General features: G+C 46.7%; 2 long non-coding RNA genes and 1 pseudogene across 3 annotated transcripts; 1 reads left to right on the forward strand and 2 right to left on the reverse strand.

Moving 5' to 3' along the window:
- Nucleotides 1-14,397: 14,397 nt before the first annotated feature.
- LOC311592758 lies at nt 14,398-29,395 on the reverse strand. Its single transcript, XR_014777504.1, has 3 exons — nt 29,339-29,395; nt 15,939-16,146; nt 14,398-14,464 (listed from the first exon to the last, which is right to left on the reverse strand). It is a non-coding gene; the product is annotated as an uncharacterized lncRNA (long non-coding RNA).
- Nucleotides 29,396-32,893: 3,498 nt separating this feature from the next.
- Nucleotides 32,894-44,453, reverse strand: LOC311592114. Its single transcript, XR_014777295.1, has 2 exons — nt 44,184-44,453; nt 32,894-33,196 (listed from the first exon to the last, which is right to left on the reverse strand). It is a non-coding gene; the product is annotated as an uncharacterized lncRNA (long non-coding RNA).
- A 22,602-nt stretch (nt 44,454-67,055) lies between these two features.
- LOC311593725 (glutamine synthetase-like) lies at nt 67,056-68,369 on the forward strand (annotated as a pseudogene). Its single transcript has one exon. The product of its transcript is annotated as a glutamine synthetase-like (transcript).
- Nucleotides 68,370-72,089: the final 3,720 nt, after the last annotated feature.

The following is a 72,089-nucleotide window of genomic DNA, read 5'->3' on the forward strand; positions in this document are numbered from 1 at the left end:
ATCAAAAACTAAGACGTCATCATTTCTAGCCTTCAATATTTGGCAGCTCCTTTTTCCTTACTATATGTCCTCATTAATTGCCCCCCCAGGGTCTCCCGTTCCCTTCCTGTCACCATGCCACACCCCACTCAGCACCATCTCTTAACCACACAGCAGAAAAACCTCCCATCTTTGCATAAAAGCAAGCTTGACTGTTGCCTGTCCCCTTAAAGTTCAATAGTTTCCCCCTTGGCCTTGGGCTAAAGGACAAATCCTCAAGACTTTAAAGGCTCTTTGGGCTCTGTCACTTTATGTTGTTGTGATAAAGCACCATGACCAAAAGCAACTTACAAAGAAAGAATTCATTTTGGCTGACAGTTCCACCGGGAGGTTTCCTCATGGTTGGGGGAGGCATGGCAGCAGTTGGCTGGAGCAGGAAGATGAGACCCTAACGATGGACAAAAATCGGTGGGGGACTGGAGTGTGGCTTGCTGGCAGACATTTATTTAGCATGCACCAGGCTTTAGTTTCAATTCCTAGAGCTGCAGAAAACACCTCCCACCCCATCTCTCCCCATACCCCAATAACGAGCAAACAGCATTACCTAAGAAGTGTTTGTATAGTCGGGCGTGGTGGCACACACCTGTAATCCCTGCCTGCACTCGGGAGGCAGAGGCAAGTGGATCGCTGTGAGTTCGAGGCCAGCCTGGTCTACAAAGTGAGTCCAGGACAGTCAAGGCTACACAGAGAAACCCTGTCTCGAAAACCAAACCAAATGAAACCAAACCAAACAAAAAAACCAAGAGAGACAGAGTTGCTGATAGTATTGAACTGTGAAGGTGGGTCACCAGGTGGGCACAACATTACAGAACCAGGATAAGACAGACAGACAAACCTTGTCTCAAAAACAACAAACAAACAAACAAAAACAACAACAAAAAACTCCAGGCATTGTGCTGTATACTTGTAATCCCAGATGGAGGTATGTGGGTCCCTGGGGCCTTGCTGGCTTGTGAAGTTCAAATCCAGTGAGAAGTCCAGTTTGAGAAAAACAAGGTGACTAGTACCTGAGGATAACACCCAAAGTTGTTCTCTGACCTCCACATGTATGCACACACATACATGTGCATACATGTGCATGTACCCATAGGTCATTGTAAGTGTCTTGACCATCTCATATGAAACCTCCTCACATGAAAAAGTCCCCTGAGGAAAAATGGGAGCACATGAACAATTTCCTTGGATACAGGTAAATTGTATCCATTTCTTAAACTACTTGCATAGCAGTATACAAAAACTTTTGGGAACTACACTTTGGAGGAAAATATTCTTAAGAAGAAAAGGAAATATAAAGATTTCACTGTAACGTAAAGAATGGAAAGAAATGACAGACAAGACTTCTGAGCTGCGTCTGGGACACACGCAGACATAAGGGCAGAGTTAAAGCGATGATGCCTGCGAACTGAGGAAAGAAGCTGTGAAGGTGGTTTATGTTGGTGCAAAAATAAACAAACAAACAAAAAACTATGGTAGAGAAATCAAGGATAGGTAGATAAATAGATGCATAGATAGACAGACAGACAGATAGATAGACAGACAGAGACAGGCACTGCCTGTCAAGAAAGAATGAGATACTTTGGTTGACAGAACACTCCTTCCTGCTGGCCCAGTGAGAAGGGAAGTGCAGGACAGGCAGGATGGTGGTGCGCAGTGACAGGAAGCTGACATCAGCCAAGTGCAATCGCTCTACTCTCTCTCTGAGGTGAGAACAGAGGTGAGGACAGTAAAGCAGGCCGACACTGAAGACAGTCAGATGTTCTTTATTTGGCTCACAGTTCAGGGGATTCTAGTTCACAGTCAGCTGGACCCACTGCACTGGGACTAAGGCAAGGCAGCGAGGCACCACGGGAGCATTGAGGAGGAGGGTGCTCACCTCATGGTCAAGTACATTCATTATATATAGGATTAAGCTTTTAAAATAGAAATTATATATTTTTAAATTTCACATAAACATGCCACAACTCTATGCTGAACCTTCTACTATTCATTTTTCTACCAACTGTGACAAAATCCCTAACAGAAACAATTTGAAGAAAGATTTTTACTTTGGCTCGTAATTTCATCACAGTGATTGTAGTTTGTCTTGGTGGCAATGTCATCACAGTGATTGTAGTTTGTCATGGTGGTGATGTCATCATCATGATGCTTGTAGTTCATCATGGTGGTGATGTCATCATCATGGTGCTTATAGTTCATCATGGTGACAAAGTCAAAGGCAGGGGCTCCTTTTTTTGGTGATGGAAGGGTGAGGCGAAATGGCTGTTCATGGGGTGATAGACTGGAAGGCAAAGAAACCAGGCCAGAACCAGAAGTAGGTACAATCCTCAAAGGAGGGACCCTGGTGACCTATTTTTTAGCCAGTTGGACCCCATCTCTTTAAGGCTCTACCTCTTCAAAAATCATTCCACCAGCTGGGGATGGAGTATTCAAACCACAGGCTTGTTGGGAGCACTTCACTTTAAACCGTAGTAGGTCTGCACCTTGGTATGAATGCTTTTACCACCACAGTAAATGTCTGGTTTTTGCTCCCACCCCATCTTTTCGTATTTGTTTAACTTTTCTGCCAATTTTGAACCTACCCAGTAGTATCTTATTGTGTATCACTTATGCAAGTACAGATATTTCTACGCTTCCCTGCCTTCTGTCCTCACTGGTGGGTGTGATTCATATGGATCGAGGCTAAGGAAATAATACATCCTGATTGTGGCAACCTTTCCCCAAAAGTAGACGCTAGCCCACAAGATCAATAAACTCTCTGGAGAGAACATTAGGGCAGGATAGCCTTGTCTTAGATGTGATTGTGGACAGCTGAGAAAACAAGGCTGAACCCTTGACATGGAAATTGCCGATCCAAGTGCCGAGTTGAAAAGGCCCTTTGGCCTGTCTAGTCACAGATTCACAGAGTGTTGAGCCTTGTAGAGGACCTTTGGGTGGTTCCTCCTCCCTCTGTACCAACCACAATGTGTGGGTGTGAAGACCAAGGGCCACTCACAACCAAGTGAATGAGGAATGCTGTTCAAAAGTTACAGGGGTCACTATATTAATAAAGTGCAGAATCCACATTAAAGAATAGTTGAAGATGTGTGACATGGTTAGGAGACTTTTCAGTGTCACACCTAAGCATTGAGAAGCCACCGAAGGGCTTCCTAATAGGTTGACTGGGCAGTCAAAAAAATTATTGCATGAAACAAAGTTGTTAACAATCATTACCAGGCATAGAGGTTTACATTTGTGATCCCAAAACTCAGAGCATCTATAAATTCTCCCTCTCTCTCTCTCTCTCTCTCTCTCTCTCTCTCTCTCTCTCTCTCTCCCCACCCCACCCCCACCCCCCACCTGCCCCTGGGGCTACATAGTGACACACAGTTCCAAACATGTGTATATACATATACATATATATGGAGAGACATGCATATAGCTATTTTTTAAAATAAGAAAGAGAAGGAAGTAGGAAAGGAAGAAAGAAGGACATGGTGTGTGTATATATTTGAAAATAAATTAAATGTCTCTGAACAGATAAATTAAAAGTTACTTTGCCTCAAGAGAAGGGAATTAGATGGCTGAAGCATTATGTAGGAATTGGATTTGTTTCTCACTTTTCATTTTAACACGTTAAATTGGGGCCTCTACCTCCTATTACCTATATAAATAACCTTCTCTCTGTGTTTGCCAGGGGTCAAACCGAGCACCTGGGGCACGCCGATCGCATGCACCCACTGCGTTACATGCTTGCGCCAAACAACCAGGACTAAGCACTGGCTGAGAGCATGGGGCCATAGCATGGCTAGCATTTATGAGGCCCAGGGTTATACACACACTACACATACATACCACATATCACACACACACACACACACACACACACACCCCATAAACATATCACACATACACACCACACACACACACACACCATAAACATACCACACATACACACCACACACACACCACAAATCACACACCACACATACGACACATACTACAAAACTAACACCATATACCACACTCACACTCACACACTCACACACCACACTACACACCACCCACCCACACTCACCACACACCACATACACACACTCATATACCAACCACACATCTCTTACACATATACCACACACATACAAACACACATAGCGCACACACCACACACCACATATACCACACATGCTATACACCATATACTCCCCATAGACACACACACAGGTTTCATTTGGAACATGCCACTTTTTCAATTATTATTTACCAAGCTGTGTGTGTTCTAGCTTACGTGGCTGCAGAGCAAGAGAATCCAGTAAGACAGGTAGTTGGTGGCTCGTTCACACAACCAGGGTGTGACATCCTGACACTAGGCATTGGTTTAGTTATTTCCTTCTGTGCTTTACTCTCCAAGTTGTGTTGGGGAGTGTGACTACAGTGACTGAAAGGGTGCCAGATACTGTCACATACAATCCTGATGGGACACTGAACTGTAGCCATATCCTGCCACAGCTGGCTGAGGACTCAGCTTGTGCTATAAATAGTGGGCACAAATAAAAGCAATCCTCTCTCTAAGTGCAATCCATGAGGTATGCAGAAGAGAGAACTTGACATGTTGGACCCGTTCTGTTGGACCCGCTCTGCACTGAAAAACACTCTGTGGGAGGGGTTCAACCCTTCCTGAGCATGTACCTTCTGGACCCAGGTTGGGGCCAAACCCCTTCTAAATCCATTTAGCAAGCTCTGCAACGGCAGGATCAAACTGGATCTGTGTGTCTGAGTTTCTGGTTCTCCAGAGAGACATTTTCAGCTGCGTTTTGGTTGTTTTGTGGGAGCCATCTGCATCAGCTGGGATAATGTCTCAGAGATTGTAAATTCGCCCTCAGCCTTAGGCTTGCTTCCTTTAGCTATGTTTGGATTTTCTAGGGAAAAAAGCGTCTGCCCAGTGACGGGTTTGTAAGGCATTCCCCCAGCCCCTCTTGGACACGCAGGGCATCTACCCCTCCTTCTCTGCAGAGGCTTTTAATACTGGCCACTTGGGGGATTTGTCCTGGTCAGCCTTGAAAACCCAAGTCAAGCTGCGCCTGGTCAACCCAGCTACTCAAGAGGCTGAAGCTGGAGGCTCACAAGTTCCAGGCCTGCCTAGGATGCAAGAGAGCTGGTCTCAAAAAATAAAAACATTGTGAGCCGGGCATGGTGGCACACACCTGTAATCTCAACACTCAGGAGGTAGAGGCAGGCGGATCTCCGTGAGTTCGAGGCCAGCCTCGTCTACAAAGCGAGTCCAGGAGAGCCAATGCTACACAGAGAAACCCTGTCTTGAAAAACTAAATAAATAAATAAATAAATAAATAAACAAAAAACACTGAAAACCAGAATAGACGGCTATATATATATGGTGGTGCATTCTTTTAATCCCAGGACTTAAGATGCTGAGGCAGGGCAGAATCTCTGTGAGTTCAAGGCCAGTGCTATCTACCTAGATCCAGGAGAGCCTAGGAAGCACTGAGAGATCACACCTAACAACAACAAAAAAATGTTTTTCTTGTGATGGTAAATTATGTAACACATGTGATTTAAGACCCATATCTAAGACAGTTCTACTCTACCCTTTATAAACACACACACACACACACACACACACACACACACACACACACACGTTAGTATGTTGTCAGGCAGGGATCATAATACAGTGTAGGTTGGGGTAGGACCTCTACGGGCACACCAATTTTAAACATATTTTATTTTACTTGGTGTACGCGATGCATGTGTATGTGGGCATATAGGGGAGTGCTGTCTATGTACACACACATACATACATGCATAGAGAGGTCAAAATTGTCTTCCTCTATCTTTCTACCATATTTTTTTGAGACAGGGTCTCTTCCCAGTCCCTGGAGCAGGCCATTTGGCTAAGCTGGCTAGCCAGCAGGTCCCAGGGCCTCTGCTTGTCTCTTGTCCCCAGTGCTGGGGTGACAGGTGAGCACCACCAGGACTTTCATGTAGATGACGCGATCTGAGCTCAGGTTCTCGTGCTTGCACCTTACCAGGCCATCTCCCCAACTCCTTGTTTCCCAATTTTAAAAACTGGTTTCTAAAAAAAAACATAGGTTAGGCCACATGTAATAGCTGGTGTCTGTGATCCCAGCACACGGAGCAGCTGGGAGCAGAAGGAGCAGAGGTTGCAGGCCAGCATTGGGTACATAGGGAGTTCGAGGCCTGTCTAAGCTACACAGGGTCCTGGCAGAAAGCAGGAAAGGAATAGAGGGAGATGGGAAAGGAGGAAGAGAGCAAAGGAAGGAGCAAGGAAGGAAAAAAGAAAGAAAAGCTTTAAAGCCATATGTGGTGATACACACCTACAGTCTCACCTTTCAGGAGTCTGAGGTAGGTGAATGGAAAGTCCCAGGCCGGCTTGTGCTACAGAGTGAGAGTCTGTAGAATGAATGAATGAATGAATGAATGAATGAATGAACGAACGAACGAACAAATGAACCTACCAACCTTAGAAGCACATCTTCATTCAGTTATTTGTTTCACTATGAGCAAATGAAAGCTTATGTTTGTGTACAGATCTCTACAGTGTGTGTGTGTGTGTGTGTGTGTGTGTGTGTGTGTGTGTGTGTGTGTGTTTGCCTGTGCACATGTGCATGCACATCTCAGAGGCTAACTAGGTATGTGGTACAAGCCTGGAACCCCAGCTATGAGAAGGTGAAGGCATGAGGTGCGGTGAGGGGATGGGGGGGGTGAGGGGGTGGACGTGTCTCCCATATAGGCCAGCCTGGACTACATAGTGAGACCATTTCGGAGACTTTACCTTCATCAAATGCAGTATTAGATGCAGCTCGACATGAGCAACCGCAGCTGTACCACATGGCCCAGGTGAGGTGTGTAGTGAGCCACATCATTGTATAAGGACTCGGTGAGATTTGCATAAAGACAAAAGCATCCACAGAAGCATTTCTCAGACCACGCCATCATCAAGTGATGCACAGTGATACAGGAAAGACCTTGACAAGGAATTTGAATCCTTCCTCTTACCTCCTGCTCTTGTTGGAGTGGCTTTACCAGTAAACTGCTGTAATGAGGTGGTTTATCTGGTTTTATTGCCCTTAATTTTATTACTTGCCCAATATAATCTTGGCTGGAACTTCAACTGCTTAGAGGCCTGGTACAGCTGTCTAGGAAGGCCCCGCCCAGGGGCTGGTGCTTCTAAATATGGGCTCTGAACTTGGCCTGTAGGCTAGGGAGATACCTCCAGCAGCCTAGTTTAGAAGCCCCAAAACCATTCTACATTCTTGTTTTTCTGGCCCTGATAGATAGAGAAACACCCTGCCAGTGAACCAAGATTAAATGGGTAGCCAACGGACAGATGAAAAACAAAAAACAACAACAACAACAAAAAATACCAAGAATGACCAAAGAGCTCTGCCGCCCCCCTCCCCCACACCCCTCCCCCTCCCCAGTCCCATGGCTGCCAGAATCTAGCTCTGGCCTGACTTGCCCAAGCATGTGCCCAATCACAGAGAATTGGCAGGGGACAGGGCAGTCACAGGAGCCTTGGTGGGGGCTGAGGCCAAAGCCCCTCAAAGAAGTGGAAACACCTGAAAGAACAGGTAGAAACGGAGGAAGCCAAGCCTGGTAAGGAGAGCCAAGTGTCCCAGCAACCTTCACCAGACCCTAGGCCTAGTCTCACCCTCAGTCCTCAGAGGGTTTCTCCCTCCCTCCACCTCCTCCACCTTCCTCTTCCTCTCTTCCCCCTCTCTCCATCCCATTGCATTTCTAGGGAGCACTTTTGGCTCCCCAATACCCCCTTAAGTCCTTTCTCAGTTGTTATGCCCACAGACGGTGCTTTCTCATGCATCTGTCCCTACCTCCTTGCCTTGCCGGTGTCCCCATACCCACTGCCCAGGACCCTTCTGAACATTTCTTCCCCACACTCTTGTGTAAATAGTGTGTATGCTGTGGCTTTTTGGGTGCCATCTCTTATAGGTAGATTTGGTTTTATTCTCACTGCTCTTCTCAAAGACACCTGGAAATTTTGTTTTCTCTTCCTTCTTTTTGCCCACCCACCCCCACACTTATTCACCGCTGTTCCTTTGACCACAGTAGCCACAGGCTAAGATAACACAGCAGGGCAGGTTCCAGCCTTCCTTACAGAGTCAATGGTTCTGAGGCAGGACATTTAGGTATGGAACAAAAGAGGGTCAAGGTCACGGACTCTCAGAAAACCTGAGAGTGATTGTGTTGAGAGCATTTACTTGAATTTATTTATTTTGGTTGGCTTTTTGTTGTTTGTTTGTAGTCCTGACTGTCCTGCAACTCTCCATGTAGACTAAGCAGGCCTTGAACTCACAGAGCTCCTCCTGCCTCTGCCTCCCAAGTGCTTGGGTGAAAGGCGTGCACTACCACACTCAGTTACTGGTTTATTTTTATTTTTTTGAAGGAGGGCCTCACTGCATAGATTTGGCTGACCTGGACTTGCTATGCAGACCAGGATGTTCTGAACCTCACTATGGAGATCCAACTGTATTTCCCTCCCAAGTGCTGAGACTAAAGGGGTGTATAATGTTAAAATACTCTGACTAAGGACAGTGTGTGCTGGTCTTGGATGGCGCTCCATACAGGCTACTGTGGGAAGGTCTATGTAAGCTGGGGCTGGGAGTATCACAGTCTCCATGCCTTTGTTTTCTAAGGATGTATTTTTACGTGCTTATTTATAAAGTTTTACATATATATGTTTATACATACATACATACATACATACATACATACATACATATAAGACTTTTCTGGAAGTGTACCCAGGGCTTAGCTCTAAGGAGTAAGCTGAGAGCAGGATTTCTACTGTTTTTCTTGTTTGTTTGTTTGTTTGTTTGTTTGTTTGTTTTTGAACATGCTTCTGCACTGCTGTTGAAATTTGTTCTTTCTCTGGTGTCATCCTTCACAATATATACAGACTTAAAGATTACTTTTTTTCAGTCCTGGGAATTAAGCCCAGGATCTTGTTCATTCTCCACTATTGAACTACTGAATTTTTTGGACCATAAGATGCACTTCCCGCCCCCCCCCCCACCCCCTCCAATGGAGGGGATTTGGGTACGCTTTATAGTTTGATTGTTGTTTTTACCGTTTTTCTTGCTCTAAAAATTGGGTGTGTCTTATGATCGTATGCGTCTTATAGTCTGAAAAATACGGTATATCCATAACCATTGGTTCTTAGGGTCATGGTCACTATGTAACCAAGGCTGGCCTTGAACTTGAGATCTGCCTCTGCCTCCTCTCAAGTACAGGTCTGAGCCACCATGTCCAGACCACCCCACCCTCACACACCCATTCTGATATGTTGTCTCCTTGTGACTTGGACTGACGTGTACCCCAGGCTTCTGATGTAGCTAAGAAATATCAATCCCTTGTCATTTGAGGGTTCACCCCAAGCCATCGGTGAGCTAGGAAGAGAAGCTGGAGTAGAGGGAGACATGTTCTCTCCTAGGAGATGATGTAGTTTCTATACCTGTTACCATGAATGTGTGCTTGTGTAATTACTGCAGCTAAGCCTGCTCAAACTTGAAGAATTTGTCTTCTTTGTTTCATGAGCAAGAAGGCTGGGTCTCAGGTTATGTAATATTGACAAGGTCACAGAGCGAGGCCCTTAGAGGCTTTGACACCAACCACTTCTTTCAGGCAGGAGAAAAATCCTGGACATGTCTACTACTCAGTCTCCAAGTGTCAGAAACTTGACAAGAAAGACAAATGTCTACAGTGAGCACATGAGTGATATCTGTGTCTGTAACTATATCCTTTGGTGGGCACAGTGAGGGGCCCCAGTAGTCTCAGCCACTTAGGAGGCTTTGGCAAGATCATGAGGCCAACCTGAACAGCATAGGACAGTGACTCTCAACCTGTGGGTCAAGACCCCTTCGGAAAATTCCTATCTCCAAAAATATTTACATTATAATGCATAGCAGTAGCAAAGTAGCAACAGCAACAGGTTTATGGTTGGGGTCACTACAACATGAGGAACTGTGTTAAAGGGTCACAGCGTTAGGGAGGCTGAGAACCACTGGCATAGGGAGCCATTTTCCTTTTCTTTTCTTTTCTTTTTCTTTTTTTTTTTTTTTTTGTTTGTTTTTTAAGACAAGGTTTCACTGTATAGCCTTGGCTGTCTTGGACTCACTTTGTTGACCAGGCTGGCCTCAAACTCACAGAGATCCACCTGCCTCTGCCTCCCTAGTGCTGGGATTTCAGGTGTACACCACTGCACCCATCTTAGGGAGACCTTTTACAATCAAAAACTAAACCAACCAACCAAACTAAAACAAAGAATCAGGTCATCATAAATCACACATGTGATTGAGAAAATAAGGCAGGAGGTTCTTGAATCGAAGGCAGCCTGAATGCACATCAAGGCTGTGTCTAAAAACCAAGAGCAGAAAACTGGCCTTTACTTTAAGAAATTCCTTCACAAGCTGCTCCCCAGGGCTGTCTCAGGAAACCTTTTCACACCTTTACAGTTGCACACCCAGCTAGGAGAACCAATACCCCAAATGGGCCCTCACCTCCCAGCTCTGTGCTCATCAGTTCTGGCCCTGCTCCACTCCCCAGATATCTATGGGGTGATTTTGGTTTGGGTACCTGGTTTACTAGTCCAGAATTTCATTCGTTCATCAAATAAAGCTCACTCTGCATGCCAGCTGTTGAAGACATAGCAGTGGAAGACACATAAAGCCCGTGTTCTCCTCAAGTGATTGACATGCCAATAGGAAATCACAAACAAATGTGCGAGACGATTGCATGACACTGGTACACTGAACAGAAAAGGAGTACCATGCGCCCCACTTGTTATCCCAAGCAATATATGACCCACGTGGCAGCTCAAAGCCACCTGTAATTCCAGTTCTGGGGGCCCAATGCCCTCTGCTATCCTCCTAAGGTACCAGTCACACATGTGGTAGACAAATACACATCCAGGCAAAACACTCATCATACACATAAAAAGAAAACACACACACACACACACACACACACACACACACACACACACACACACACACACTACTCCTTCACACCCAGTATCCCGGCTATAATTTTAAACATCAGACCACAACATGAAGCACCAAGGATGTGAAGAAAGGTACATACATCTTTGCGCCTTAACTTGTTATTAGTTAGGTGGTACAGCCACTTTGCAAGACGTGTCTCAAGATGTCATCTGTAAGTTTACCATGCCAGCTGGGAGGAAAGGAAAGCACACACACCGGACCACATGGGATGTTCACAGTAGCATTGTTCATAAGGATTGAAACATGGGAATGAGCTAAGTGCCCACCATCCTCCAATACGTGGAATGTGATGTAGTTCTAAGCTGTAACACTGCATAGCAATGGAGGAATGAAATTCTCCATGGGCGTAGTGGCTCACACCATAACCAACACGGTAAGGGGTGGGGGTCAGGGGGCTCTACACAGTGTGTTCCCAGCCAGCCTCCACAACAGAGTGAGACGTTGGAGCCAGGGAAAGGATAAAATATTGATAGTGTGGCTGGAATTAGTGCTAAAGCAGTACAAACGAAAAGCCAGTTAGCGACACACCCCTGTAGTCTAAGCACTGTAGAGGCGAAGGAACCACTGACTCAAACAAACAAAAAGCAAAGCAAAACAAAGCTGTGCAAAATTGCAAGAGACCAGCTATGCAGGATCACATATTGTGGATTCTTTCTCTATGAAGCAGACAGAATGGACAGGGTGACAGCCAGTGTTGCCTAAGACTTGAGGTAGGAATGGGGCTCAAGTGCAAGTAAGGAGAAAACGTCTTACTGGACGAAGGAAACATCGGCAAGCTGGGGTGCAGAATTAACTAGATAACCACAAAGAGCAACATAAAGCAGGAATGGGGTGGCTCGGTGCACACAGCCCTGTGTCACCCCATGCAAATCAAAGCCAGCCGGTAAGTGGTTGTATGTCACTAAAGTCCCTAAGGAAAAACACTGAAAGCCAGAGAGAGTTACACACACATAATCTCACCATCAGGAGGCTACATTTGAAGACAGCCTGGGCTACCTAGCAAGAATCTGTCTATAAATAAAGAAAGGGTTGAGAGATGACAGAGGGGAGGGAGAGAGAAGTAAGAGAAAAAAGAAGCCAAGAACGTAGAGTTCAAGGTTATCCTTAGCTGCATAATGAGTTTAAGTTCAAACTTAGCTACAAGAAGAGTCTGTCTTGCAAGACAGAGAGGAGAGGAGAAGGGAGAAACGGAGCAGGGAGTGGGGAGGAGAAGAAAGAAGAAAAAAGAAAAAAACAAAAAGCAGATTTGGAGGCTTTGGGGAATGATGCGGCAACGAGTTCATTTTCAAAACCCACCCCCACAACTTGAGTAAATGAAAATATAAGATGTAGGCCCAGGGGTTCTGTTCGATCTATGGCACCAACCAAGGACAATTCGTGCAGTCATCATCAAACCCCTACCCAGACCTAGCCAAAGGACAGGTTATTCTCTACAGTTAAGTGGAGACTGGGGACTGACTTTCACACCAATTCTGGTGCCCCTTATTTGGCCATGTCCCCTTGATGGGTAGGCCCGATGGCACGCGGAGGAAGGATAGCAGACTACCAAGAAGAAACTTGATACCCTAGCATCATATTCAAGGGGAAGAGGTCCCCATCAGTCACAGTCATAGGGAAGGGGAATGGGGTGAAAGCAGGAGGGGAGGGAGGAATGGGAGGATGCACAGGATGGGATAGCAATTGATATGTAATATGAATGATTTTATTTTTCAATTAAAAAAAAGAAAAGAAAATATAAAGAGTTAATCCCAGCTGGATATGATGGTGTACGCCTGTAATCACAGCACAGGGAGGCAGTGGGGACCCTCAAGTTCAGAGGCTAGCCTGGGCAGCACAATGAGTTTAAGACCAGCCTGGTAATGCATTAAGAAATTTATGTCTTGCTGGGAGTGGTGTCATACACTTTTAATCCCAGCACTCAGGGAGGCAGAGGCAGGCAGATTGCTGTGAGTTCAAGGCCAGCCTGGTCTACAAAGCAAGTCCAGGACAGCCAGGGAGGTTATACAGAGAAACCCTGTCTCTAAAAACAAAGAGAGAGAGAGAGAGAGAGAGAGAGAGAGAGAGAGAGAGAGAGAGAGAGAGAGATTTTTTTCTCAAGAAAAAGCAAACATGGTATAGCATTTTGTGGGTTTGTTGCTTTTGTTTGTTTACCCGTGTGTGTGTGTGTGTGTGTGTGTGTGTGTGTGTGTGTGTGTATCTGTGTGTGTCTCTGTGTGTGTGTGTGTCTGTGTCTGTGTATCTGTGTGTCTGTGTGTGTGTGTCTGTGTGTGTGTGTGTGTAGGCTTAAGGGACATAAAGTACGTTCTTTATGGACTCTGCTTTTGTTTTCAAGATTTTACTAAATACAACCCAGTAGAACTGTCAAGTTATTTTCATTGAGTCACCCTCTGGACCTTGTACATGAAAAATCGCAAACACAGCATCTGGGAGGCTGACATAGGAGGACTGTTAGTTCGAGGTCAGCTTGGGCTACAAAGTAAGACCCTGACTCAAAAAGTCAAAATAAGAACTCTAGTCACATTTTTACTTCCAACTACCTTGCTTGGCGTGAGAGAATGACGGGAACCCAAGAGGATGATGCATTTGTCTCAACCCTCCATGAGATGCCAACTCCTCCGCCCCGCTGCTCCATCCATCCTCTGCCATCCTCCTGAACTGATTCTGGTTGCTCTCCTCACCTCCCTGTGCAGGCCAACTGCCTTCCCCAAGTCCCCAACCTTGCTTTCCCGGAAACCAGCTCCAAGCCTCTTCCTGTCTCCCTCCAGTTCTCCGAGAGCAGAGGCAGAGTCAGCGCCCACTAATCCCCTCTGGCGCCCTGGCCTGGAAGGTGCTGGAATGTGACTTCAGCACATTCCAGTGGGCCGGAGCCTGCTACAAGAATGAGCCCTTGCTCAATTAGGGAGTGTTTTATGGTCTGTTATTGTAACTCCTACATTGGCCAGCTTTTCGAAGAAACAGAGGATTAATTATTTACAAAGCGGAGATGAAACTTTCACTAAAATACTTTCACACCTTGAAGAGAAGAGAGGTCTAGAAGCCAAGCCTACCGAGGAAGGGCTGCATATACGTCATCTATTTTCACCGTCAGATTTCCCAGATACCGTCACAGAGTGCAGGGAAAAAAAAAAAAGATGACATGAAGAAAGAAACTACTGAATGTTTTAAAAGGCACTTCATTATTTCATCTTTTTTTTTTCAAGCTACCAATAGACATATAAGGGGGAAATTCATTTAAAGTCTGATGTGTGTTTGCAGCCTGGAGGCACTCTCACCTGCCATAAAGTCCCTTCCTTTTCACGGCCACTGTGTGAGAGACACATACCTTTCAGAGTCGCTCATCATTGGTGGTAATTACTTGAAAGGCTGAGTCATTAGCCACTGTTAATTGTCTGAAACACAACCAGAAGAAAAATAAACACGAAGGGGAAACCTGCCATGACAACCATCGAGCTCAGTTACAACCCCCTGGTCCATAGGAAAACCTCAACGCCAGGCTTTCAAAACTCCATTCGCTTTTCAGTGACTTTTTAGCCAGCCAGCCAGCCAGCAGTCAGTCAGTTTTCTTTACTTAAGTGGCTGTGAGTCCAAGTCCTTTTCTACACTTCTCTCGGGAGCGTGGTCAGTGGTGTCAGAGCATTTAACCTTCCTCTGGAGATCACTGGGGCAGAACGCCTCCAACGGCAGCAGCGGCAGCGCCCATAGCTCAGACAACACCTTCCTAGCCCTGACCCCAATTGGAGCCAGGGCCTCACAAAGTCACCCCGGAACTCTTGTCTTCCTCCGCTTCCCTGCTCCCCTCTTGTCACTCCAAACTCCACACGTTCTGACCGTACCCAGGCCCCAGGAAACATGCCCTTCTGCTTTAGATTGTCCCCGAATCTGAGTCACCACCCTGCTTCTCTCCTTCCTGTCAGGGTCCCTTCCCTGTTGTGTCATTCATGCTCTCTGGGCTCACTTTGCTCCTGGCAGTGACTTCCCAGCCAGTCATTCGGGCTCACCTCTGGCCACGCCGACACCAGATCACCACGAGGCCTTGACTGTTTGGCTTGAGGGTCTTCCTGAAGGCTGCCCGGTGGTGCCAAGCACCCAAGGCTTTCCGGGCTCTGAACACACCCTGATTTTTTTTCCCCCTAGGGCTCCAGTAAAGGGATCTGTGGTGGCTCCTTTCTTCTCAGCCATTTTGGAACCCACACCATCTCCTGAACCGGTCGCCTCCACTTAAAGACTCTCATCCTACCCACTGGCCCTGTTCCCAGGGTCCTCTGCAGCAGGGATGGCTTCTAACTTGTCTTCCTTCCTCGAGGTGCTCAGCCCTCCTCCCTTGGGCCCTAGGCATACGTCCCCATCTTTACTTTTATCTTACGCTCACTGAATCTCCAGGACAGTAGGCGATTTGCCTTCCTCCTCCTCCTCTTTGGGGATGATACATGACAAAGAATCATGGCGAGAGTGTGAGTGTTAGTGTGAGCAGAAGGAACCTTTGTTGACTTTTACTGAGTTGCCTTGAGGAAGCTAATTAACCTTTCTGTGCCCACTTGTGACATGGGATGGCTAAGTGCTAGTAGTATTAAATAGCTTTTCTAAGAAATGATTAAATTTCTTTGAACAATAGTCATCCAAGACATACTCTTCCAAAAGCACTTGTTTGTTGAATGGACAAGGCCCTGGTACACTCCCCAATCTCTCTCTCTCTCTCTCTTTCTCTCTCTCTCTCTCTCTCTCTCTCTCTCTCTCTCTCCCTCCTCTCTCTCTTTCTCTCTCTCTCTCTCTCTCTCTCTCTCTCTCTCTCTCTCTCTCTCTCTCACACACACACACACACTCACACACAGAGGTTGGTTTTTTTGAATTTCTCTTTTTATGTACCAGTGTCTATAGCATGTTTTATAACTAAGTGCTTGGCTAGGATAGCAAGGCGATTGGATTTAGACATGTGCAGAGTCCAGCTTAGGAACCTCAACAGCTCCTTCCTGCTCACAGTCAGGCTGGCTGTGCCCGTGTTTCCATGGATCCAAGTTGAGTTCTTTCTGAAAGGTTTTCAGCACGAGCTTTTGAATTTCAGCTGGAATCTGTTCTGTGAGGGGGGGAAAAAGCAATCCAGAAACAAAAAGCAAAACAAAGCAAAAACCCGCACAGAAAACATAAGGCTGACGTGGGCATGGCAGCTCACACCTTTAATAGCACTGCTTTGGAAACTGAGGCAGGAGAATAACCACCAGTTCCGAGCCAGCTATGAGAAGCCGTCTCAAAAATAGAAAAAGTAAAGGTGGATGGAGTGGCACAGGCCTATAATTCTGACACAGGAGGTGGGGACAAGATCAAGAGTTTAAAGTCATCCTCAGTTACACAGCAAGTTCAAGGCCCACTTGAATTTTTTGAGACCCCCACCTTTAGAAGGAAAGGGAGAAGCCCGGTCTGGCTGAGCATGCCTTAATTCGAACATTCGAGGCCAGCCTGGTCTACAAAGCAAGTCCAGGACAGACAAGGTACACAGAGAAACTGTATATGCAAAAACTAAATTAAAAAAACAGAAAAATAAAAAATTTTTTAAAAAAGGAGGAGGAGGAGGAAAATAAAAAGAGGAAAAGAAAGAGAGTGGCTAAGACTATAGCTCAGTTGGTAGCGTGTAGCTTAGCATTCGCCAAGCCATGTGGCCCGTCCCAGTTCTCACATGAATATGGTATGCTGGCTCACAGAGAAAGGGTTTGCCACCAACGAGGTAGAGACAGTACCTCCTGCATGGTTAGTATATGTATATAGATAGATAGATAGATAGATAGATAGATAGATAGATAGATAGATAGATAGATAGATAGATAGATAGCCAGGCATCCTGCATGCTTAGTATTGCTATATATATATTGCCAGGCATGACAGCTCATGTCATAACCCCAGCATTCAAGGAGATGAGATAGGAGGACTGCAACAAGTTGGAAAGCAGCCTGGACAGGACTATATAGAGAATTCCTGGCCATCCAGGAGTATGCTGTGAGACACCGCCACACAAAAACCAATCAGCGTTAAAGATGCAGAGCCTATGGGCACCATCCCCAATATCCACGCAGGTGAATTGAAGGCCAGGGATCCACCCTTTTGACTTCACCTGGATTTGGTGTAGGTCAACCTGAGCACTGTGCATTTAGCTTGCAAATGAGTGAAACCCTCAAAGTGCCCAACACACATTCCTCTGATATTCAACTTGTCTTGCATATTTCTGATATAGATCACACCACAAGAGAGGCAAAGTCCCTTCTGTTGACTGGTTTCTAAAGATGTAAAGAAGCAAGCCATGTTAATTAGATGAAACTCAAATTCACAACAGGGTAATTTTAGCTTGCCCTTTCCCTGCTGTGCCTACTCACTTCAGAACACTGCTCAGTGGCCTGAGAGACTTCCTTTTCTTGGAGGGGGGAAGGAGGGGCCTTCTTAATCTGTGTACAACTTTCTGAACTTCAGCAAACAAAAGCATAGCTGTGACATCACCTCACGCTGTCAGATCACTTTGAGCTACTAGAAATAAAACCAAAAAGGCTAAATGCCAGGAGAAAGCAGGGTCAGGAGGCCACAGGGGATTCTGGAATCATCCAAGATGTGGCAACGAGGTGATGCTCACTGTTTACTTTAACTGCCCTTCAAGAAAAAAACTACATAGGGGCTGGGGAAAGTATCCCATGGATAGAGAGAGCTACTATGAAGACCGAAGCTTGCGTCTCCAGCACTCATGTAGAAGCAAGACATGTTGGGGCATACCTGTAACCCCGTCTCTGGAGAGGGTCTGCTGTCAGCCAGAAATGGCAAGTTCTAGGTTCATTGAGGGACCCTGTCCCCTAAAATAAGGTGGAGAGTGACAGGGGATGACAACAGAAGTCGATCTCAAGCTGTCACACACACACACACACACACACTACACCGTGGCATAGAGAAAAACACAATCTTGCTATTTGCAGAAAAATGAGTGGAACTGGAAATTATTATGCTAAACAATGTAGCCCAGACAACATGTTTGTATAGAGATCCTAGGTTTTAATTTTTGTAGCTTGTGCACATATGTGTGGAGGGGTGTCTGGGGTATAGGTCGTGAAACTAGAAAGAGAATGTGAGAAGAGAAAAAGGGGCCTTAAGGGAGAGCTGAGGAAAGGAGGAAAAGAATAGTGTATCAAATACATGTGACGTGGAAAGAAGAATGGGGAAGCTGGAGGGAAAGAAAGGACCAACAGGAAGTGAGCAGAGGGACAGAGGGAGCAGGGAGACAAGCAACAAGAGTAAAGAAGGAGCCGGGCATGGTGGCGCACGCCTTTAATCTCAGCACTCGGGAGGCAGAGGCAGGCGGATCTCTGTGAGTTCGAGGCCAGCCTGGTCTACAAAGTGAGTCCAGGACAGCCAAGGCTACACAGAGAAATCCTGTCTCAAAACAAAAACAAAGCAAAAAAGACACACTTTCCCCCCAAAAGTGGAGGGGAATTAGGGTGCGCCTTATAGTCCAATTGCTGTTTTTACTGTTTTTTCCTTCTTTTACTGCATTTTATGGTCAGGGGAGTCTTATAATACACATGCAACTCAGGGACTGCATTTTTCTTGCATACTGAAAGCATCAACTTCCATCCCCAATATGGCAGTTAATGGTGGCTGACTAGGTGAATGAATGTGGTCTAGCCTGGACACCAAGGAGTTCCATACTCTGTGGACTGAGGAGAGATGGACAGAAACAGGTTGGCGACAGCCGGTGAAGACTTCAAATCCCAAGGCTAAAGGCTGACTTCCTTTTTGTAAACCGTGAGGCCTTGGAAGGGCCTGAGTGGAAGAACTGCGTGAGCAGACTCGCCACATGACTTGCGACGTGGAGAGTTACCCGGAGACAAAGAAGCCAATTAGGCAGCAATTATACCAGTTCAAGGTCAGACAGGAACGCGATGGCGAAATGAAGACTCACACTCAAGGCTCTGAAGAGCTGCTGCCTAGCTCCTCGGCAGCGGCTCACACAGCATGCTCCAGGGCCTGGGGTGGTTCCCAGCTTTGGGAAAAAAATAAAATAGAAGCTTTCAGGGGCAGAAAAGAGAAGATGAGGCAGGAGAGACGTGGGGAGGGAGCTGGAGGGCAGTGAGAACTTGTGAGATGTAATGTGTGGGGGTGACTGCACTCGGGATCTTATTTACCAGCCTAGAAACGGGGGGGGGGGGGGGGGGGGGGGGGGGAGAGTTCAGTGAGCCTTTCAGGGAGGAGGAGTGTTGATGTGTTCCACCTGGCTGCCTAGGAACTATCCAGATGGCCCGAGTGGGAGCAGCTGCGGATCCAGGTCAGGAGTTCAGAAGCCATGCTGAGGCGAGCCGAGGAGATAAGAGGTGATAAGGGACAGCTGAAATTGTGGGGTCCATGAGACGAGCAGAAGGCCAGTGTGGCGGCACATGCGTGTAAACTCGACACTCAGGAAGTAGGGCCAGGAAGAGCAGGAATTCAGGGTCAGCCTCAGCTACGTAGTGGCTTCGAGGCTAACTTGGGCTATTTGAATAACCCCACCCCCCCACCCCCGTCCTTCCCTCCCTCCCTCTTCTCCTCCCCCTCTCCCTTCCTCCCTCTCTTTCTTCCCTTCCCTACTACCCCCCCCACACACACACACGCACACACAAATCAAAGAAACCAATGAAAGAGAGGAGAAAGGGTCTGTCTCAAAACTAACAAGAAGTGCCTGCCGTGCGTGGTGGCGCACGCCTTTAATCCCAGTACTCGGGAGGCTGAGCCAGGCAGATTGCTGTGAGTTCGATGCCAGCCTGGTCTACAAAGCAAGTCCAAGACAGCCAAGGCTATATAAAGAAACCCTGTCTCGAAAAACAAAAACTGAAACAAACAAACAACAACAAAAAAAAACCCCAAAACTACTAAGAAGTAAAGTCATGGGATCCTGGAGGATAGGTTCCAGAAGAGTTCAGAGGTCAGCAGGTGAGAGGTGAAGCCTGGGGGTTCCACCCTTGATGATGTCATCCCTCCCCGGATGCAGACTTCATGGAGAAGAGCCCCTGGGTCCACACCTCCCATCCTGTGCTGCTGCGCAGGAACAGAACACATAGGCAACTCCTCCCCATAGAGGAGGCCACGGTCTGTCAGGCCAACCTCCTTGCTCCACTCCAAATGGCCCCTCCTCAGGAGTCCCCTCCCACAGTGAGTGGCAGTGTGTGTGTGTGTGTGTGTGTGTGTGTGTGTGTGTGTGTGTGTCCCAGCACTCAGGGGGCAGAGACAAACAAATGAGTTTGAGGGCAGCCTGGTTTACATAGCTAGTCCTAGGCCAGCCAGGGCTACATAGTGAGTTCTTGTCTCGAAAAATAAAAACAAAGCTGGGTGTGGTAGCGCACACCTTTAATCCCAGTACTCAGGAGGCCGAGGCAGGCAGATCACTGTGAGTTCAAGGCCAGCCTGGTCTACAAAGCAAGTGCAGGGACAGCCAAGGCTACACAGAGAAACCCTGTCTCGAAAAACCAAAATAAATAAATCATTTAATTTAATTAAAACAACAACAACAACAAAAAGACAAACGGGCGGGGCGCATGGAGAGGGGGGAAGGGCATCACTAGTGAACTGGAGGAAGTTTAACAAAGCTAGAGAAACAAACGGCAGGTGAGCTCAGGATGTGGACAGAAGAGAGACAGGAGAAGTTAGACTAAGGAATTGTACAGAATCATACTTAGAACAGCAAACAGCTGGCACTCAGTGTGTGCACTTGTGTGGCAAGCACCCCGAGGGCAACAACTATGGCTGCCACAATCCTTTGAGGTAAGGGATCAGAGTTGCCCAGTTATCTCAAAGGATGGCTGGTGATGCGGCATTCCTAGTCTCCCATCAGCCTCCAGCTTCCTTCCTGCATCTCAGCTTCCTGTCCCTCCTGCATCCTTCCTGTATCTCAGCTAGACTGGGGGTGGGGGGGTGGGGGAGGGGGGTGTCCACACTGTCCATCTTACCTCCAGAATTTCTGCCCTGCACCTGTTGGAGTTACCTCCTCCTTAGAGCTTCTGACATTACTCTTTCTTTCCCTTTCTTTCTTTTCTTTCTTTCTTTCTTTCTTTCTTTCTTTCTTTCTTTCTTTCTTTCTTTCTATAAAAACCCCAGTCTTCATATAGCCCAGGCTGGCCTTGAACTCACTCTGTAGCTGAGGATGACCCCTGACCCTCCTGCCTTCACCTCCTGAATGCTGAAATTATGGCCATCGGTTGCCACACCTGGTTAACGCAGTGCTAGGAATTGAACCCAGGGCTTTGTGAATGCTAGGCAAACACTCTACGAGCTGAGCTACATCAGCTAGTCCCTTCCTTTAAGATCCTTCTCTCTGAGATACTGACATTAGCCGAATTGGTGTATGATTGTGGTCTAAGCCCTGGGGAGGGAGAGACCGGAGGATAATTTCCAACCACGAGTTCAAGACCATCTAGGGCAACAGTAAGGTCCAGCCTCAAAACATATTCTTAAATAAAACATGCTGATTGATGGTGGTGATGCACACCTCCAATCCCATCCCTTGGGAAGCAGAGGCAGGTGGATTTCTGTGAGTGAAAGCCAGACTGGTCTACAGAGCAAGTTCCTGACAGCCATGTCTGTTACATAGTGAAGGCCTGACTCAAAAAAATTAAAATATAAAATAAATAAATAAAACTTATGATTCCCTTTTCTTTATTGCTTCATAATATTCACATATATATCACATTTTTATTATTCATTCATTTATTGATGAGCATCTAGGCTGTTGCTTTTAATCAGTTTTAGGGGAAGAGGTTCATAACTTGAAACTTCCCTGCTGTTTAAAACTGTATCAAGCCAGCTACCGAGGTGTATGCCCTTAATCCCAGCACTGACTCAGGAGGCAGAGGCGAGCAGATCTGGGCGGATGTGACGCCAGCTTGACCTATGGGTGAATTCTAGGACAACCAGAGCTGAGAGACCCCCATCTCGATGATGATGATGATGATGGTGGTGGTGGTGATGATGATGAATCAATTAAAATAAATAATAAGTAAAATTCAAACATGAGCACTAAAGACTCTACCTCATAATGCTTATTTTGTTGTTGTTGGTTGGTTGGTTGTTTGGTTTTAGTTTTTGGTTTTTTGAGACAAGGTTTCTCTGTGTTATCTCGGCTGTCCTGGACTCAGTTTGTAGACCAGGCTGGCCTCAAACTCACAGTGACCTACCTGCCTCTGCCTCCCAAGTTACTTCATACTTCTTTTCTTTATTTTACCTGGGACTTGATTTCAGATGCAAGATCTCACACACGGAAGGCAAAGGCTCTACCGCTGTGCAGCACACCCGGTGCTAAGCCTCAACTTTAACCATACTAAGGATTCCTGCAGCTTATAGGGGTGTTGGCTGCCAGGGTGTTCTCATTTGACCAGTGGCAATGACATGTGTCCAGGCGAGGGGTCAACAGCTCAAGTGTGACTAGCTCTTCCTGCATCCATACTCTGGGCTCAGCTGCCTGCTTGAACTAACTCGGGCTCTCGCAATAATCTCTCATTCCACGCAGCTGGGGAAATGAGGAGCAAGAATGTTTAGGTCACTTGCCAGAGGCCGCTGAGTTAATAAGACCAGGATGGGCCCCCTGGGTCCAGGTGCAAATTGCTGACCTCCACTCTAACCTGGGGAGATTGGACAAACAGATTTCTTGAGGTCTGGCTAGAGATGAAAAGCTGGCTTGTGATGGCGCACACTTGTAATCCCAGCACTCAGGAAGCAGAGGCTGTGAAATCAAGAGTTCAAGACTAGCTTGGGCTCCATGGAAAGTCTGAGTTCAACCTGAGCTAGAGAGTGCTTCTCCTACTGTCACTCCAGGCCCAGCCTGAAAATAACGAAATGAAATAAAACTGAACTAAACTTTGAACCATCCAGCTCCACACACTGAGGCACTGGCTTCCTGTTCCACTTTCCCCAGGACCTCTCCACTGCTCCCACAGGAGCCATGGCTCCTATTTGTCTACCTGATCCAGCGTCTAGGACAAGGTGCCTCCACTGACACAGTGTTTAGTTTGGGGCTAAGGTGTTAACTCTGTAACTCTTAATTGGCCTAGAGCTCATGAAATAGACCTGCCTTGACTTAAAGTTGTAGCTATCCTCCTGCCGTAGCCTCCCAAGTGCTAAGTTTAAAGAATGTGCTAAAGCACCTGTAGTGTTAAATTAGACCACCAGGTCCCACCTTGGTCTCCTACCCTACTCAGTGATGTTGGCGTATCAGTACTGTAACCAAGGGTGTTTGTCTGTTTAGCATCCCAAGAAATTAATTAATTGATGTAGTTCACTTGGGAGAATATTTACCCAGCATTCAAGAAGATCTGGGTTTGATTCCCCACACCACATAAATTGGATGTGGAGGAATGATGGTACATGCCCACAAAAAAGGTGGAGCATCAAACGATCAAGACTAGGGCTGGAGAGGTGGCTCAACATTGAAGAGCACTGGCTGTTCTTCCAAAGATCCTGAGTTCAATTTCCGGCAACCACATGGCGGCTCGTAACTTTCTGTAATGAGATCTGGTGCCTCCTTCTGGCAGCCAGGTACACATGCAGGCAAAACACTGTATAAATAATAAATAAACCTTTAAAAAAAGAGAGAGAGAGCTTTGCTGCTCTTGCAGGGGACCCAAGTCCCATTTCTAACACCTTTATCAGGTAGGTGGCTTTCAACTCCCTGTAACTCTAGCTCAAAGAGTATCTGCTATCCTCTTCTGACCCTCTGAGAGCAGTTGCCCTTATGTGTACACACACACACACACACACACACACACACACACACACACACACACGGAGAGAGGGAGAGGGAAAGAGAGAGAGAGAGATTAAATTTTTAGAAGACGAAGGTTATAAAGGAAGTATATAACATGGAGTACATAAGACCCTGTTTGTTTGTTTAATTAACGTTAAGCAAAGAGAATACCCAAGTTGTCTCATGGACTAGTTATTTGTTTTTTCAAGACAGAATTTCTCTATGTAGCCTTGGCTGTCCTGGCCTCGCTTTGTAGACCAGGCTGGCCTCGAACTCACAGCGATCTGCCTGCCTCTGCGCCCCGAGTGCCGGGATTCAAGGTGTGCACCACCACGCCTTGCTGGCTATTTCTTTTTTATTTACCAAGAAGACTACATTTATGGGGCACATCAACTAACTAAAAGGGGGAGGTGAGCCTTAAGCTCTCTAGTTTCTCGTGTTGAATGCTCACAATATTAACATAGACCGTGAGTCAGTCCCTTCAGAGAAAGGAGAATTTAAATGCTTGCAATATTCTACAATACTTGAAAAGCCCTTCTTTCCACAGTCATCACAAATAGGAAGAAATACTTAGTCTGCACAGGAGCAATTTGCCTGTCAGTGTCTGCATGAGGTCTCCTGCAAAGGCCCTGTTCTTAAGATACACAGACAGTCCACATTCGCCAAAGGAGATTGGCAAAGAGGCCATTCTGTCTCTTCTCCTCGCTGTTTGATTTATGAATTTACTTAATAACTTACCCATTTAATCATTTACTTATTTTAGTTAAAACTGACAGGGAAGAAGTGTGACTTGGCTCCATTTACTACCAGGCACGTGTTCAACCTCTTCAGTATGGCCGGCCCTATGCTGGGGCCTGGGACAAATATGTGATATATGCTACATTAAAAGGTGGCCTTTCAGCCGGGTGTGGCGGCACACGCCTTTAATGCCAGCACTCGGGAGGCAGAGGCAGGTGGATCGCTGTGAGTTCGAGGCCAGCCTGGTCTACAAAGTGAGTCTAGGGCAGCCAAGGCTAACACAGAGAAACCCTGTTTTGAAAAACAAACAAACAGCCGGGCATGGTGGCGCACGCCTTTAATCCCAGCACTCGGGAGGCAGAGGCAGGCGGATCGCTGGGAGTTCCAGGCCAGCCTGGTCTACAAAGTGAGTCCAGGAAGGCCAAGGCTCCACAAAGAAACCCTGTCTCGAGAAACAAAACAAAACAAAACAAGACAAAAAACAAAAAAACAAAGAAAAACAAACAAACAAAAAGGTGGCCTTTCACCAGGAGGTGGTGGCCCACGACTTTAATCCCACCCAGCACTTGGGAGGCAGAGCCAGGTGGATCACTGTGAGTTCAAGGCCAGCCTGGTCTACAAAGTGACTCCAGGACAGCCAAGGCCACACAGGGAAACCCTGTCTCAAAAAACCAAAAAGAAAAAGGTGGCCTTTCATTGGGCACACTGAGTCCAAACCTCTGGGATGTAAAGTGGGCAGATGTTCACAGCAGCTTCCCCTGGAACACGCCTTAATCCAAGCCTTAAAGTGTGCAATAATGCCTCTCTTTGGTCTATAGGGGCCTTGAGACCAAGCTCCCTGAAGGCAGAACCATATATTCCAAAGCAATGAGTATCAGTGGAATGAAAGTGAATTCAAAATGCGACTTACTATACCAGGCTAGGGTTGAAGCTGAGTAAAAGACATTACTTAGCAGATGTGAACATCTCGGCCCCCGTCCCAAGCACCAAGCACTCAAAACACAAATACAAGAGGGCCTGACAGTGCAGCTGTTACTCCAGCCATCCCAAGGCTGCCAGAGCTCTTGACAACTGAGCAGATCCAAACTGACCAGGAGGGCGAAGACTATAGCTCAGTGGTAGAGTGCCTGTCTCACACGGGCTAGGCCCAGTCTGCCGGGAAGCAAGAAACAAAAGCCACGAAGTGACCTACGTTCTACCGTGTAGTTCTAATGAGCTCCATGTTCCAAGTCCTCCCTCTAACCACTTTCCAAACTGAGGTTCTTGTTTTTGTTTTTTTCAAGACAGGGTTTCTCTGTGCAGCCTTGGCTGTCCTAGACTCGCTTTGTAGACCAACCAGGCTGGTCTCGAATTCACAGAGATGCAGCTGCCTCTGCCTCCCGGGTGAGTGCTGGGATTAAAGGTGTGGGCCACCACCTCCCGGCCCAAGGTTTTAATTTACATATTATTATTAATTTACGGTGCAGGGGATAGAACCTCGGGCCTCACAAGCTAGGCAAGGGTTTTCGGCCAACTCCACACACAGGATTTTAAAGAGGAGCCAGGCAGGTACAGCGTCCCTACCCCCATGGGGGTAGGCAAAGGGAACTGGCTGTTAAAGAGCAAGGTCACGCTTCTTTTATTTTCTTAAGCACTTTGTTCTTGAAGAATTTAAATTTTGGCAATAAGGCAGGGCTGCTGTCACACGGGCTTGCCTTCCAGCTTCCCCCGCCCCAGGAAGAAGCCCCCTCTCCCATTCCTTATTTCCCCCAAGATTTGGATTTAGATAAACTTACGCACCAAACTGCCCTGGAGATTGCAGAACAATTGGCCTGCAGGTGGGGCTAGGTAAAAGACTGGAATTCTCAGGGGTCACCTGAGTGTGGGTTTTACATAGCAGAGCCTCCCTCTGCTCTCCCTGGGGGGGTTCCTCCCCTCTCCCCACCCACATTATCTATGGAAAGGTACTTCACAACCTGTTTGCTGACTCCCCAACCCCCCCCTCAGTCCCCACCCCTTCCACTCCCACCCATTGCTCCCTGGAGAGTCCCCGCTGGGCTGGTTCCCAGAATCTCTGAGCTCAAAGGCAGGAGCAGGGTGGGGTGACTCTTCCCTCCCGGCAGGAAATTCCAGCTGTCCCTCACCTGGGCTCCTGCTCAATCCTGCTCTCCTGCAATAAGGAAGCTTAAACTCTGACTTTGCACCCTGGAGTCCTGGCCTATGCTCCACTTTGCCCCACAGGCACCAAAGTACACCCTGCATATTTTCACATCTGACTTTAAAGATACCCCAAATAAAGTTAAAGCAGATAGCCATGATCAAAAAGGCCAGTGTTTTCTTAAAAACAAATGTAAACATTTACTTTATTAGTATTAACTAAAAATGCAACACCATGTGTATGATCCATCAAACATTATATATGGTATATAAAAATATTATTTATATATGCTTGCTTATATTTGATCCTGATAAACATTTTTATTGATTGCCTAGCATCTATTGCCTGCCTGGCACACTTTTTAGGCACTGACCAAAATCAAAATCAGACCAGGCTTTGCTCTCAAGCAGAAAGCCCTGACGGGAAGACAGATGCACGCAAACGTTCGAATCTTTGGGATAGGGCTAGGCAATAACTTGGTGTTATAATGCTTGCCTAACATCTGTAAAGCCCTGTGTTCAGGTCCAACTATCAAGACAAATTATTGTCTCAATCTTCCTCCCTCTTCCTCTTCCTCTTTCCCCAGCTGCTGTGTAAGAGCAGTGAAAGCCCGCCTGTGAGGGGCTTCTGACACCCCTGAACCAGGCGCGGCAAGCTCTCCTCTTACTCCATGGCTCAAGACAGAGGCATCTCCTCAGATATTTCCTTTTCCTCAAATTTACTCACTCTCACTTTCATGGTGGTACATACTTATACCATAATCCCAGCCTTTGGAAGGCAGAGAAATGCGAATTCAAGACCAGCCTCGGCTACATAGCAAGATCCTATCTCAAAAGACAAACAAACAAACAAACAAACAAGAGGGTTTGTTTGAGCTTGACCATTGCTTAGGCCTTGGGAAATGGCAGACAAGGTCATGCCCTCATGGCTTCTGTCCTTCATGGGGAACCGGAGAGGGAATTCAGGGAGAAAAAAGAAATCCTCAAAAACACATGACTAAAAGAATTTCATGTGAAGGCTAGAGTTGCTAGCCTGGCAACCTGAGTTTGACCCCTGGGACCCATATAAAAAGCTGGGTGTAGTGGCGTGCACTTGTAATTCCAGCACTCATATGGGCAAGATGGGACTCAACCAAGAAAATGCCCGGAGTACACAGTATAGCAAGGGGAAATGCCTTGAAACAAGGCAAGAAGTGACTCCTGAAAATAATCTCCTGGCCTCCACGCACAGGCAGTGGCACATGTTCACATGCACGTAAGCATGCATGCCTGCCCACGCACAAATAAAAGAGTGCAAAATAAGTCAGATGATAATCGCTGGGAAGAACATTAAAGTGGCAGTGGATAGGGTGTCTGGAGGTCAGAGTGCAGGATCTCCCCAGCAAAAGACAGGCTTTTGTTTTGTTTTTTTTGAGACAGGGTTTCTCTGTGTAGCCTTGGCTGTCCTAGGCTCACTTTGTAGACCAGGCCGGCCTCGAACTCACAGAGATCCTCCTGCCTCTGCCTCCCGAGTGCTGGGATTAAGGCGTGCGCCACCACACCTGGCAAAAAGCTTTTCTTTTTCTTTTTTTGGTTTTTCAAGACAGGGTTTCTCTGTGAAGCCTTGGCTGTCCTGGACTTGCTTTGTAGACTAGACTGGCCTTGAACTCACAGAGATCTGCCTGCCTCTGCCTCCTGAGTGCTGGGAAGGCTTTTCTTTTTGAGACAAGGTCTCACTCACTATGTACTCCCTGCTGGCCAGGAACTAACTTTGTAGACCAGGCTGGCCTTGAACTCATGGAGCCACTTGACTCCCCGCCCCTCCATTCCCGTCCCCTCCCCCCACATCCAGTGCTGGGATTAAAGTTATGTGGACTACGATTGGCTAAGGAAGGCCTTTCTATGGAGAGGGGCATGGGACTGAGGTTTAAATGACATAAACTGTCCCGTACAAAGGTCTAGAAACAGTATGTCAGGTTGGAAGCGCAGGCTGGGAAAAACCTCATAATGAGAACCCAAGGGACCTGCGTGAGGAACGTACAAAAAGCCAGAGAGCCGCCGCGGTGTGGCTCCATCCCAGGAAAGCACTGTGGACTGAGAGGCCTCACAGTAGAGAGAGGCTCGGGGTAATCACTGGAGAAAGGGAGTGAGGCTGGAGACCTTCCCTTATATAAACCAGCTTGGGTAACACTCACAGGGTTAGCAACATTGGAGCGGCTGAGGCACAGTCCAAGGCACAAAGTCAGGAAGTAGATTTTAAACCCAGCAGGACCAATGACTTGTCCAAAAGCCATCTATGGTGGTACACAGCTGTCATCCCAGCCGCACATGAGAAGAACCAGTCTAGCTACAGAGTCTTGTCTTCAAAAACCTAAACAAAAAAGACTTCGCATGCTGTGCCCAAGGGGCCCAGTGGCGCACACCCTTAAGCTCAGTGCTCGGCAGGCAAAGGCAGGCAGATCTCTGTGAGTTCGAGGTCAACCAGAACAAAGTAGTGGAATCCTGCATCTAAACAAACAAACAAAGTGTTGTGCTTAAAACGGAAGAAAAGGAACTGGTCCTGTCCCCTTCTTTTTGTGTTTCTTCTTTCTCTAAAGGGGCCTTTTCAGTTTCTCAAAAATGTCACCATCCAAAAGGAAAAGGAAAAAGAAAAAAAAAAAGCCTTAAATCTACTCACACACTCTCCAAGCAGGTTTCTGCGGCAGAGCAGCTCTGAGGACCTTCTTGCCTAGGGCGGGGCACGTGTTCTGTGAGCTGTGTTTTGTTTCGTCTTAATATTCTCAAACTAGTGCTCCGAGGACTATGAGCCCCTCTTTGGCCCCCACGCTTCCTGGTCAAAGTGCTATTTTGCAGCCTAGAACCTAGTTCCTTTTGAAATTCGGACAGACTCCAAAACAAATAATCAGTATTCACGGGGCTCCCAGGAACTAGGGCTCCCCCTGGCTCTCCCGGAAAGGGAAGTGATTTTGACCCTTGTGGGGCTTGGCTCCCTGACCTCACAGTGCCGAGTCCCCTGGGGGTAGGGGTGGGGAGCTCTGCTTAAAGTGCGAATAGGGACCCAGGCGTGTTAGGCAGAGCCAGGTGAGTCTGTTTTTTTCAAGTCTATCTCACAGCGACTTCTGGCTGTCCTTATTTGGAAAAGGCAAGATGCTCGCTAGAACCTCCACGCTTGGCAGGACCATTTTCCTAACCAGGCAAAACCAAAATCAAAACAGGTCCCTTTGCGCTAGTAGCACGGCTGCCAGGTCTCTGGGCTCTGCAGGGGGCAAGCCTGGACTAAACATTAAATAATTGGTCAGCTAGCTCACTGACCGATCTGACCAGCAGTTTGAGATCAGTGCTCAGAGGGTCTTGACACAGGTCTTAGTTGACACATGGCTGGGGAGTGTGTTGTGTGTGTGTGTGTGTGTGTGTGTGTGTGTGTGTGACATTCCTCCTCATTCCTCAGGGCAATGGACTGCACAACACATTGGGTGATTTCTAGCTCTTCAGAGCCCTGTAGGTACAGATACTGTTTAACCTGCCTCCTCCCCTCGGCACCAGGAAGAATGGGGGGAAAAGCTGTTACTCAGGCGCCTGGAACACCGGCCTCCAGCTCTTTTCCCTACTCCCGTAGGAGCAGCAGCTGGCTCTCAGGACGCTGGTCACATACTGTCTCTGAGATGTCTTTTTGTTTCTTTGCTTGCTTGGATTTTTTGAGTTGTTCTTTGGTGTCATGAATCCCAAATTGGCCTTGTGCTCACTGTGTATTTTATTTATTTATTTATTTTTCATTTCATTTTATTTATTTATTTATTTATTATTTTTGGTTTTTCAAGACAGGGTTTTTCTGTGTACCCTTGGCTGTCCTGGACTCACTTTGTAGATCAGGCTGGCCTCGAACTCACAGCGATCCGCCTGCCTCTGCCTCCCAAGTGCTGGGATTAAAGGCGTGCGCCACCACTGCCCGGGTTATCACTATGTATTTTAGAGTTGTATGAACTGGTCCGGACTACCTGCTTGACCTCCTGTGTGTGCACCTCCAGCCAGACTTCATAAAGTAGCTTGGGATTGCAGTCAGGGCTGTGGTCGAACACACACGCTAGACAGGCACTTACTTGCTCTGCCAACCGAGCTGTATCTTGAGCCCTTGTTTATTTTGGGCCTGCGTTTTTGTCTTGTTTCAGAGAAGGTCTCATTTGTCCTAGGACAGACTGTGACCATGCCCTCCTAATCCGCCAGCTTCTACTTCTTAAGTGCCACCAAGCCGGGCGTCCAGAGAGCATTTCTTCCACGTGATGTATGAAACACAATTAGGGCTTTACCACCAAGGAGGAAGCCAGGCAAAGGTCCAGCAGGTAAAACTAGAGTGTGACATATAAGACACATGTGCCATAGTGTACATGTGGAGGTCACAGGACAACTTGTAGGAGTTGGGTCTCTCCTTTTTTTTTTTTTTCCAAGACAGGGTTTCTCTGTGTATCCTTGACTCACTTTGTAGAGCAGGCTGGCCTTGAACTCACAGAGATATGCCTGCTTCTGCCTCCCGAGTGCTGGGATTAAAGGTGTGCTCCACCAGGCCTGGCTTGGTGTTCTCCTTTCAACATGTGGGTCCTGGGAATCGAACTCAGGTCTTCAGACTTGGTGTTAGGAGTTTTTTCACACTGAGTCATCTTGCTGACCCTACTGTACGGTTTTATATGCCTTTTGAGACAGGGATCCATATAGTCCAGGCTAGCCTTGAACTCCTGATCCTCTTGCCTCTGCCTCCTGATGCAGGGTTAACAGGCATACCACCTCTCCCTGGGTGTGGAGATTGTATCTAACACTAGAGCACGATTTGGGGGCTGCACGCCATGACGGCGTAGTCTGCTGTGCCTAGCTGGCAGCAACTTCACGCATTCCATGCTTGCTCACCCCTGACCAGTACCAGATTCTTGGTACTAGAGTTAGAGGCAGTGGTGAGCCACCTAATGTGAGTGCTGGGAACTGAGCTTGGGTCCTCTGGAAGGCCAGTACACACTCTTTTTTTTTTTTTAAACCATTTATTATGTATACAGTGTGCATCAGGTCACATTACTGATGGTTGTGAGCTACCATGTGGTTGCTGGGAGTTGAACCCAGGACCATTGGAAGAGCAGTCAGTGCTCTTAACCTTTGAGCCATCTCTCCTGCCCCCCAGTACACACTCTTAGCCACTGAGCCTGCTCTCCAGTCTCTACCCGTATATCTTTAAGGGAGTATGTATATTGTGTGTGTATTGTATACTCTGTGCATGTGTATATGTACACAGTGTGTATGAAATTGTAGCAAGCCTGGAAATACTAGGCCTTACGGTCCCAGAATATGACTCCGGTTCTTTCCTGTTCACATCATAGTGGCACAGGATTCCAAGCACTTAGCATGTCCACAATAACACAATAGAAGCCAGGCGTGGTGGCACACTCGGAAGGCAGAGGCAGGTGGATCACTGTGAGTTCGAGGCCAGCCTGGTCTACAAAGGGAGTCCAGGACAGCCAAGGCTACACAGAGAAACCCTGTCTCAAAAAACCAAAAAAAAAAAAAAAAAAAAAAAAAAAGAAAGAAAGAAAGAAAGAAAGAAAATAAAGTGGTTCACCCATGTAGAAAAGCGACTTCGTCTAGGCCAAGAAACTCACACCTTAGACTGCAAGACACCAGACTTTGCTCACCTGAAAGATGGGATTTATCTGATTTTTCCACCCTTATTTTCTATCTCTTTTTTTTTTAAAGGGAACATTTGTTTATTTGCTTGTGTTTTTGAGGCAACATCTCTCTATACACATTTTTTTGTTTTATTTTGTTTTTCGGGACAAGGCTTCTCTATGTAGCCTTAACTGTCCTGCACTCACTTTGTAGACTCACAGAAATCCTCCTGCCTCTGCCTCCCAAGTGCTGGGATTAAAGGTGTGCACCACCACTGCCCAGCTTCTATACACATTTTAATAAATAGAATTTTTTAATATTTTAAGGTGCTTTCTGGTGGTTTAATGTTATGCAGACTCAAGGAGAACTAAGTGCATGAGTTAACTATTGATAAATTATACCCTTCCATGTTTCCTCCTGATGGCAATGCTCTTCCTGCCTAAGAGCCTCCTTTCCCAAACTGAGTTGAGTGTGTGTGTGTGTGTGTGTGTGTGTGTGTGTGAGTGTGTGTGTGTGTGTGTATGTGTGTGTGTGTGTGTTCACTGTACTCTGTGCACATTTCATCACATTCTATCACACAGTCTTGTCATTTTTTTTGGTTTATTTATTTAATTAGTTTTATTTTTGACACCGTCTCAATATCTCAGGCTGGCCTCAGACTCCATGTGTAGGTAAGAATGACACTGAACTTCTGATCCTCCCGCGTCAACTTCTTGAATTCTTGGGTTACAGGCACCCAGCTCTCTTCTTTCTGTGTCTCAGCATTCAAAACCGTGGTCAAGGCTGGGGATACGTCTGTGCTGGTGGAGTACTTGCCTGGCCTGCATAAAAGTTTGAGTTGTACTCAGCAGCATAAACTCATCTCATGGCCTACACGTGCGGTCCTAGTTTGCTGCAAGGAGAAACAAGAAGTTCAAGGTCACCGGGCAGTGGTGGCGCATGCCTTTAATCCCAGCCCTTGGGAAGCCGAGTTCAAGACCAGCCTGGCCTACAAAGGGAGTCCAGGACAGTCAAGGCTACACAGAGAAACCCTGTCTTGAAAAACCAAAAACAAACAAACAAACAAAAAGAATGAACAACAACAACAAAAATCCAAACAAACCAATCAACAGAAACAAAACAATGCCAGTGTGGACAGCCAGTGAAAGTTGGCTGACCTGTAAATGAACAGGAAATTCATCCCTGAGAACGCTCTTTCTGCCAGTCAAGTTCTCTGTAGATGTCTCTGAAATCTGATCTGATGACTTTGATTTGATTATTCAAGAAATGCCAGCACTTGTAAGAACTTGTGATTTTGCTGAAGAAAGACAGCGAGCGCAGGAGGCTCGGGCTGTCCGAGGGCCAGTCCCTTCTTCACCCCATGTCTGCCATATCGCCTTCTCTGCCGCATATTGAGAGAGGCCAGGAGATCTTTTGACTCTGATTCCAAGTTCTTTCTTCTAATGCTCTCAAAAAGATTCGAATTTTCAAAGCCTTTTGTTGTCTTGTTTGAATCCCAGCTAACTAGACACTGTGGGCACTGTTATTACTCGCCCTTTACAGACTAAGAAAGAAGGGGGCCGGGTTTGGTGGCACATGCCTTTAATCCCAACACTGGGGAGGCAGGCGGATCGTTGTGAGTTCGAGGCCAGCCTGGTCTACAAAGTGAGTCCAGGACAGCCAAGGCTAACACAGAGAGACCCTGTCTCGAAAAACCAACCAACCAAACAAACAAAAAACAGATTAAGAAAGAGGTTCAGAGAGGTTAAATAATTTGCCGATAGTCACGGAGCTGAAAAGTGACAAAGACACCCTTGAAACCAAGATCTCTGGCTTCAAATAAGTGTTCTCTTCTCTTTACCATCACACAACAGCGTTGGACGAAACTCCATCAACATATTATTAAACATGCGAAGGAAAACAAGAGCTGTTAGAAGGAGGGATACAGGACTAATGAAGGAAGTGGTGGTGTATGTGAAAGCGTTCCTTACAAAAACATTTTTAGAACTTCAATAAATATCTGCTAATGAAAATAAGTCCTTGGACAGCAGCCATCCCCCCCACCCGTGGTGTCTGTGTGTCTGTGTGCCTGTGTTGTGCTCCACCCCTCCTCAATAGCCTTGCTCTCTTACATGGTCCATATAATGAATGTCCTTATAATGGCAATGACTCCCCTCAACAGTCTTGCTCCCTAAATTGAGGATGACAACCCCTGCCATTTGATAAGTAGTATGGAACCAACACGGCAAACGTTTCCCAAAACGTATACACATATAAAGTCAGCCTAACTAAAAGTGCCAAGTAATGGGGAGTGACAGAGCCCCAACCAACCATCTCTTATCACCAAAAGGAGCTTCCAGTCTCAGGATTGTGTTACATCTAGTAGAGTTGTAGGCCAAAGGGATCCCATGAGAATCCTCAAACAGCCCACCCAGACTTTGGCTAAGACTATAGGTTGCGCTCCACAAACTGACAGCAGGGCCCCATTGCTGAAGACAACACCTACACAACTCGTTGAACATGGAGAAGTTGAGAAGTTGAGCTGGTGCCTACGTAGAGTCTTTACCTCTATAGTCTAGTGTCTGTAGTAGAGGAAAGTACTCTGAACGCTACCACAGGAAAAACAAACTCCAACCCAGCCGCAAACCCTTGGATCAACAATGGTGTCTGTTAGGTCCTGCTGCGGGGCTTGGCTGGGGTTTCCCCTCTCCCAGAGACTATACCCTATTTAATCCAGACATTTTGGTTCCACTGCCCCTTGCCCCTTTTCCCACCTCCCTGCTCTCTTTCTTTCCCTTACCCCCTCCTCCAGCGCACACTCCCCCTCTCCCTCCCTTGCTGCTCCAATAAACCTGCATTTATATAATATAGCTTTGTTGCCATTATCTGGTTCCATTTTCATCAATCAGCATTCTGGCTGCAAGATATTCTAGAGCAATGGTGGCAGTAGCCAATCTTGTGGGAGTACCCAATCAATACGTTATTTGACTTAAGCTCCGCCCCCCATGAGATGGAGCCCATACCCAACACTGCTTGGTTGGCCAAGACTTTGAGACTAGATAGCCCAGAGAACTAGGGTAAACCTAAGACTACTGTTCTAAATACAAACAAACAAACAACAACAAAAAAAAAATGTGACAATAAATGACTCCTATGACATCCTGCTATACTCAGAGACCAGTGCCTTGCTCAGCCATCATCAGAGAAGCTTCCTTCTACAGAAGGTGGGAATAAATACCTCTACAGACCAACAGCCAGGCACTATGCTGAGAGTGAAAGACCTTGGACCGCTCAGCCGTTAAACAGGATGTCTCCATCAAATCCCTCCCCCTCAGGGCTCAGAGAACCCTGTGGAAGAGGAGGTGGAAAGAGTGTAAGAGCGAGAGGGCATGGAGGACACCAAGGAAACAAGGCCCTCTGAGTCCACATCATCAGAAAGAGGTCAGAAGGCAATTTATAGGAGTCGATGCTTTTCTTCACCATGTTGGTCCTGGAGAGTGGACTCAGGCTTGGTAGCAAGTGCCTTTACCTGCTGGGCCATCTCACTGACTCTGCATTTTTTTTTAAGTTTAGAATAGTACATGCAAATAAAAGTTATGTACATTGAAAGAAAGTATACAACTTCAGGGTGATAATTCATTCGGAAGTGAGAAAAATGAGACTGAAAAAAAAAATAATCCAAAGGGGATATCAAGGGTTCCTAAATCCTTCAGTGCTGTCTTAAATAAAAATCGGAAGCAAGTCAGGTGTGGTGGCTCACGCCTTTAATCCCAGCACTCAGGAGGCAGAGGCAGGCGGACGGCTGTGAGTTCGAGGCCAGCCTGGTCTACAAAGTGAGTCCAGGACAGCCAAGGTTAACACAGAGAGACTCTGTCTCGAAAAAACAAACAAAAACAAAAACAAAAATCTGAAGCAAACGTAGAAATCTGCCAGGCTTGAGCAGAGGCCAGTATTTCCCTACAGAGTGTTATATTTCTGTTTAAAACCTTTCAGTCACCCACAAAAAGGCAATTAGAACAGATATCAGTACTGTGGGGTTGGCCATGCCTTAGGCTACCCCAGCTCTGTCTGCCCTGGGGAATGTTACAGAAAACACTAAACCCAAGTCTCTCTGGAAGCCTTTTTGGTAGCATCATAGGAAAAGAAAGCCTCTGTTTTCAGACTCCTCTCAAGAAAAGCTACTGATATAACTACACTTCCTTTCTGAACATCAACCCAGGCCTCATCTGAAGTAAATTACTTCACGCTGGGCACCTCTCAAGGACAGTTGCTCTTTCCAGCTTTTTTCCTCCTCTTTTGCTTGTGTGTATGTGTGTGGGTACACATATGTGGGTAGATGTGCATTCGTGTGTGTGTGTGTGTGTGTGTGTGTGTGTGTGTGTGTGTGTGCCTGCATACACATGAGAACTCAGAGGCCTAGAAACGTGCAGGCTCTTCCTTAATGGCTCTTCTCTCTATTTTTAAGGCAGGATTTGTTGCTGAACTCAGAACTCACCAATTCCTGCTAATCTAGCTGTCCAGTTAGTCACGGGGGATCCTGTTTGTACCTCCTGAGTACCAGGACTACAGAGTGCTGGGGATTTGAACTCTAGTCCTTTTTATTGTTGTTTGTTTTTGTATTTTGAAACAGGGTCTCTCTGTGTAGCCTTGGCTGTCCTGGACTCACTTTGTAGACCAGGCTGGCCTCGAACTCACAACGACCTGCCTGCCTCTGCCTCCTGAGTGCTGGGATTAAAGGCGTGCACCACCATGCCCAGCTTGGTCCTTGTATTTTTACAGCAGCAACTGTGTCCACTGATATTGACGGCCCATGAAACATAATTGTAAAGGCCTCTTCTAACCAAAAGTTTCTGTGGTGTATTTTACTGTATTTTTGAGACACAGTCTCATTATGTAGCTCAGATTGGCCTTGACAGTGTATTCTTCCTGCAGCAGACGACTGAGCACTAGGAAGATGGGTATGTGCCACCATGCCTCACGTTCTACCTTATGTTTTAAATCATGTAGGTATCATTCCTACTGCTAATGAGTACTAACCCTAATGTAAACATGACAATGGAAAAGAAAAGCATCTACCTGGAGGCCACCAGCTAGCATTTACAGAGGCAGCCAATAGCAAACAAACAGACAAACAGCGTCTTGCTGTATTTTTCAGAGCTAGCCCGACACACTTGATAGCCCAGGCTGGCCTGGAACTTGCAACCCTCTGGCCTCAGCCTTCCAAATACTAGGATCATTTCCCAGTACCTGTCTTTTCAGGAGGAATTTTGCTTGTTTGTTTATGGCAGGATCTCATGTGTCCTGGGCTGGTCTTGAGCTCACTGTGTAGCTAAGGATGACTCGGAACTTCCAGTGCTCTTACTTCCACCTCCCGAGTGTTGGGGTGATGGTGTGCACTACCCCACCCCCAGATTCTTTGAGACATTCTTAAGGATCAGTTGTGTGGGAGTGGGGGGGGGTTGCTTAGAGCTCCGCACTGCTATGATCAGGAAAACACAATATGTACACTAAATATTTGCACTATACCATGTAGCTATAGCCCTAGTTACTTGGGAGGCTGAAACAGAAGGATCATTTGATGCTGGGAGTTCAAGGCCAGTCTTCTAAACAAAAGCCGGTAAGTGTGTAAAGTAGGGAAGCCAACTAATGGAGTAAAAGGAAACAGGCAAGCTGAAGCCAGCATCAATTTCTAGCCCAATCTCCTACCAAAGTCGGCTGCTGATGTTGCAGATTAGATTAGGGTCAGCAGTTACACTCGTGGCCTGGCAGATACATACATTTTCTTCTCCAGGATACATATCCTGGACTCACACATGGTTCCCTTATTTGTTTTGTGTGTCCCATGTCTTCCCATGCTAGCACACAGCTCCGGGAGAGCAGGGCCTGGCTTGGTCAGCACGGAGGCCCAAACCCCACACCTGGGACAAGCTGTGGGTCAGCAAGCGGTTGAGGAAAGGATGAGTGAAGCTGTGGCTCTCAGCTGCCACACCTGCCCAATGGTCATCCTGCTCCTGGATCCAAGCGGGCTATTTACTGAGCCGCACCAGGCCCCAGACATTTGGGGTCTCGTGTGAGAGAGCCGACAGCCCCATAACCTCAGAATTAGTCCCACTTTTGTAGCTGACAAGACGAAATGGAAACTCGGGAATGGTAAGTGCTTAGGATAACACAGCCGATGATGGGCGGAGCTGAGGCTTGAGTTTGGTTTCTGCACAATTTGAAGTCTGTTGGGCACTTGCACCACAGAATGGGAGGATTCTCTGCCACAGCTGCAAAGAACGGGACTATTCCCTCATGCCAATTAGAAATGCTGGCCAGTCAGGCGTGGTGGCACATGCCTTTAATCCCAGCACTCGGAGGCAGAGGAAGACAGATTGCTGTGAGTTCCAAGCCAGCCTGGTCTACAAAGTGAGTCTAGGACAACCAAGATGACAGAGAAGTCCTGTCTCAAAAAGAAGGAGGAAGAAGAGGAGGAGGAGGAAGAGGAGGAGGAAAAGAAGAAGAAGAAGAAGAAGAAGAAGAAGAAGAAGAAGAAGAAGAAGAAGAAGAAGAAGAAGAAGAAAGAAAGAAAGAAAGAAAGAAAGAAAGAAAGAAAGAAAAAAGGACTGGCCAATTTTTCCTTTTTTTTTTTTTTGTTTGTTTGGTTTGGTTTGGTTTGGTTTGTTTCTCTGTGTATCCGTAGTTATCCTGGGCTCACTTTGTAGACCAGGCTGCCCTTGAACTCACAGAGATTCACCTGCCTCTGCCTCCCAAGTGGTGAGACTAAAGACGTGAGCCACCTTTTCTTTCTTTTCTCTCCCGACCCCACCCCCACCGCCCCCTTATAAGATCTCACTATGTAGCCCTAGCTGGCCTAGAACTAGCTATGCAGACCAAGCTGGCCTCTACATCACAGAGAGCCAGGCTATTTATTTCATGTTTGGGGACTGGATCCCATATGATCTAGGCAGGCTCACTCTGAGGCTGAAGATGACCTCTTGCCTTTGCCCTCCCAAGTGCTGAGGGTCTTGGTCTCAGTGAGCACTACAGTGCCAGGTTTATGGAGCACTGCGGAAAGAAGTCAAGGCTTCATGCTTTAGGTAAACATTCTACCAACTAAGTCACACCTACCACGTTTAGTATTTCTTTTAGAGGCAGGGTCTCTCTAATATAGCTCAGGCTAGATTTAAACCCTGGGTCCTCCTTCCTCAGCACCCGCCCCCTCAAGTGCTGGGACCTCAGGCTCATGTTTGCCTAACAGAATATAAGTGCTTCATGTTACAGGGTACATGTTACCCTGTACTGCAGAGGGGGGTCATAACAAGCAAAATGTTTGTATGTGCTTACTCTAGAAGCCATTTTCCTGGGGCTGGAGAGATGGCTCAGAGGTTAAGAGCACTGACTGTGCCTCAAGAGGTCCTGAGTTCAATTCCCAGCAACCACATGGTTGCTCACAAACATCTATAATGTGATCTGATGCCCTCTTCTGGCATGCGGGCAGAGCAATATATACATAATAATAAATAAATTTTAAAAGAAAAAGAAGCCATTTTTCAACCACCACTTTCCATCTGTGGCTGGCTAAACTGGGGCTGTGGGATGCCCACAATACTTGCTACCAGCATGACCTTCTGAGATTATTCCTGTAGTCACTGTGTTGTTTTCTTCCATAAAATGAGACCAGGCTGTGGTGGCACACATCTTTGACCGCCAGCACTCAGCAGGCAGAGGCAGGGCAATCTCTGTGAGTTCGAGGCCAGCCGGGTCTACAGAGCGAATTCCAGAACAGCCAGAACTACACAGAGAAACCCTTTCTTGAAAACAAGAGCAAGCTGGACAGAGTGGCGTATGCCTTTAATGCCAGCACTCCACTCAGAAGGCAGAAGCTGGTGAATCTCTGTGACTTCGAGGCCAGCCTGGTCTACAAAATGGGCCCAGGACAGCCATGGCTACACAGAGAAACCCAGTCTCAAAGTAAACAAAACAAAACAAAATGGGGATATGAGGTGCCCCTTATAAAGTTGATAAATTAAAGAGTATTGGCTAGATGCAGTGGTTCAGTTCTGAAATTCCTTTCTTTGTGTGTTTGTTTGTTTGTTTGTTTTTCGAGACAGGGTTTCTCTGTGTAGCCTTGGCTGTCCTGGACTCACTTTATAGACCAGGTTGGCCTCGAACTCACAGCAATCCGCCTGCCTCTGCCTCCCGAGTGCTGGGATTAAAGGCGTGCACTACCACCACCTGGCTGTAATTCCATCTTTGGAAAGACGGAAGCGGCAGGTTTGCAGACACAACCTGGGCTACTTAGTAAGTCCAAGCTTGCCTACAATATACAGCAAGACTCTATCTCAAAAAAAAAAAAAGGTTAGAAAAAAATATTACTGCAATAAACATAATGGCCTCTTTTATGTGGTCACAGGGGAAGACACATAAACCATTCTTTTTCCTGTTACAAAATGTTGGGGAAAGATAAAAACAAAGGTGTTGAAGATTTCTATGAAAACTTGTCCCATTTTGTTTGAGCTTTGTTTGGAACACAAGAAGGAAGGAACTTAGTGAAGTTTTGTTTTTGTTTTTGTTTTTGTTTTTAATACAGGGTCTTCTCTTTTTAGTCTAGTCTGTCCTGGAACTCCCTAGGTAGAGCAGGAACTCCCTCTCTTAAAGAGTTCCGCCTGCCTCTACCTCCCATGTGCTGGAATTGAAGGCGTGAGCCACCACTCCCAGCCACATATTCAAGAAAAACTAAACCGAAGAGACAGGAGAAGATCCACCATGCTCTCCCCCTGTCCCCCGCCCGCAGCAGGCGGCTCAGCGAGCCTGCTCTCCTTCTGCTTTAAAACCCACTTTATCTGCGCTGCTGAACACGGGACCAGGAAATGGTGTCTAAAAGTGACTTGGAATTCTGGGGACATTCTTGGCTGAGACACCCAATCACAGGATCTGCCCCAGGCCAGATTGTGAAAGATGCTACGTGTCTCTGGGCGCCTCCATTCCTGAACCCCCACCTGCCCTTTCAACATCTGCTACCCCCCAGGCATCAACAGTCACAGGACTCTTAAAGTCACCTCTCCCAGCACACTAAGGTTAGGCTCACAAAGGAAGAGAGGCTTGCCAGAAGTGGGCTTAGCTCCATTTTGAAAGTCTTTATGAAGCAGTCAGAGAAAGACCAGGGATTATGGAATTACAGAAACTCCAGGGTGGGTATCTCAAAAGGGCCTTCAAGGGAGAGGCAGAAGCCAGACAGGGTTGTGTATGCCTTTAATCCCAGCACCTGGGACACATGAGAATCAGGAGCCCAGGTCAGTCTCAGCTACTTGGAGGTCAGCCTGGGCTACAAGAGAACCCTGTCAGAGGAGAGGCTGTGGTGGCACACACCTTTAATCCCAGCACTGGGGAGGCAGAAGCAGGCGGATCTCTGTGAGTTCGAGGCCAGCCTGGTCTGGTCTACAAAGCGAGTCCAGGACAGCCAGTGCTACATAAAGAAACCCTGACTTGAAAAAAACAAAACAAATCAAACAAACAAACAAAAAGGACAAAGAGAGAATGGAAGAGAAGGGGACAAGAGAGAGACTGAACTCCAGGGGACTTTGCAGTGTCCCAGCATCTCTGGACAACATAACTGGACTCCCCAAGAGTCAAGACCCTCCTCTTCTTCAAAGTCAAATACTATGCCTGGGTGCTTTGTAGGCACAACACAAAACTGTATGAAAGGAAAGGAATGGCAGGCGCTCTGTGACACACAGAAAAGGCCCACGAAGAAAGTAGAGCTCAAGCTGGGCGTGGTGGCGCATGCCTTTAATCCCAGCACTCGGGAGGCAGAGGCAGGCGGATCGATGTGAGTTCAAGGCCAGCCTGGTCTACAAAGCGAGTCCAGGACAGACAAGGCTACACAGGGAAACCCTGTCTTGGAAAAAAAAAAAGAAAGAAAGAAAGAAAGCAGAGCTCCTCTCCCCTGAGACCTGGTTTTGCCCACATGGTAGATGTGAGAGAGAGAGAGAATGATGCCTAATGAGACTAATCAAATTTTATTTTTACTACACCATAGTTTATATTATAAAGGACCAATAAAATAAATGGCTTTTGGTTTGTTTGTTTGTTTTTTAACAGAAAGCAGGCAAATGGGGGAGGAGCAGATAGGGGCCAGGAGCAGATAGGGGCCATGCAACTTGAGGTGGAACCTGCCTTGGAACGTCCACTAAGCAAAGGCGCTGCAGGAGCCCTTCCCAAACCACACAGAGAAAGGGACCGTAGGTGGCTGGGCAGTGCAAGACAGGACCCCTCCATTTCTAAGAACGGGTCAAGCTATTTCTCATCAGTTTACGTATACTGTTTCTTTGCCTAATGTTCACTCCACTTTATTTATTTCTATTTGGTGATTTACTGACCCTTGAAGACGCCTATCAGGGGTCATCTCTTAGTACCTTTCGTCAGCATCGTCTATGCTTTGTTAACTAGGGTACCCTGTTACCAGGAGTGCCAAGGGTATGCCCTAGTGCCTCCGTACATCTCCACCCTCATCCAAAAGAGCTGCCATTAGACTCCGGAGTAACAGATCGTAATAGGTTAAGTGCCTGGTCTCAGGCCATCAGCTCGGTTTTAGAAGGCTGCCTGTGAGATTATCATCATCTCCTTCAAAATAAGATTTTAAATGACTGTGATGGCAGATTATCTATCTACCTATCATCTATCTATCTAACTATCATCTATCTTATCTCTCTCTCTCTCTCCCTCTCCCTCTTCCTCTCCCCTCACCCCATCTATTTTAAGGCAGGGTCCCCATGTGTAGACCTGGCTGGCCCAGAACTCATTATGTAGACCAAGCTGACCTCACATTTATTGTGAGCCTCCTGCCTCTGCCTCCCAGGTGCTGAGCTTACAGGTGTGCACCATAATAATCATCTTGCTCACCCTGAGACCAGGTACTATTTCTGTGTGAAGGAAGGGGCGTCTGGGGTGTATTAACTAAATATTTGTCAGTTAAGAAAGGGAGTGAGTCGGACACCAACCACTCAGGTGTTTGTGTGGGATTTATTTTGGAGCAGGGCCCTCCCTGAGCTGCCTGACCTCATCTGAACCAAGGATGCTGAGAAAAGGGATGATCATGCCATGCAGCCACTGTTTCTCCACCTTGGGGCACTCTTAAAGCAAATGCTTTGCAACAGCTAGAAGAGGATTCAGCGTTAAGATGGAAATGATGGAACGGGTGGCAGGCGTACCTGGGAATGGAGGCCGCTGGCCAGCCAAGCTGTAACACGGAGCCACCCTACCCTCCGCATCCTGATGATCTCTGTGCCCTCTTCCTAAAAACACACCAAGTTAACTCAACTACCCCATCTCCAGCAGGGCTGAAAGTGACTGTACTTTCCCCATTCGTTCTGAAAAGATGGAGAAGGCACTTGTTACCCAAGGTCTCTGGGGTGGAAAATGAGGGTGTGTGCTGACCCTTTGCCTAGGAGCAAAGAAAGGAAAGATGGTCTGAGAGTGACCAGAATGGAGGAACTAGCTGACCTCAAGGACGGCTCTGTCTTGGAAGGCCTCAGCCCTCTACCGGGAGGCAGCCCCAAGATTCCTACCAACCGAACTCACTCCATCTATGGGAGGAAATTGCCTTGTTTCTAACAGCAGAAGAGTGTGGGTTGGGGGTGGAGGAGCAGTGAGGGAGGGAGCGGGAGAGAGACGGGATAGAGCTTAGATTGGCTTCAAACTCTCAGTGATCCTCCTGCCTCAGCCTCCCCAGTGCCATGCCACCATAGCTCACCTGCTCGCTTGCTAGCTCACTCAGACAGTATTGAGCCATGGAGAGACAATGGTTCTCTCATGCTGAGAAACCACAGGCCTGGCTTTAAAGGGGATGTTGTCTAGAAGGGCAGACAGGGAGAGAAAGGCAGAAACTGGGAGAAAAGTCATGATCATAGTCAACTTACCACCACCCCAAATGGCAGAGAGGGCTCCAAGGTAGAATCACGAAGTGGAGCAAAGCCTTGGACACATTAGTTGGTTTTGCTCAGGGGAGCCCTCCTCTGGGGACAGCACGGCGGGGAGAATTACAGCTTTGTTCTGATAGGATTATCTGTATTGTTGTAACTTGAAAGCAACTTGGTCTGCTTTTTTTTAAAGGAATGGAAAGACCAAGATAAAAGCTCAGGAAGATTCCATTTCTATGGAGTCTCTGCAGCAATCCTGATAAGATCTCTTGCTGGGGCGGGAGGAGGCCACTCACTGGGGAGCAGGAAGGACGTCACCCCACCCCACCCCACCCTCCTAACAAAACACCTCAACTCTCAATTTTGCCCCATCTAATTCTTAGTTATCTGTTAAAAACGTCACACCCTGATAAAGGTTATGCATGACCTTCCCCCCCCTCCCCCGCCCGCCTCCCCTCAGATTCTCCACTCAGTGACACTCCAGAGCCGCCACTCAGGGTTCAGTCTAATGCACTAGGTTTACAGCTCAGTCCTATCACCCGTTTTCATCTCTGTGATTTTGTGGTATGTTATCTTAAAGGTTTGCAATCAGAGAGCAGGGGAGGGTGGGGAGGGTGGAAAGAAGGCTGAGAATTAGGGAACGCTGTGGGGTGGGGGCCAGGGGAGTCGTAAAAGCACGTGCATGAGGACCTGTCTCTAACCTGCTCCTCTAACCTGACAAAGGTGGTTTCTGTCCTCCTTGAGTCGGCACTGCTTCAAGAGAGGCGACAACAAAAAGCCAGTTTCATAAAGATGTCTGTTTAATGCTTTGTCCCCAGCATCTCAGTCTCCAGTTATTAACCCTGCCCCATTCTGACAGCCAGAGCTAGCATGTGGAGGGTTGAAAGGCGATGTTTTTTGGGTTGGTTTGGTTTGGTTTTTCAGGACAGGGTTTCTCTGTGTAGCCTTGGCTGTCCTGGACTCGCTTTGCAGACCCGGCTGGCCTTGAAGTCACAGAGACCAGCCTGCCTCTGCCTCCCAAGTGTTGGGATTAAAGGCGTGTGCCACCACCGCCCGGCTGAAAGGCGATGTTTTATGGAACACTTAAGTACAGAAGCACATTTAAAAGGCTTTGCTTCTGATCTTGTCCGTTCAACAAGGGGGCCGTTTGCTGGGCCAGCGCCTTGAGTTGGGCAGTGCTGTTGCCCGCATCTTGAGGCAAACAAGGCACAGTACAGGTGACTCTATCAAAGATGACTCAAGGGCAGGAAGAGGATGGTCAAGAGTGTGGAGCCCACTCCCAGGCATGTCCGCCAGCGAGGCAAATGATCACCATGTGCTCCAATGGCCCTCCGTACATGCGACACAGCTCTCTGCGTGGATCCTGTTCTGTAGCTTCCTTCTTCTAGACCTTAGATAACTGAGGGGTAATACACTCTGTAGTTTGTGACCTTCCTGTCCTGCTGAGTCAAGAAGAGCCGAACCTTCTCTGGAGCGCCTGGAATGGGCAGGCTTTACCAAAGCAGGCCATGGTTTTGTTAAAGTGCAGCCTCCCCCATCCCCCAGAGGGAAGGCAGTCTGGATATGACTCAGCAGACACCTGGGGGTCAGGAGCAGCACCACAGTGTGGCTAGGGTGTTTGCTGTAGTTACACAAGTCCCTAACACACATGGGGTTTCCACGTACACCTTAGGCTTGGGCCAAATCCCGATTATAAAAATATAACAATTAAAAATAGAAAAACAAACACAGCTATTACCACTCTGCTAAAAATACAAGCAGATCTTTAGGCGCGCTCTCTCTGTCTCTCTCTGTCTCTGTCTCTGTCTCTGTCTCTGTCTCTGTCTCTGTCTCTCTCTCTCTCTCTCTCTCTCTCTCTCTCGTGTGTGTGTGTGTGTGTGTGTGTGTGTGTGTGTGTGTATGTGCGCGCGCGCATGCTTGTGCACACATGCATGTGCACACTTGTCTCACTGAAAATGTGGAGAACAGCCAGACAAGGTGCTGCACGCCTGTAATCCCAGCACTAGGGGAGGCAGAGGCTGGAGTATCTCTGTGAGTTCAAGGCTATTCTGGTCTACAAAACAAATCCAGGACTGCTAAGGCTACAGAGAAACCCTGTCTCAAAAAAACCAAACCAAACCAAAACAGTGTTGAGAACCGCACTGCCTGACTCTAGGGTCTGGGCCAGCAAACAACCTCCTTGTTAAATGGACAGATCCTAAGCAAAGGAATGGAACCCACGTATTTATTTGACCACTGAACTACATTCCTAACCCTTATTATAATTTCTTCCTCTTCTTTTGGTTTTTCAAGACAGGGTTTCTCTGTGTAGCCCTGGCTGTCCTAAGTTTACTCTGTGGGCCAGGATGGCCTCCAACTCACAGAGATCCTCCTGCCTCTACCTCTAGAGTTCTGGGATTAAAAGTGTGTTTTGTATGAGTTAGTCTTTTGTGATCTAGAACCTGAAATCCTCCCAGCCTCTTTTCCCTCTCTGCTGAAACAAGTGTAGTCCACCACATCTGGCTAGTCCACCACATCTGGCTGTGCCAAAAGAATGTTGAGGGCATAATGATACACAGCCTATAACCCCAAGTAGTTAGGAGACTGAGGCAGGAGGATCACCACAAGTTTGAGGCTAGCATGTTATAGGCCACTGAGGACTACATAGTGAGAGCCTGTCTTTAAACACACACACACACACACACACACACACACACACACACAGAGAGAGAGAGAGAGAGAGAGAGAGAGAGAGAGAGAGAGCAGACAGACAGACAGACAGAGACAGATAGAGAGAGACAGACAGATACAGACAGACAGACAGACAGACAGAGACAGATAGAGACAGACAGATAGAGACACAGAGACAGACAGACAGACAGAGAGAGAGAGACAGACAGACAGACAGAGAGACAGAGACAGAGACAGAGACAGAGACAGAGACAGAGACAGGGACGGAGACAGAGAAAGAAACACAGTTTTAGTGTCATTCGCTATCCTGCCTCTTTCTCCTGGGAATCTCTCGTAGTACTAGTTACTTAGTTCATTGGCAGGCTCACAGAAGACACAGTCAGTGTCCAGAGAAGGCGCAAGTCAGTTCAGCTGTGGAGTAGACAGGACCCTGTGCTCTTTGCAGTGGAGTTGGGGAAGGCGAGAAGTGGGTGGCCAGAGGCAGTCTGCCTTGAGAGCACCCATCACTGTCAAGCCTCCCCAAGAAGATCGCAGAACTGGAGCTTTGTCAGTCCTTCAAGAAGCCATTTAAGCCTCCCTTCCTTCTTCCTTCATCAGCAGCATGTGAGTAGTGGATGGCTACTCCCTGACTGTGCAAAGGCGTACATCAAGGAAACGTGAGTAGCCATAGTTTTATTCCCAGCACTTGGAAGGCAGAGGCAGGTGGATAGCTGTAACTTTCAAGTCAGCTTGTTCCCCATAATGAGTTCCAGGCCAGCCAGGGATGTATAGTATGATCCTGTCTTACACACACACACACACACACACACACACACACACACACACCTGGAGGTTGGAGGGGCAGCTAGCTCTGGGTAAGAGTGTTTACTGCAGCTGGGCTTGTAGGCTTGGCAGTGCACACCTTTAATGCCAGCATTCCAGAGGCAGAGGCAGGAGGATCTCTGTGAGTTCGAGGCCAGCGTGGTCTACAAAGTGAGTCCAGGACAGCCAGGGCTATTATACAGAGAAACCCTGTCTTGAAAAACAAAACAAACAAACAAACAAACAAAACAACAACAACAACAAAAGAGTGCTTACTGGTCTTCTCCCAGGTGACAAGAAATTGGTTCCTAGCGTCCAGCATTCACATCGGGAGACTCACAGTGGCCTGTAAGTCTAGCTCTGGGAATTCCAACACCCTCTTCTGCCCCCCTGTGGCACCCACACACCTGAGTCATACAGACAGACACACATACACATAAATTAAACTCTAAAAATAACTCTGAAAGAAAGAGACAGTTCTTTAGGAAAAAAAAATCTATGCTAACATGTCTGTTACAAAGTTAGGCAGGTCACCACAACGTATTGCACGGCCCATATTCATCTAGGAAACTTTACACATAAGAATGTATCTAATCCTTGAAGCAAGCGTGCGAGGAGCCTTCCTGCCACTCCCACTTTACAGAACAGGAATTAGGACATGGAGAGGTCGAGAGGATGGCTCTGCCAACAAACAACAGACCCATGTTTCACAACCTGGCTCCCACTCCTAACCCCGCCCCATCTCCTCTTCTCTTTGCTACACTGTATGTTGCCCCATGGTAAAACTCTGGAGGATGATCGAGTTAGTGAAGTTTCAAAAGACAATCAAAATTAGACTTCAAACACATAAGTTAATATGGTGGTCTTCCTTCCATTGCCTGATCATTTTAGGAAAAGAGTCAACACGTCTTCCAGAAATTAAGTGGAGTAGATCACTGGTTCAAGTGCTAACAGAGGTAAGAAAACAAGAAAAAGAAGCGGATGCGAAGGGAAACCCAGGCTCTAAAATAGCCGGCGTGGCTGCACCGCACTCCGGTGACTTCCCAGTAATCCGGTAACCTGGGCCGTGAAGGGCTGTAGTCTGGAGAAGAGCGCCACCTACTGATGAGCGTCACCACAGCTGCAGAACTGTGTCCACGCTTGAGCACTGGACTAGCAGAGGCAGACAACCTAGCCCCAGATAGACCTCCATTCTCATCCACCCCATCCAGTGATCATCCCTCCAGATGTTTCCTTTGAGAGCCCTGGAGAATCCGGAGAAGACCTTAGCTGAGACAGAGAGAGCCAGGCTGAGCTACGGAGTGGTTGCAGTGCCACGGTTCAGAGAGAAAAAAAAATTCAGTTGTTGAGTCTTTACCACATGCCTCACATATGTCCTCAATTCATCCAGTAAGTATTTACTGACCCATTTCTCCATGCGAGTGTGCCCCTTGACAATGGGGAAATGACCTGACCAAAGGCAGCCATCCAGGTCTCTGCTGTGGGTGAGCTCCAAGGAGGGGAGGAGGAAGAGAAGGAGGAGGAGGAAGAGGAGGAGGAAGAGGAGCATTTAGAGAAAATCAGCAAGTGTTTGAAGGATGTCAGATGGTGATAAATGCTAGGGAGAAAGTCCAGGGAGAATACACTTCCCCTTCTGCAGGCTCCAAGAGGTGTTGGGCCTGAAGACAGTTGATGCCAAATGCAGGTATGAGTAATCATCCACCGTGACATGAGTCTGAATGAACAAGTGGGATGCCGGGAGTGACATCCAGGGCCCTGTACACACAAGGCAAGAGTTCTACCACCGAGCTGCATTCATAAGCCTCTAACAAGCGTTAAGTTCTCATCCTTTCTGACCCAAAGTCAGTCTCTTGCCCTTACCTGAAGTTGAGCTGATGCAAGGATCAGTGCTGGAGATCCTCCGTTAGCTCCGGAGGCAGGCAGGTGCACACCTCTAATCCCAGCCACTCAGAAGGTTGAGGCAGGGCCATCTAGAATCCAAGATCAGCCTGGGAAACATAGCAAGGCCCTGCCTCTTACAAAGGAAAAGCATGTGGGCTGAAGCCATAGCTTAGCAGCTAAGAGCAGTTAAGACCCGTGTTCCCAGCACTATAACCTCTTATAATTCCAGGTTCAGGGGATCCAATGCCTCTGGCTTCTAAATGCACAAGCATATATACATAAAACTAAAAATCACAAGAATGAAATCTCAGCAGACGAAGGTCATCACCGAAAGTCACAGCCATGGTGCCGGATCTGAACTGATACACCAACAACACACTCCCTGTGTGCAAGGCTCAGACATCACTGCAGCAGAAGGACCGAGGGACTGTAAGAGTCAGAGAAGAGGGGACTTTCTATAAAATGGTGTCTCCTAGAGATGTCGGAAACTACACCCATAAAAATCTCACCAAGATGGCTGCCTAAACATGAGCTGAACAAGGACAGCCATGCACATGCTAATGTAGACTCGGGGTGGGTAGGAGTCAAGCCACACAAAGAATTGCAGGCAATTAAGGAATGCTGAGTTCAAGGCCAGCCTGCTCTACAAAGTGAGTCCAGGGCAGCCAAGGCTGCACAGAGAAGCCCTGTCCTGGGGGGGGGGGAAGATGAGTGCCAAGAATTAATTTTTTCCAGGGAAGAGCACACCAAAAGGTCAGCCCTAAAAACATACATCATACATTCAAACAACATCATTAAGACCAAGCGGGTTGTATTTGTGTATTTGTGTGTTTGTGTGATGTGTGTGTGTGTGTGTGTATATATATATATATATATATATATATATATACATACATATATATATATATCTTGCATACACACACACATATATATATCAACATTAAAAAGGAGGTGACAGATTTGAAAGATAACAAGGAGAGATATGTGGGGGACAGAGAGGAATAAAGGGAAAGGGTAAATAATGTAATTATTTTATAATGTCAAAAAAAGAAATAACTTTTTAAAATCTTTTTTTCAGATATAGAGAAGTTTAATTAAGTGAGCATGGGGAGAGAAGAAAAGGGATGGGATATCCCAGAGAGAGGGGGAACAGAGACAGAGGAAGAGAGGAGAGAGAGAGGAAGAGAAAGAGCTTAAAATCATTTTTAAAAGAAAAAAAAAGCAAGCTAGGCATGATGGCACACACTTTTAATCCCAGCACTCAGGAAACAGAGGCAGGCAGATAGATCACTGTGAGTCCGAGGCCAGCCTGGTCTATAAAGGGAATCCAGGAAAGCCAAGGCTGCACGGAAAAACCCTGTCTTGAAAAAAACCAAAATGAAAAAAGAAAAAAAAAGTCTTGTGTTATAAGTTATTTTCGCTGGGCATGATGGCACATGCCTTTAATCCCAGTACTCAGGAGGCAGAGGTAGGCAGATCACTGTGAGTTCGAGGCCAGCCTGGTCTACAAAGTGAGTCGAGGACAGCCAAGGCTACACAGAGAAACCCTGTCTCGAAAAAACAAAAGAAAAAAGTCATTTTGAATATCCAAATGTTTATAGCAATGTATATGAGAAAAAGACAGAACCAGATGAGACCTTAAACACGTTTTCTGATTCTGTTGGTCCTCAGTTGTTTTGTTTTGTTTGTCTGAGATACAGTCTTAGGTGTCCTGGGTGGACCAGAAACTGGCTATGTGCTCCCGCATCAGATCTAGTTAGCACCTATATGAAGAGGAATCACACTGGGTCCCCTGATGCCTGATGCAGACATTCTTGTGAGGTTCTGCGAGTGTCCTGCCACAGTCAGAACGTCTCCCAGTGAGGACAGCCTTTGCCTCTTTCTCTGCCATTTTGTCTCCCTGCTCCTCAGTGTAGAGCTTGATTGACAGAAGAGTGATGCTGAGGGACTTCCCCTAAGTCAGCTCATTTACATAGCCAGCATTTGGGGGAGAACATTTCTGAGCCTTGGTTAGCCATCAGCTCAAAACTTGGTGGCAAGTGGGGGCCAGGTGATCCACATCAAGGGAGGAGCAGTTTGAGGAACGTCTTGGTTGCAAGGCAAGCTGGGAGGACCGTAGGTTGATTTGGGTTTTAAATAGAGGGAACCATTTGAGGAAGAAAATCTTGGAGTCATGTCAAGTTTTGAGGTTGCGGGGAGGAAGCTGTGGGTTTCATCCAGGTGTGTAGGGTATGGGGCCGGGTACGGGCTAGCGTCGGCGCACCAGCCCAGCAGCAGCATGCCCTGCCTTTATTATTAACCACAATCCTACCTGAGCCAGTCTGGTGCTGAAGCGCTGCGATGCCAGCCAGGCTGTGGGGCAAGAGGATTGCAAGCCCAAGGCCAGCTTGGGAAATGTAAGCTAGAGATGTAGCCCAGTGGTAGAGCATTCTGGCCGAATGTAACTAACTGCATAAAACAAATTAAAAATGACTATATACATAAAGTGCTATTGTATTTCTCACTTACCTTACCTAGCAGTATTAGCACAGACACACAGGCACCCTGACACACACACACACACACACACACACACACACACACACACACACACCCTCTTACTTTTGGTTTTATTCTAATAGCTGATGGTGTGATCCGGCGGTGGGAAACTTTCGAGCAGATGAAGGGCCCTGGCTTCTGTCCTCAGCATCATGAAAAAAAAGCCCAGTTAAGGAAGTTTAACAATATAAAATGCTTTATCGTTGCTACAGATGTAGTTGTGACACAAGGGAAGGCTGACATGTTTGGTCCCTCTCCTGCAGCTCCCACATAACCCACATATCCATGCTTCCGGTTATACGCCCTGATTTGGAAGATGGATTTCAAAATCATCTTTCTATCCTAGGAACGTGTTTGCTTATATCTGAGTTGACAGGCTGATTCAATAAAAGTAGCAGCATGGGTTTGGGGGAAGTTCTGAAACATTTGAAAAGTAGACAAGCAATAAAATAGGCATTTAATTAGTTCTTAATTAGAGACGCCAAAATACAATAGTCTGTGAAAACTGTTCATTGTTCAAATCCCCAGCGTGAAAAGCTGCAGATTATGAGCCTACCCCAAGCACGGCTGGTGGGTTGGAATTGCTCTCTTCTCATGGCTGCCCTTAGCGCCCATCTGTCCAGACATTACCAGCTCCATTTCTATAGAAAAGGCATATTTTAAATTTCTGGTCCTCCTTTTGCCTTTCACTGTGCTCTAAAAATATATATTTCTCCTGAAGGAGTGTTAATTTCGGCTCAGACAATAGTTGTCCCTTGCATGTAAGAACGGAGACACTTATGTGATTTCCTCTTTGCTCCTCAAAAATTCTGAGGTGACACAAACACAGATGAAGACAGAGTGGTGTGACCCATGAGAGCCAAGGGAGGGTCACACCACTTGACTTTAATTTTTTAAAGCATTTACTAATGTATTTGTTTGGAGAGAGAGAGAGAGAGAGAGAGAGAGAGAGAGAGAGAGAGAGAGAGAGAGAGACAGAGACAGAGAGAGAGAGAGAGAGAGAGAGAGACAGAGACAGAGACAGAGACAGAGACAGAGACAGAGATATGATTCACATGCACAGGTCAGAGGACAACTTGAAGAAACTGGTTTAACCCTTTCACCACGTGGGTCCTGAGGATTGAACTCAGATCATCAGGTTGGGCCCCAAACCCACTGAGCCATCCTGCCACCCCTCGAACAGTCTTTAAATGTAGTAAAGAGCAAGCTGGACAGCTTGCTTTGATTTTTGAGGCTGTAAGACCAGCAATGCAGGAGAGAGAAGAAGCAATGAAAAACCATTTTGATCATGAAGTTTTGTGGGAAGTGGTTGGAAAATTAGATAGAAACAAGCTGCTCTCATAGGTGCCCCTAAAGGTCACAGTGATTTGCAGGACAGTGACCACCCAGTGAGGGAGTCATTTATTTACTTCCTTAGTGACCATACCTTACCTATTCCTGGTTAGCTTTAAACTCCCTTAGAACCCAGGGATGCCCTTGAACTTTGGATCTTCCTATGCCCCCTTTGTTGCTAGGATTACAGGTTTGTGCACTCACACCTAGCTTATGTGATGCGGGGGACTGTACCCAGGGCTTCATATATGCCAGCCAGGCACTTTGCCAACAGAGACACACCCTGACCATAAAGAGGAGGTTCTTTAAACAGACTCAGAGAGACGTGCGTGGCTTTCTCCTTAGCCAGAGTGTGTTAGTCTCACAAGTGCTGGCAAAGGTGTGAAAATTCAGAGATGAGCCAAGATGAATTACAAAATGAAGACAAAGAATGTAAATGAAAACATGTGTAGTAAACACATGAAGGAAAAAAATCAAAAATATTTAAATACAATTTGAGATTTTCCAAAGGGAGGGCTATTTTTATTATATTTTATCTAGCCCTCAATCTTGCTTTCTAGCTGAGGGCTGCATTTGAACTCCTGATCCTCGTGCTTCCATCCCTCAAGTGATTACAGGAGTATGTCCCCCTGCTGAGCTTAGAAAAGGGCCGGGCGCAGTGGCACACACCGTAATCCCAGCGCTTGGGAGGCAGAGGCAGGAGGATCTCTGTGAGTTTGAGGTCAGCCTGGTGTACAGAGTGAGTCGGCTACACAGAGAAACCCTGTCTTGAAAAACTGAGAGAGAAAGAGGGAGAGAGAGAGAGAGAGAGAGAGAGAGAGAGAGAGAGAGAGAAGAAGAAGAAGAAGAAGAAGAAGAAGAAGAAGAAGAAGAAGAAGAAGAAGAAGAAGAAAAGAAAGAAAATAGAAAAGGATCCTTTTAAAGAAGGAAGGAACTAGAAGATGATAAGTAGGCACAGGAACACAGAAAATGAAAGAAAAAAATCTGTAGTTAAGAAAAAGGTAGCGCCAGATATGACGGCTCATAACAGTAACGCTGGTACTTGGAAGGAGAGACAGGAGACTCAGGGAATCAAGATCATTTTCAGTTACACAGCAGGTCCAAGGACAGCCTGGACACTTTAAGATGCTGTCTCAAAATAGGAAAAAATCAAACAGAGAAACAAACAAACAAAAAACACCCGTGAAAGTAATAATAGCATATTGAGGCTTAAAGGACAATTTTCAGGGTTGGGGCAGATGGCTCAGCTGCCTTGCAAGTAAGTACAAAGACCTGAGTTCAACCCCCTAGAACCCACATAAAAATGGCAGGCATAGTGATATTGTGAACCCAGCACTAGGAAGGGGGAGACAGGACGATCCCTTGGGCACGTAGATCAGTCAGCCTAGGGGATGGGAGCGCTCCGGCCAATGAAAGACCTATTTAAAAAGGGAAATGATGAGATTTCTGAAGAATAAGACGAGGCTGTGTCCCTTTCCCCAACATCCTTTTTAAAAAGTAGAAATAAAAATAAAATTTCAGAAATAAACCGACGGCTGGGGGTTGAGGGGGTGAGAGGGAGTACCAGTATTCTGCGCGTGCTTGGCCTCTGGGCTTGCTCTCCAGTGCAAAAACTACTCTATGGCTTCTAAGTCCTTTCCTGCTACTTCCCTTACCGCAAGTGTAGCCGTTCTGAGGAATTCTTCAGGTTACAGTATCCTAGATTTGTCTCTCAACTGTTCTCTCGCCTTTTTCATCTGTTTGGAACCTGCTCTAAACATCTACATCCCTGTTGTTTGCCACTCGCTCTCAAGTGAGCCCTGAAGGAGATAAAAGGGGAAGAGGACCAGAAGGAAAGCAGATATCTCTTTTTAGGTCTCTCTCCAAAGAAAAATGATGTGGGACTCCACGTTTTTGTTTGTTTGTGGTCGGGCCTGGCTATGTAGCCCAGACTTGCCTTGAACGCATCCTCCTCCTGCCTACATCTCCTTAGTAATGGGATTACTGGCCTCAACCAAGACATCTAGTTAAAGATTCTGATTTTCCTGACTCTGGATCTCGGAGCAAGGACAGAACACAGAAGAGTACTGTGGCGCACGGCCCCAGTTGAAGCAAGATAAACGTAAGCAGCCTGGAAGGAGGCTTCTGAGACTCTGCCGGCAGGGGGCGCTGAGGCGCCACTAGTTCCCGGGGAGCGGCTGGAAGGCAGATAATCGGCCCACAGAGCCATACAGATTTCCAGGGCACTAAATATTGGCAAGAGGGGAGGGCTGCAAGCAGGAGGCCTGATTAAGAACATCTCTGTGGAGAAGAAGTGGGTATACTCTACAAAGGTCAGGAAACAGCTAACAGCCACAATTTTTTATGCAGCCGTAAAGAAAAATGAAATCATGATGCTTGCAGGAAAATCGATGTCATCGGAAATCCTTACGTTAAATCAGAATCAGCCAGGCTCAGAAGTAATGTGTCTTTTCTCATACACCGAAGGGAGATTTAAAATTTTTTTGTGTGCGCGCACATATATGTATATGCATTGATATATGTTTGTTTGCGTAAAACCAGAAGGAGGAACAGGAGAGGCGGAGATAGAGATCGTAATAGGGTGGGAAATGAAGTGATGTGAAAGTGCGTGAGGGGGGACAAGTAAGAAGAAAGCAGAAGCTGGGACTAGCTGAGGGAAGGAAGGGAACCAGTGGAGGAGAAAGGGGAGCATTAAAACAAATCATGGCATGTATGAGTGAAGATGCCACGCCAAACCCCATCATTTCCATTCTTTCTTTTTTTTCTCTTTGTTTTTGTTTTTGTTTTTGTTTTTTTTTGTTTTGATTTTTTGGTTTTTTTTGGCTTTTTGAGACAGGGTTTCTCTTGGCTGTCTTGGGGTTCATGTGGAATAAATGTGGGAGAGGAGAAAGTCCAGAAGGCAAGCATTCTCTCTCCCTCCCCCCTGTAATCCAGGGCAACTACACTGTGGTCATCTCTGCAAGGCCCTCCTTGCCAGGATGGACCCCAATCCCTACAACAACGAACCCCACAAACCCTTCCTTCATCAAGCAGTATTTTGTCCCAACAATGAAAAGCCCAACACAACCCCTGTGAGTTGTAGGTTAGAAGGACAGGGGGCCCCACTGGAGAGATGAGGGAACCTGAGCATCAGGGCTTGCGGGCTTCCTTGTCAGGCTCCCTGCTTTCTCTAGTCTCCCGACATGCACTCTTCCTTGTCTTTGCCACAACTTGGAGACTGGCTGTCTCTGCTCCGTAGACAGACAGCATATCGCTTGAGGTATCTGAACACTTGCTTGCTTGTTCTGTTTTTTTTTTTTTTAATTCAGTACTAGGAATGAAACGCAGGCCTCACATGTGCCAGGCAGGCGTTCCACTGCGCCACCTCCCCAGCCACACGTGGGCAATGTTGAGTGGCAGTTTTCATTTTCCTCCCAACTGGAAAGCAAGCCCTTCCACACTGGGGAGGGTGCTGTGTCCCTTCAGATGCCCCGACTTTGCTGTGGGGACTGAATGTCAAAGAAAGGCTCAATTCTTTACACTTGGTTGGATATTATGGCTTTAAAAAACATAAAACTGACAGCGATGGCCACTTGGTTTACTGGGAAGGCTTTGAATTCCTACAGTCCTACATGTGAATAGGTTGAACAGAGAAATAGACTTCAGATGCAAGTGAAAGTATGTGCTGGTGGGCAGGCTGAGAGCTTCCAAGAGAGAAGAGCACAGAACACGCCATGAGGCAATGGATACAGGAGCGTGGCCGGGGCTTCGGATCTTGAAAGATCAAGACTGAGTCTGTTTGGTTTTTTTAAAGATTTATTTATTTATTATTTATACAGTATTCTGCCCGCATGTGTGCCTGCATGCCAGAATGCCAGAAGAGGGCACCAGATCTCATTATAGATGGTTGTGAGCCACCATGTGGTTGCTGGGAGTTGAACTCAGGACCTTTGGAAGAGCAGACAGTGCTCTTAACCTCTGAACCATCTCTCCAGCCCCCAAGACTGTTAAAGAGCTCTGGGTTGCTAGCCTGGTCTACAAAGTGAGTCCAGGACAGCCAAGGCTAACACAAAGAGACCCTGTCTCAAAAAAAAAAAAAAAAAAAAAAAAAAAAAAAAAAAGAGCTCTGGGTCATAATCCTGATAATCATGTACTTCACTCACATCAGGGAAAGACACCTCCACCTTGTCAGTCACACCTTGCTTTCAGGTGAACGTAGGTCAGGACCTTCTCTCCTTCACTCTTCCTCTACCTTTGTGGTACTGGAGATTGAAACGAAGGCTCTGTGAGCCAGACAAGCAAGCACTCTAACACTAAGCCATCTCCACAGTCCATAGCCCACTCTTCCATTCCTAGATATTAACCCAAGCGAAACGTAAACATTAGTCCACACAAAAACTCCTATACAGGGCTGAGGGTGTAACTTAGAGAGAAAAACATCATTTACCTAGCATATGCAAAGCCACAGGTTCAGTCCCCAGAGCTGCCCCAACAGGTGAAACGAAGCCACAGCAGCATTGCTTATAACCGTCCCAAAGTATAACGGAAGCAGCCCAGATGCTCATCAGCTGGTGAATAAATAAAACATGGCACGTCCATGTAACAGGTTTTTATTTTGCAATAACACTGAATGGAGTTCTGATATACGCTAAAACACAAGCACGCTGTTAGTGAAGCAAGCCTTCACACAAGACCACATTTTATATGATCCCGTGCATATGGAAAACCCAGAATAGTCCAATTCACAGACCCAAGTGGATCTGTGAGTGAGCCCCTGTGAGACCTTACCTCAGTACATAGATAGGGTTGGAGAGGGCTGAAAGAACCCACCCACACGCCCACACACCCACACACCCACACACCCACACACGTGTAATCACTCACACATACAAAAAGAAAAGAGAAAAGAAAGAAAAAAGAAACAAAGCCTGGTGTGTGGAGGGTGGAAAGCTCAGCCTCTGCACACCCAGGTTCAGGGAAAGACGAGGCAGAATGATGGAGCAGGACCCCAGACGCCCTCCTCTGGCCTTATGTGCTCTCGGTGCATCTGTAATCACACCACTCACACCAAACCAACAAGCACATTTTAAATCGAAAGTAAAACGGCGGCCTGAGGTTAGACTGCTTGCCTGCGGTGAGTGAGGCCCTGGGTTCAGTTCTCAACGTTGCCAGATGAAACCAGATCGTAGCCAGGGCAGAGCATCGGATGGCTGTAACGTGGAACGTGGGAAACTTGATTTTTTTTTTTTTTTTTTCCAGACAAGGAAGACCCACCACCGTGTGCTGGGTGTCATAAAGGGCATATGGGAAAGGCCTCAGGGAAAAGGAAGAAGAGTCAGGGCAGACAGGAGAGGAGGAGAGAGGTTTTAAGGGGATGGCTTAATGGGGGAAAGAAAAGGAGCTGTCAACAGCAGCCAGCCCTCTGCAAGGATCACCTTCATGCCCGCCAACAAGGACACCTACTCCACTGCCAGAAGACAGACAGGTGTGGGCCGGCAGTGTGGCTTGTGGCTTCGATTTGCGGCACCAACGGCTCCGGAGCACCAGGGGGCGCAGTTCGCTCGCGGGTTTGCTGAACCGCGCGTAGGGAGCCCTAGCTAGCTAGAGGTGCTGGGAAGATGCAACGCGATTTGGCCTGGAAAAACACGCTCCCGATCAAAAGCTCAGCAGCTTAAAATCAGCCTGGGTGACAGAGACTCTCTTCTAAAAGGAAGGAAACGCACACCCACACAGAGACAAAGACACACACAAAATCGATTTTGGAACGCAAGGCCGTATTCTTGGAATAGTGTTTTGACATTTGAGATGCACAGAGAGGATTAGCTGAGGGGTAGAGCCACCCGCATAGTGTGTGGCATCTTCCAACTGGTGGCTCAGACACAGGAGATCTGAGAACAAGCTTGTCGCCTACCTGCCTTTGATGGCTCTTGAGTATCTAATGCGGCCCTCCATCACCAAGCCTTTCCAGCACTGCCAGAACAAGTTTTCCACAAACTGTCCAACCTTCAGCAGCACAGCGGGATGCTCAAGGACTCCCTAGCCCAGAGCAGGGGAGCCATTGTAACGAATCCCTCTTAGTTGTAATCCACGTTTGACTGGTGGTGTTTCTCCAGAGCACCCTGCCTGATTCACACTATGGGTCCTGGGGTTTAAACTCCAGGCTTGGCAGCAAGCACATTTACCCATTGGGCTGCCTCACTGGCCCCAGAAACTCTCTCTTAGTTGAGAATGCACTTCTAGAAGTTTGCATTGTACTCGTCAGCACCACCAGCCTCCTTTATTCTGTTATTCAGGGTAAAAATCTAGACATGGGGCTGGCGGCGAGTTGGTTCAGTGGTTAGCCGCACTGCTGTTTTTTGCAGAGGACCCGGGTTCAATTCCCAGCACCCATGTGGCAGCTCACAACTGTAACTCCACTTCTAGAGGATCTGGCACCCTCACACAGACACGCAGGCAGAACATCAGTGCATATCAAAATAAATCTTTATAAAATCTGAAGGTGGCAACACACACTTTACAAGAGAAGCCCAGTCAATTGTAATAAGAGGATAATTGTACAGTCTCTTTCATGTTGACAGTTTTGAAAATATCATGCTTGACAGGAAATATCGGCCTGTGTATGTGTGTACGGTGTGCATGCATGTTGCCATGTGTGCATGCAGGTTCAGGTGGACACGTGTGCATGCCTGTGGAGGCCTGAGTTGGCTTTGGGTGGCTTCCTTCATTGCTCTCACTTTATTTTTAGGGTAGGATCTCTCACTGAAACTAGAACGTGTGAAAATATAGCAATGTTGTTTTTTCTGTTCCTGTTCTAGCTCCCAAACAATGACACAGAGACCTAGCAGATTTATTAATAAGCTTCAGAGCGCTACAGCTGGGCAGATGTTGATCTATGCTAATCTGTCTGTGTTCGCCTCACTACTTCCAGCCATGGGCCCTATGCACTTGCCATCTTAGTCACCTTGGCTGCTTCTGCTCCTTCTTCATGTCCTCATGGCCTCCCTCTACCTCCCTCCCTCCCTCCCTCTCTCTTCCTCCTTCTCTCTCCCTCCCTCCCTCTCTCTCTCTCCCTCTCTCTCCCTATCTCTCCGTTTCTCTCTCTGTCTCTCTCCCCCTGTCTCTCTTTCTCTGTCTCTCTGTCTCTCTGTCTCTCTCTCTGTGTCTCTGTCTCTGTCTCTCTCTCTCTCTCTCTCTCTCTCTCTCTCTCTCTCTCTCTCTCCTTTCTTTCTGGTCCCTATCTGAGACCCCCTGACTAGGAATGAAAGTCCCACCTGCTGTCCTCTCTGGCAAGCTATAGGCTGAGCAGCTCTTATATATATTTTTTATTAATGTATTTGTATTACATTTCAATTGTTATCCCATCCCTTGTATCCTCCCATTCCTCCCTCCCTCCCATTTTCCCCTTACTCCCTTCCCCTATTACTGTGACTGAGGGGGACCTCTTCCTCCTGTATATGCTAAAAGGGTGTCTAGTCTTTTCTTGGTAGGGTCAGCTCTTTATTAACCAATCAGAGATGGTGGAGAACAATTTGTAAGCAACACCGAGACAGAAAGAGGAGTTTTGTTCTGTTGTTGTTGTTGTTGTTTTTCCTTTCTTTTAGTTTTTTGAAACAGGGCTTTTCTGTGTAACCCTGGCTGTCCTGGACTTGCTTTGTAGACCAGGCCGGCCTCGAACTCACAGAGATCGCCTGCCTCTGCCTCCAAGAGTACTGGGATTATAGGTGTGCGCCACCACTGCCTGGCTGAGACAGGAGATTCTTTCAGAGACATGAGAACGCCCACATCCAGACTGCAACCAGATCTCTGGGCACAGAAATCAGCATCTGAGTACACCTTGCACAAGACTGCCCCCCAACAAGAACTCATCAATTCTAGGTAGTTTAAGCAGCCTGCTCATCTCAGGGGCCTCGCCTCTGTCTCCTGAGTGCTGCTGGGATGACAGCAGCTGTGACATCTGCCTAGCCTTTATGAGGGTATTGATGAGGATCCAGATGAGTTGTAATACCTACCTTCCTGGCAAGGTCTTTACCTGGTGAGCCATTTCCCCAGTCCCTTGACAGATGATTTTTATTTGATATATAAAAATTATAGTAGCTTTTACTCATCGCTGCTGAGTTACTTTAAGACAGTTCTCCATAGGTCACAACTGTAAATGCAATCATTTGATGCAGCTGTTACCAAGGTAACCTTTTTTTTTTTCTGAGACAGGGTTTCTCTGTGTAGCCCTGGCTATACTAGACTCACTTTGTAGACCAGGGTGGTCTCAAACTCACAGAGATCCACCTGCCTCTGCATCTCCCGAGTCCTGGGATTACAGGCGTGTGCCACTGTGCCCAGCTCAAGGTAGCCATCTTAATTAGCAGTTCAGCATGCAAAATCATGGGACTCCTCTAAGGGGAAATTTTTAATCCAATTTTTCTTTTCCTTCCTTCCCTCCTCCCTTCCTTCTTTCTCTGCCTCTTCCTTTTCCTCCTCCTCCTCCTCCTCTTCCTCCTCTTCCTCTTCTTTTTTGTGTCAGAGCCTTTGGTAAATTGTACATAAAAGTCTCTTACAAGATCTATGGAGCTGGCTGTGGGGCTGGCTGTGGTGGGTGATTCATACCTTTAAGCCCAAAACTCAAGGGACAGAGGTGGACAGAACTCTGTGAATTTGAGAGAACATGGTCTATGTGGTGAGGCCCTATCTCAAAACACAACAAAACCAAAACCCACGACCCAGCAAAACAAGCAAACAAACAATTTCCCCCAGAGAGGTACATGACTTTCAAAAATTTTCTCTTCTGTGGATCTTTGAGCTTCTTTCTCTCCCTTTTTTTCAATTTGCAGTTTGTAGGCCAGGCTAATCTCAAACTCACAATCCTCCTGTTGAGCCCCCTGAGTGTTGGGTTACAGACCAAAGCTGTTGGGCCAAGGTGGGGAAGGATGGATCTCATCTCAAAAAAGTTGGGGAAGGCTGGAGAGATGGTGTTTTGCACCTGACTTTGACCCTCACCACCTACACAAGAAGAAGAAGAAGAAGAAGAAGAAGAAGAAGAAGAAGAAGAAGAAGAAGAAGAAGAAGAAGAAGCTGTCACTGCCAGATGCTGAGGTCCATGCCTGCACACCTGTAATCCTAGAGCTGGGAGACAGAGTCAGGAGGATCCCTGGGCTTGTGGGTCAGGAAGTCAGCCAAATCCCTGAGCTCTACATTTGGCAGGAAATTGTGTCTCAAAAACTAAAAAAACAAAAACAAAAAACATGAGAGTGATTGAGGACAACACCAGATATTGACCTCTGGCTTCCATACACCACATGCACATACATATAAACACGTGTGCATGTGTGCACACACACATCCAGAGAGAGAGAGAGAGAGAGAGAGAGAGAGAGAGAGAGAGAGAGAGAGAGAGAGAGAAGGAGGGAGGGAGGGAGGGAGAGGGAAGTGCAGTACTGGGGAGCCTGAGGTAGAAGAATTGTTGCAAGTCTGAGGCTAGCCTGGACTTTATAGTGAGTTACAGGTTAGCCTAGACTATAGAATTATATCTGGTTTTAAAAAGCAAACAAATGAAGTAAATGTAAAAAACATGGCTTTTAGTAATGTCTTTATACACACCCTGGGTTGAAGAGTGCTATGGGCTGGCATTTCCTTCAACATAAACTCCCTGCAAAATGGACTCCAAGGGAGATAAATGAGGAAACCTGTTACATGAAATTGATATTTATAACTTGATGAAAGCCAAATGAGCATTTGTCAGAAGCAATAAAAATGGGAACATTGAAGATGAGAGCATCTGGCTCTTTCTAGAAAAGATTAAGAGATAGGCCAGGGACCTAACCACATTATGCTTTCCTTTTCTTTTTAAACTAAATATAATTTCATCATTTCCCTAATCCCCTTTTCCTCCTATATTCCCCGACCCCTGTTCCCTCTTGAAACCATCACTTCTTTTTCTTTAGTTGTTATTGTTATTCACACCCAGACACAGACATACATACACACAGACACACACATACAGACACAAACACACACACACACACACACACACACACACACAGTGTAAGGGTGGAAATTTGAAATACAAGTCTGGGACGGGCTGGTAAAGAGCTGTAAAGAACAGTAAGGTCCCATGTCTAAGAGGACACAGGCTGCTGTATTTGCTGTCCAGGGTCTGAGAACATATGCAGTTGGGAGGGACAACGCAGGTCCAGCTGTGCGGTTGGATTGGAGCACCTGTCGGCAGCTGTTTTGGTGCTTGTCTTGAATGCAGGAAATCTGGCAGGGTACTGGAACATACATGTGGGCAGAAGACAAAGTTAAGTAGGTTATGGAGAAAAATTCTTTTAGGTGTACGTTTGAAACTTTTGGGAGAGCAAAGAAGAGAAAAGGTTTAAACAAGGAGACGCCTTCCACTTACCTGATTGCTGGCAGGAATTAAAAAGGTCTTGTTCTGGATCTATCCAAATTTGGTTGCAGAGGCATGTAAGCATAGCAGCCTTTAGTGTGGGGTAGGGATTTAAAATTCTCCAGAAGGCAGCCAGGAAATGGACTATTCCCATGGGGAGGCAGAGTCAGGACCCGCCCTGGAATCCTCAGAGCAAAGTTTAAGTCAAACATTGGTGTAATCTGTTCCAGCAACTTGTCAGTGCTGGGCAGAGATCAAGAGCATAGGCCGAATAGGAACAAGCCTAGCCTGGAGACCCAGTTTACCTAGTGCTAGGGTTTTAGCAGCAGGGTGGTGGGTACTGTGCAGGAGAGGATCCTAACTGAAGATCGTCGGGAAGACCAGCAGTAGTTGTCAAGACTGAGGTTGGGGTACCTCCACTCTCCAGTCAACCAGAGAAGTGCCAGCAGTCTCAGACAAGGGGAAGCATTTATGTTGACTAGAAAGAAGGGGAAATTCCCCATCAGAAGGGGAAATTCTGGGTGCAGAAGGTGGCCATCAGGGAGAGAGAAAGGAAAGCCTCCCTCTGAAATAGGCAATGGGTGGGAGACTTAGCTGCTGATTGGCAGTACTTATCCGGCTTCCGTTTGACCTGAGAGGTGGATTTCCTATAGCTTGCAAGAGTCCTTTTAAGTTTTCAAAAGGAGATAAACTTGAGACATGTTAGCATCACCAGTGTTTGCAATTTGCAGTGAAATACACATTACAGAAAGAGGTAGCAGACATAAAAGAGTCCCTCTATTTAGAATAGTTAGGATACTGGATGTATATAACCTAGCACAATGAGAAACATTTTAAGTATATATTTAAAAGAAAAGCCAAAGGAAATGTAAAAGCTTAAGCTTGGAACTATGATAGTGGATTGTATAGTGGAATGTTTTGTTTTGCTTTGGTTTTGTTTTGTTTTGTTTTTTTTTTAACCAGAGTTAGATTAATAAGTCAGAGAGCTCCAGTGATTAATGCCAAAGCTCTAAAAGCAGCAGCAGCAAAACAGGAAAAAATAAAACATCCCTTTAGACTGTCTGACCTTCATAACTTGCATTTACCAACCTTAAAACACCTTCTTAGACCCTCAAATACTTTCTTATTCCTTAAAAGCTTTCCTTTTATTTTAAACTTCCGCATCCTTATCTAGTTATTTAACACAAGACACAGATAAAATTGTTGCGAGTAGTCACTGTCCTTTAGCTAAAAGAATGGTAAAAATGGGGCTGGAGAGATGGCTCAGTGGTTAAAGTCACTGTCTGTTCTTCCAGAGGTTCTGAGTTCAATTCCCAGCAACCACATGGTGGCTCACACCCATAAATAAATAAATCTTTAAAAAAAAAAAAAAAGAATGGTAAAATGTTGTATCTGAGAGCTGCTTTTTGGGTGTGGTTATAAGGTAGCAGCAGCTCTAGGAGTGAAGCCCAGGGCCTGGTCCCCTGCACATGAAAGAGAACTGAGAAGCTTGTGGGTCTTTAACATGAGGGCTGTGAGTAAGGCAAACCTTTCTGCCTTTTAAATAAGCCATCTAGTAGTTAGTGCTTTGAACTAGCTAATGACTTGACTAATGAACTAACATGGGGGATTACTTTGGGCTAAGGAGCTAATTGCCTGTTCTCTATCAAGCTACCATCAGCTTAGCCATCGATGTGATCAGAGACCTGAGAAGGATAAACCGTAATCTAAATGAATCTATGTATCAAGCAAAATGACAGAGATGATTAGTCAGTCATTGTCCACTACCTAGACAGTTGTCCCAGGTCTCCATGTCAACATGCGCAGACAGTCTGGTCATCAGGTGTAGAAAATCTGTGGGGCTTTTCTGTGGAAGGAGAAAATGTGAGAGAGCGACCTCACCTCACTTTCAGCAACGTGAGACGACAACTCTCTGGATGTCCAGTTTGTCCACAGTTCACGCCCGGCCCTAGCAGAGGGTGGGGCGTTGGCGGCAGTATTGCCCAGTGGTTAGCATACCACAATCCAGGGTTGAAGTAATCTGTTGTTGTACCGAAATCTTCTTGGAGACCTTGGGGAACAACTGCTAGGATTTGGAAATCTCTGTTTTTCATAATAAATTTACACATGTTAAATGCCATATTCAGTAGACCTCTGACAAGCTTGAAGGCTAGCTGTTGGCTTAATGTTCTTGTGGACTGTGCTCAGTTTACCTTTGTTCATTCAAATGCTGGTTTCTCTACTCTGGTTTCTCCACTATCTGGATCAATCCTGACATTGCATTGTGATGTTTATTCTAAGTATCTCCTGTTTCCAGTTCGTGTAAACACGTCACCATTTGTTCTCTGTGTTGCTAATAAAATGAACTAGCCAAGGATGAGCAATAACAGAGACTAGGTGGGACATCCTGATCCAGAGATGGGAGCATAAAAGAGAAGGAAGAAATGGATGGAGCCACCTGGAGAAGACCAGGAAGCACCAGGAGGAGTGAGCCGGACCTAGGGTATGAGTGAAAAGCAAGCATAAAGCGGGAAATCAGAATGGGAGGAAATAAACCAGCATGGAGGGTTAGGATGGAGTAATTATTGCACAGTATTGTTCTATAGGCTGGTTAAATAGATCCTGGTCTCTCTGTATGGTTATTTGGGTATAAAGCTGGTTAAGGAGTAACTGCTGATTTCACTAAAATAATAATTCAGTACTAAATATTAATAATCCTTCAACAGCTGACATATTTGAGTTAAGCAATCCTTGTCTACCTTTACTTATCTGCTCTAAATTACACCTTGCAAACATAAAACAATGTTATGATCTTATTTTATATTTGACCTTGAAAATAAGTATAGGGCGTTAAATAAAGCCCAATCTTGTAATCAGTCACACTGGTTCCTAGCATGACTAAAACTATATTTTTGAGCATGTTAAAGGATTTGATCGTTTATAAGATCTTAATCATTAACGACTAGGACTTTAGGCTTCATCCCTGTTAAGTTGGAGCCTTAAAAATCATAAACATGGAGCTGGAGAAACATGGGGCTCAGTGGTTAGGAGCACTGACTCCTCTTCCTAGAGGTCCTGAGTTCAATTCCCAGCATCCACATGGTGGCTCACAGCCATCTATAATGTGATCTGATGCCCTCTTCTGGCATCAAGCAGGGCTACAAGCAGGCAGAGCAATGTATACTATATATATATTTGTTTGTTTTGTTTTAATCATAAACATGGCAGAGCTGAGCATGGGAGTAGAGCGTAGTGTCTGACCACCACACGGTTCTCCTCAGAGTCTGCGCTTCACCTCGCTCTCGGGCCTGTCCACACGCCCATCATCTCACCGGCCACCGCACAGAACCCCTTCCACTATGGCCACCTCAGTAAGTTCCCACTTGACCAAAGGCATCCAACAAATGCGCATGTCCCTGCTCCAGGGTGAGAGAGTCCAAGCCATCCATGTCTGGGTTAATGGTACCGGGGAAGGACTGCACTGCACGACCCGCACCCTGGACTGTGAGCCCAAGTGTGTAGAAGAGTGACTGGGTGGGATTTTGACGGCTCTAGCACCTTTCAGTCTGAAGGTTCCAACAGTGACACGTATCTCAGCCCTGTCGCCACATTTCGGGACCCCTTCCGCAAAGAACCCAACAAGCTGGTGCTCTGTGAAGTTTTCAAGTATAACCAGAGGCCTGCAGAGGCCAATCTAAGGCACATCTGCAATCGGATAATGGACATGATGAGCAACTAGCACCCCTGGTTCGGAATGGAACAGGAATATACTCTCATGGGAACAGATGAGCATCCTTTTGGTTGGCCTTCCAATGGCTTCCCTGGGCCCCAAGGTCCATATTACCGTGGAATAGGAACAGACAAAGCCTACAGCAGAGATAGCGTGGAGGCTCACTACCAAGCCTGCTCGTATGCAGGAGCCAAGATCACAGGGACAAATGCTGAGGTCATGCCCGCCCAGTTGGAATTCCAAATAGGATCGTGGGAAGCAATCTGCATGGGAGATCATTCCTGGGTGGCCTGTTTCATCTTGCATCGTGTGTGTGAACACTTCGGGGTGATAGCAATCTTTGACCCTTCCCCCTCTCCAAGCCCATTCCTGGGAACTGGAATGGTGCGGGCTGCCACACCAACTTTAGCACCAAGGCCATGCGTGAGGAAAATGGTTTCAAGTATATTGAGGAAGCCATTGAGAAACTATGCAAGAGGCACCAGTATCACATTCGTGCCTACGATCCCAATTGGGGGGCGGGGCGGAGGACCTGGACAACGCCCGGAGTCTAACTGGATTCCACAAAATCTCCAACCAACATCAACGACTTTTCTGCTGGGGTTGCCAACCGCAATGCCAAGCATCCGTATTCCCCGGACTGTCGGCCAGGAGAAGAGGGGTTACTTTGAAGACCACCGCCCTTCTGCCAGTTGTGACCCCTTTGCCGTGACAGAAGCCATCGTGCGCACGCGTCTTCTCAACGAGACCGGCAACGAGCCCTTCCAGTACAAAAACTAAGTGGACTAGACGTCCAGTGATCTCGAGCCCTTCCTAGTCCAGCCCACTGCAACTCTTCCCTCTTCCGGTTGTCCCCCTTGTAACTCAAAGGATGGAATATCAAGGCCTTTTTATTCCTCCTGCCCAGTTAATCTTTCTTTTATTGGTCAGAAGAGAGGGGTCAGGTTCTTAATCTCTACACACCCAACCCTTTGGGTTTTTGTTGTTGTTTTTCCTGTCTAGCTTTCTAGGGGAGTCGGGTAGGGAAAGGTAACACATTGCTTCATCTCATCAGGAATGCATTTCCAGTGGGCATAATTGTCACAAAGCAGGTGTATTTGTGAGGTGGAGGACTTTTTTTTCTTCAGGATAGTTGAAAGGACAGGTCAGTCCAACGGCTAAGATTTGACATTTCCCCCTCTTGGTAGAGAGCTGTCATTTCTTCAGGTGAAACCAACTTTTTATTGCAAATGGAAGTTCTGCGGGAAGGAGGTGGAGTTTGGTCCCTTGTGCCATGCTTCCCTTGCTTGGGGGAGGGGAGTTGGTGCCCTCCATGAACACAGCTCAGTGTATCCTTGGGTAGATGATGGCCCCACTACAAAGGAAGAAAAGGTTTCTATTTCTTGGTCCTCCATTTATAGCACAAAGCAGAGTAAGTAGTATTTTTATATTTAAATGTTAAAAAAACAAAAAAGTTTATATATGGCTGTGTGGATATAGGTGTTTCTAATTGAGAAAACCATCCTAGCCACTGGGTGCCAAGTTGGAGTGAGGAGCTTGGCCAGGCCCTCTCCAGGAGGGGGTGGGCATGCAGTACCAGGGAAGTTGGTTATCTGGGGCTCAGCTTTATTACTATTTAGGGTTTCCCTGCCTGCTCTGTAGGGGCAGGTGCTGGGCAGGTACCAGGTGGGGTGGCACAGCTTGCTGACACCTGTCCCTGGGCGTAGGTGTGGAAGATTCATACTTATTCACACACACAAGTTCCAAGTATGCGTTGGCTGGTCAACATGAACACTGTTACTGATGGGGGTGGGTGGGTGTTATTGGGGTTATTTTTTTTTTTTGGGTGGGACCAGCGTCACTAAAGCACTTTTGATATGTTCAATTTTTAAAAGCAAAACAAGTTTAGATTTTAATCAACTCCGTAGGGTTTCTAACTTTACCAAATTGCTTGTTTGTTTGCTTCAGTGTGTCCTTCCACTTGTCTCTTGGAGGAAATGAGGACAGACTTGTCATTTTGTATCCTAATGTCTTCTCTTTCAGCACAGTAATACTTTCCCTCCTTAAAAATCCTATGGAGTTTTGTTCTTTTATAATAAACATACCCCACCTCCAAAAAATGACTCTAGGTGAGAGAAGCAAGGGAGAATGGGGAAATAGAAGGATCCAGAGGGTCTTAGAAACATACAAGAAGAACATTATGATGGGTGGATCTGGGCCCAGGGGTCCTGCTCAAACTATGACACCAGCCAAGGACAATATGTGCAGTAAACTTCGAACCCCTACCCAGATCTAGCCAATGGACAGGACATTCTCCATAGTTGAGTGGAGAGTGGGGTCTGACTTTCACAGGAACTCTGGTGCCCCATATTTGACCTGGATGGGGAGGCCTGGTAGCACCCAGAGGAAGGATAGCAGGCTACTAAGAAGAGACTTGATAGCCTATGAGCATATACAGGGGGAGGAGGTCCCCCTCAGTCACAGTCATAGGGGAGGGGGAGTAGGGAGTAAGGGAGGAATGGGAGGATACAAGTGATGGGATAACAATTGAGATGTAATATGAATAAATTAATAATATATATAATAAATAAAAACTAAAAATCATAAACATAGTCCATAAAGAAAGAGAACAGTTTCTTATATGTTTAGTGTCAGAGGCCATAATTTCTGCGCTGTGGCTTAGCTGAGCAGAAGTCAGTCTTTCTGATGATCTTTGAGCTGTCAGCCCCTGCTGGGATGATCCTTTATGTTGCTTAACATGGTGATCCTTTGCTGGAGGAGCTTTGTTGTGCCTGGATGTTTAGATTATCTCCCACTGGGAGATACAAAGGAATCTGGTGGAGAGCTTTTCTGGGCAATGCCTTCTTTTCTGCCTGCCTAAAGGACTACAGGAGGCAGCTTGTAGTAAGAACTCGGCGTGTCTTTAGTCTCTAAGGTGCACGCCCTTGCAATAAAGCGAAAGCCTTGATCGGAGATTTCGTCTGGGCTCTCATATCCCTGTGTGTCTCTGTTCTTTTCTCTTCAATCTGCTCCCCCTTTCTCAGGTAGACCCTGGTTTGAAGTGTCCCGCAGGCCGGGACAGTTTAGTTTATTAAAAGGCTGCGTCTTACTTACTGCATCACATCAGGTGACAGGACTTGTGTCATTATGGATGCGGCCGTTCATCATATGGTTAACGTTCGATGACTTTCTTTACGATGAAGTTAATTAATGAGTACTTTGCATTCACTGGTTAATAAACAATGGGTGTTTCTAAGCAATACGCCCTAAGGCTTACTAACAAGTGGAAATGTATTTGTTTATTTATTTATACTTGCTGCTGGGCTCTGATTTTACTCCAAGGTTCATTCTGTGCTGCTTTGTTTTTGTTTTTGTTTTTTTTGTAAACAGGGTTTCTCTGTGTAGCTCTGGCTGTCCTGGGACTCTTCATGTAGGCCAGGTTGGCTTAGAACTCACAGCGATCCACCTGCCTCTGCCTCCTGGGTGCTGGGATCAAAGGTGTGCACCGCCATTGTACACCTTTGAGGTGACTGTGCTGCTTACTAATGCAGGTAACGAACTGTCTCTCCGCAGTGTTTCAGTGGACTTTCTGTGAAGCTGACCTTTCATGACCCCTTCATTCTTGGAGCTCTTTGCTCTGCAGAGCCCTCTTATTTTTACCTTGTCCCTGTCCTAGTGGCAGCCACTCCTCCAGGAAGCATTAGATGACGGTATTTAGAGACCAAGATCAGAATGTGTGGAATGAACGTTCTTTGTGACCTCATGTCAGATTATAGGAAGACCGCAGGAGTGGAGTCAGAACAGTGATCTGCCTCATTGCTGCATGTCTTCATCTTGAGCACCCAAACTGTCCTCAGTGTCAGATGGCTGCTGTCAGCCTGCCATGCCCAGTTTCTAGCCTTCTCCATCCTGCCCTATGCTTCAAATCTGTAAGAGTATGGACCACAGTGACCAGTTTCCAAGTCCTTCATCATTTTCTCTTGGCTTCTGCCACAACAGGAAGAGAACACAGATGGATATTTTATCTTTTGCCTCACGCTCAAGTCACTTTACCCAGGCTGTGTCTTCTAACTGCATGGAAATCCCCAGTTTCCTGGGGCCATTTTAAAAATATTTATTATTATGTATACAGTGTTCTGCCTGCACGTACACCTGCAGGCCAGAAGAGGGCATCAGATCACACTATAGATAGTTGTGAGCTCCCATGTGGTTGCTGGGAATTGAACTCAGGGGCCATTTTTCCACCCTTCTGACATCTAGTTAGGTATAAGTCCCAGCTGCCTTGGGGCCTCCTGAACTCGCACCTAATAAACAGTAGATTTGTAGCTAAACATTTCTCAAATACCCAAGGGAGTATGCCTATCTGTTTCCCAATGGCAGCCTTGAGTGTCACACTCCAGTAACAACAAGGACCCTGTTTCCCAAGAGGCATGGTGCCCTATGCTCCAGAAAATGTAGGTGTCTTGGGATGCCACAACCCAGCATTAAAAACATCTTCCTCCACAGCAAGGCTTGGCAGTATTTTTCCATGGAGTTGCCCGATCAGTCAGTAACTACTTTTGTGTTGAGAGCTATAAGTGTCTGTGGCAGCAGCTCTGCCCTGCCATTGTGGTGCGAAGGTAACCAAAGACATGGC

The sequence above is a fragment of the Acomys minous genome (assembly GCF_964271855.1).
Source record: "Acomys minous genome assembly, chromosome: 1".
NCBI classification, from domain to species: Eukaryota; Metazoa; Chordata; class Mammalia; order Rodentia; family Muridae; genus Acomys; species Acomys minous.